This window comes from Ictidomys tridecemlineatus, chromosome 5, assembly GCF_052094955.1.
Source record: "Ictidomys tridecemlineatus isolate mIctTri1 chromosome 5, mIctTri1.hap1, whole genome shotgun sequence".
NCBI classification, from domain to species: Eukaryota; Metazoa; Chordata; class Mammalia; order Rodentia; family Sciuridae; genus Ictidomys; species Ictidomys tridecemlineatus.
In genome coordinates this window covers 175190428-175262516 of record NC_135481.1, presented here as the reverse complement: position 1 = coordinate 175262516, position 72089 = coordinate 175190428, and the positions used below count along the sequence as shown (strand labels likewise).

The following is a 72089-nucleotide window of genomic DNA, read 5'->3' as shown; positions in this document are numbered from 1 at the left end:
CCCATCACTTCCACCTGACTGGGTCTTGGTTCCTGTTATCCAACGACTCCAGCCCACTGCCCACCCCCACCCCCACCCCCGCACCCTCTCCACTGCTCTGAATTCAGGTTGATTTTCCAGCATCTACACGTGAGTGAGAACATGCAGCCTTTGGCCTTTTGTGACCCACTTCACTTAACAGAATGTCATCTGATTCCATCCACTAAAAGGGGCAGGATTTCACTGTTTTATGGCAAAATAGTAATTCATTATATAGATAGATCACGTTTTCTTTATCTGTTCATGAGTATCCAGGTTGTCTCCATAGCTTAGTTATTGTGAATAATATACCATAAAAACGGGCATAGCTCTCTGCTGTTCTTCATAATGGCTACACTAATGTGCATTTCACTAACATTGTTCAGTGCCCTTTTCTCCATATCCTTACCTTCATTTGTCATTTTGCTTTTGGTTTTGTATTTTATAATGGACACCCTAACGACAGGGTGGGGGTGGGGGTAGGGGACAAAATAGCTCATCAGTTTTGATTTGCATTTCCCTAACGACTAAAGTCATGGCACATTTTTTCATCTGTTTGTTGGCCATTTGTATTTTTGAGAACTTCAGATCATTTGCCCATTTTTAAAACTGGATTGCTTGCTTTTTGTTGTTGTTTCTTTAATACACATATTTAGTGTATTCTGGACACTAATCCTTCCTTAGATGAATAGTTGACCATTTTTCCCATTCTTTATATTGTCTCTTCACTTTGTCAATTGCTTCCTTTGCTGAATAGAAACTACTTAGTCTGATAATCTCATTTGTCAAATTTTGCTTTTGTTGTTTGTGATTTGGGGGTCTTATCTAAAAAAAAATCAGGGCTGGGGTTGTGGCTCAGTGGTAGAGCGCTTACGTAGCACATGTGGGGCACTGGGTTCAATCCTCAGCACCACATAAAATAAATAAAGGTATTATGTTCATGTATAAATAAAAATATATTTTTAAAAAATCATTGACTACACTGATGTCTTGAAATGTTTCCCATATGCTTTCTTCTAGTAATTTCAAAGTTTTCATTTTGAACAAATTTTTGTATATGATGAGAGAAGTCAAGACTCAATCTTCTACATACAGATATCCATTTCCCCAGCACCACTGGTTGAAGAGACTGAGATTCCTGTCCTGTTCCACTGGTCCGTGTGTCTAGGTTAGGCCAGTGCCATGCTGTTTTTATTCTAATGGCTTTGTTGTGTATCTTAAAATCAAGTATGTTGATTTCTCCAGCTTTCTTCTTTTTTTCCTCATTATTGTTTTGACTGTTTTGTGCTTACATATGAATTTTAGGATTGTTTTCTCTAGTTCTGTGAAGAAGGCCATTTATATTTTAATGAGGATTTCATTGAATCTGTAAATCACTTTGGGTACTACAGAGATTCTAACAATATTAATTCTTCCAATGCATGAAACATAAAAGGTGTGTGTGTGTGTGTGTGTGTGTGTGTGTGTCTTCAATTTCTTTCATCATTGCTTTGTAATTTTCATTGTAAAGGTCTTTCACTTCCTTGGTTAATTTTATTCCTAAGTCTTGTTTTTTTTTTTTTTTTGTGTGTGTGTGTGTGTCTATTGTGAATGGGATCACTTTCATGATTTGTTTCTCAGCAAATTTGCCATTGGTGTATAAACATGCTACAATTTTTATATGGATTTTGTATCCTGCAACTTGACTGAATTTATTTATTAATTCTAATGGTATTTTGATGGAGTCATTAGGTTTTCCTCCATGTCAAATCATATCACCTGCAAACAAGGATGATTTAACTTTCTTCCTACTTTTTCTTTCTCTCTCCTGGTTGTTCTGACTAAAAGTTCAAGTAATATATTGAATAGGAGTGATGAAAGTAGACACCCTTGTCTTGTTTCTGATATTAGACAAAAAATGTGTTCTCCTTTTCCCCATGTGGTCCAATAGGCTGTGAATTTGTTCTATGTAACCTTTGTTATGTTGAGGTATGATCCTTTTATACCTAACATATTCAGGAATCTTAACATTAAAGGAATGTTGAATTTTATCAAAACCTTTTTCTGCACCAATTGGATGATCATATAATTTTTATCCTTCATCCTGTTGCTGTAATGTATTACATTTATTGATCTGTCTAAGTTGGACCATCCTTGCACTCCTGGGATAAGTCTGTTGAGAGCCACAGTCAAAGGAGCCCCAGCAAACTTCCAGCTGCCAGCAATCAGACTGCCAGCTGATGATTGGTTCACAGCGGCCCCAGCAACATCTACCTGATTGGCTCCTCCACGGAGCTGCTCATTGGGGGACTTCTTTGGCTCCGCCCACACAACCCAGCCAATCAGCCTCAAGAGCAGGAGGATTGTGGGAGGTGATGAGGCTTGTTTTTGTGTGAGAGGCTTGTGGGAAGCCGGTGGTGGCAGTTGGGCTCTGAGGGTTTTTCCTGAGGAGCTGTTTTGTTTGGCGTTTGTAGTTCTAAAAATAAAGTTCGTTTCTTTTGACAGGTGGCTCCTGAATTATGCCCAGCCAGACTGCGGCATAAGTCCAAGGTGATTTTTTGATATGCTGTAGATTCAATATGCTAGTATTTTGTAGAGAATTTTTGTACCTATGTTCAGCAGGGATATTTGTCTATAGTTTTCTTTTTTGTTGTGTCTGGGTCTGGTTTTGTTTTAAGGGCAATGCTGGCCTCTTACCTGGAAGGGTTCCCTTCCTTTTACTTCTATGAAATAATTTGAGAAGAATTGCATTAGCTTTTCTTTCAAAGTTTGATAAACCTGAGCAGTTGAAGCCATTTAGCCCTGGTTTCTCTTTCCTGACAGACTTTTTATTATTGTTTCAATCTTATTATTTGTTAATTGTCTATAGGTTTTCTGTGTCCTTGTAGTTCAAGTTTGATGGTTATGTACATCCAGAAATTTATGCATTTCTTCCAATATGCTAGCATATAGTTGTTCATACGAATCTTAAATGATCCTTTGCATTTCTATGATATCGATTGCAATGTCTCCTTTTTTGTCTTTAATTTTATTATCTGGGGCCACCTACAACTTTCCTCCCAGGGAATACCCACATCCATATGCATGTTTATGAGTTCTCCCTGAAGCAAAGACAAATCACTTGCTTGGCATTTTAGTCAGCTTTTTTACTTCTCTGACTAAGAAAAAAACCTGACAAAAACAACTAGAGAGGAAAAGTTTATATTGTGGCTCATGGTTTCAGAGGTCTCAGTTCATAGATGGCCAGCTGCATTCCTTGGGCCTCAAGGTAGAATAAGATAGCAGAAGAAAGTCAGTCAGGACATGGCCACCAAGAAGCAGAGAGAGAGAGAGATCTGCTCTGCAAGAACAAAATATATACCCCAAAGGCATGCTGCCAGGGACCCGGCTCCTTCAGCCATACCCTACCTGCCGACAGGTACCATTCAGTTAATCCTTATCAGGGGATTAATTCACCGATTGGGTTAAGGGTCTCATAACCTAATCATTTCACCTCTGAATCTTCTTGCATTGTCTCACACATGAGCGCTTGGAGGACATCTCATATCAAAACCAGAACACCTGCCAGACTCACACACAACCCCTGCAGTCAGGGATTCTATGCTCTGCAAATTTACATTTTTGTTTATTTTTGTCTATCAAACTCTGTGTAGTGTGGATAGATTTTTGAATTATATTTCTGACTATAGTCTGTCAGTTGTGAGTTTATATATATTAAGAAAAATATTTTGGGCTGGGGCTATGGTTCAATGGTAGAGAGCTTGCCTAGCATGTGTGAGGCACTGGGTTCGATTCTCAGCACCACATACAAATAAATTAATAAATGAAATAAAGGTCCATTGACAATTTTAAAAATATATATATATAAAAAGAAAAATATTTTTAGGTTCACACATTTTCATAGTCAATATTTTTGGCTGTTATTTTTCCAAGCATGCAATACCCCAATTAGTTCCATATGTTATGACAGTTTTGCCTCCAACTCTTTATCTGCTATTGTCAAGGCTCTCTCTGTTATTTTAGTTCACATTTACCTATCTTATTTTTTTCATTTATTTTTAAGTGGTGCTAAGGATTGGACCCAGGGTCTCACACGTGCGAGGTGAGCGCTCTACCGCTGAGCCATAAACTCAGCCCCCTATCTTATTTTTCTACTCCTTGATATTCAACTTTATATATCATACACACAAAAAAATATTCTTTTAGGGATGTGTATATTAAATGCACATTCGAGTACCTAAAATATAGAAGATGGCCAGGACTTTAGACGCCTCCTCTCTGCCTGCCCTGATAGGCTCGTCCCTTACCCCCAACTAAAAGCATTTCTTCACTTAATGGTTTCTATGGTTTTCTTTTACTTTTGGCTAAACTGGTGTACTTATGTACCCCTGTGTAGAACAGTTATGAAGTTTTGCCCCCTTGTGAATTTTATACCTGTATTTAGTCTCCTGGCAAATTCACAGTCTTTACTTTTAGTCATTCGGTTTGAATTTCTTGTTTTTGTTGTACATATTTAAGGTGGACGACATGACTTTTTTTATATATATAATGAAATGACTGTTACATTCAAGCAAGTTTACTTATCCATCTCTTCATATAAAGTTACCTTGATATGTTCATGACAAGAGCACCTGAAATCTACTCTCTTGGCAAATTTGTCCACCTACAAGAGCTTGACTCTGGATTGCTTCAGATCATTCTTTTTTTTAATATCTGGTAATATTTTATTTTAATTTTTTTAAATTTTCGTAGTTGTGAATGGACAGCATATGTTTATTTATTTGTTTATTTTTATGTAGTGCTGAGGATGGAAGCCAGTGTCTCACGTGTGCTAGACAAATGCTCTACCACTGAGCCACCGCCCCAGCCCCTCAGATCATTCTTTACAACAACTATGACCAATTTTTTTTCTTGCCCCATCCCTTTTGTTTTATTATTGTTTCTTTTCTCGGTCGGAAGATTCTTCCCTAAATACCTTCAGATAAAGTGTTTGGCAGGAACTATATCACTTCTATAATGCCCAAACATATCTTTGTTTCTCTTCCATACTTGAGGGTAGGACTTATAAGATATTGTGGTTTCCAAGTTATTTGAAGTCTGGCGGTACTTTGACAACATCTTTCTGCACCAGTATTGTTTAAGTCTCATGTAGCTGGAGTATGCCTGTGGCCCCAGCTAGGCAGGAGGCTGAGGGGAAGGATCACTTGAGCCCAGGAGTTTAAAACCAGCCCGGACAACACAGTGAAATCCCATCTCAAACAAAAAACAAACATAAATAGATAAAAAGATAGACAGGTAGATAGATTTCTTATGTCAATTTAAATTTTTTTTTCTTTTGCAGGACATTTGCTTTCCAACTCCTGGAAGCTCTTAGAATTACTTCTCCCCCCACCCTTATGTCTTATATGAACTACTTAACTATGTATTTCATTTCTTTAATATATTTTTCATGTTTCAACATTTTTCAAAATAACTGATGTAAAAATAAATTATTAATGAAGTAAATATCGTAAGTTTGTCATCAGCTTCAGAGATAAGACATAAACATACAGTTTAGCCTTCATAAACTTCTCCCAACCACTCAGACTTATTTTTTTTTCCTTGTTTTATGTCCCACCAACATGTGGGTTTAAATCATGTAGAGGCAGGTAGTGAAGGTAGGGAGAGGTGAGTCCTGAAACCTCTGAAGGGACAGCACTCAAGTTCATTTTGTCCTTCCAAGAGAAGGATCTCACCTCTCCCTACCTTCACTACCTGCCTCTACATGATTAAGCTGTTCTCTATGAATGACCTCACACAACTCAAGCAAATGTTGGGCTCATTCACCACAGAAGAGAGTTTCAGTGGGTCCTCCAGGCTTATAGCCTCGCTCACCATGATATATACATGTTATTGGCTAATACTCTCCTCCCTGAGGAACGTACCAGAGACTGGGAACTTGCCAGAGCCCATGCAGATGAAACTCACCGAGTTAATCCCAATCACCCTCCGGGGCCACTTGCTGCCCCAGATCAGACTCCCGACTGGGATTATAACACACAAGCTGGCATACAGAGTAGGGACCGATTCTCCGCATGTATTATTGCTGGGCTCAAAAAAGCGGCACGTAAAGCCGTCAATTTCCAAAAATTACAAGAGATTAACCTAGATCCCGAAAACCCCAGATGGCCGTCATGTCCTTATGACATATTTCCTCTCACAGAGCTACCCCGACATCTGGGCCAAACTAAAAAAAGTTCGCCCACTGGGGCTGGGGATGTGGCTCAAGCGGTAGCGCGCTCGCCTGGCATGCGTGCGGCCCGGGTTCGATCCTCAGCACCACATACAAACAAAGATGTTGTGTCTGCCGAGAACTAAAAAATAAATATTAAAAATTCTCTCTCTCTCTCTCCTCTCTCACTCTCTCTTTAAAAAAAAAAAAAAAAAAAAAAAAAAAAAAAAAAAAAAAAAAAAAAAAAACCTCGCCCAGGCCCTGCAGGGTGCTTTCTCGGGTCGCCCATCACCGCAGGTCAAAACCTCCCCTGGGTGCCTGCTTCAAGTGTGGCAAGGAGGGACATTGGGCCAGGGCATGCCCTGCACCACGCACTCCGCGTACCCCATGCCCTAAATGTCAACAACAAGGTCACTGGGGCTCTGACTGTCCTAGATCCCATAGGAGGCCTATGGCCAGGGAACCCTCTGACCTTTGGGCATGGCAATCGATTGGCGGTGACTTGGGTCCTTGTCCCCAGCCATAACGATCAATAGATCAATAGACTGGAACCCAGGGCGCGGATTCAGGTGGATGGACTCAAGGTTGACTTTCTCCTGGACACCGGGGCTACCTTCTCAGTCCTGACAGAATTCTGGGGGCAAACAGTGCCGTCCACCTCTCCTATTGCCGGGGTAGGAGGAAAGACCATCTATCCAGGAAAGACTCCCCTATTCCTCTGTTCCATAGACAACTTCCCATTCCCTCAGACGTTCCTAGTTATGCCCCAATGTCCAGCTCCTTTGCTCGGCCGAGATATTCTCTCTAAATTCAATACAACAATCAACATCCGGGCTCCTGGCATCAGTCAGGCCCCAGAATCGGCCTGTTCATCTTTTCTGGCCCTTTTGGTAGAAGACTGGCCATTCTGCTCCACTTGTGAGGCTGACATGAAATACCACGCTAAAAAGGACCCCTTACCTACGAACCTGGTTGACCCGATTGTATGGGATACTCACACCCCCTCCACGGTTTCCTGCACACCAGTTAACATTCATCTCAAAGATCCCAACACATTCCCCAATCAGGTTCAATGCCCCCTGTCCACAAAAGCTCTTCTGGGCCTACAACCTATTATTCAGGACCTTCTTAGCAAGGGGTACCTCCACCCTGCTCATTCCCCTTACAATACTCCCATACTAGCGGTAAAAAAGCCCAACGGGTCCTATCGCTTAGTTCAGGACCTACGACTCATCAACACCTCTGTTAGACCCATACATCCTTTGGTTCTCAACCCATACACTCTGCTGTCTCAGATCCCCACACTGCCACCCACTTCTCGGTCATAGATTTAAAGGATGCTTTCTTCTCCATTCCCTCTGCCCCCAAATCACAAGATCTTTTTGCCTTTACCTGAACAGATCCCACCACCAGACATTCTCAACAACTAACCTGGACTGTCCTTCCTCAGGGATTTCGAGATAGTCCACACCTCTTTGGACAAATCTTGGCCTCCAACCTCCAATCTTTTCACCCCCAGTGCCCCGAATCTACCCTCTTGCAATATGTTGATTAAAGCACCCCACCACAGCCTTTAAGGCTACGGTGGCCCTCAGGGACTCCTTCCTTGGGCAGATTCGAAAGTCCTAGTCCTCTCACCTTTAAGACTCGGCCACTAGAGAAATGCTTACCCTCCCCTTCCTCTTACCCTGCCCCTCTCTCTCCCCTCTTTCCGGCCCTGGGAGTATCTGGCCTCTCCAGGAGGGGTCCCAAAAAGCCATGGCCAAGGTCTCCCATGGCTCCGGCTCCAGCTCCGTCCAGGACGAATCCTCTGTCAGGATTTGGTGACGACCAATCTCTGCAGCTCGAACCTGCCACTTAGGCACTCCTGATTTTTGGCTCTAGCGGGGACGCCCCTTTTGCCAACAAATCAGTTTCCCCCTTCTCTGCGTCCTCTTCCCTCCTCCTTACATGGGTAATGTGTCCTCTCTGCTGGTCAACTCTCCCCTACAATGCCTCTTGGATCAAATATAGCACCCAGGCCTGGCCCCTTATCCCTAGTCAACCAAAGCAGATGGCCCCTTTTTGGGTCCCTGGATCCCTCCATTCTAAGGGATCTCTTCCAGGCTTTCTTCTTGCTTGGATCCAATCCTGCTCTCTGCACCCCTTGCAAACCTCTACAAATTCTTCTAGCTGGTCCAAAGGGTGCTCAACAGATGACACAGTTCTCCTACTTAATTTCTTGGCCTTAAAGGGATATCGGGCCTCTCCACAAAAGGCCCAAATAGCATGTAAAGAGATCACATATCTAGGGGTCTCTATCTCTCAAGGGGAAAAGGCCATTACAGTAGACAGAAAACAGCTTATTGTGTCTATACCTACACCAAAGACCAAGGATGACTCTCCTTCTTGGGTCTGGCTGGGTACTTCAGGGCCTGGATTACTTTTGAATTTCTCCCTCCTCGCCAGGCTGCTCTATAATCTGGCCAAGGGCCCCCAAGATGAACCCCTACCCTCAGCGGTAGGGAAGCCCTTTACAAAAAGACCCTCCTCTGGGCACCCGCCCTGCATCTCCCCGACCTCTCCCGACCCTTCACCCTCTATGCACATGAAAAACAGGGACAAAGTCTGGGCGTTCTGGTCCGGAATATGGCCCCACATGTGCACCAGTGGCCTACCTATCCAAACAGCTCGACCCCACCGTCAGGGGCTGGCCCCCATGCCTCAGAGCCCTAGCAGCGGCCCGTGACCTCCAGAAAGAAGCAACAAGCTTACCTTGGGCTCCCCGCTGACCATCTCATCTCCTCACCATCTAGAGGACTTCCTCACTGACTAGGGCCGCAGTCACTTCCTCCTTCCAGGGTTCCATCCCTCCTTGTCTCTCCTTGAAAATCCCTCCATCTCTTTTCACCCTGCTCTCCATTAAACCCTGCCTCCCTCCTCCCATCTTCTCCCTCACAAGATCCCGTCCACAAATGCCTGGAGGTCTTAGAGACGATTTGACCCTGCCCTACCACCATTTCTGGGGACCCCTGCCCTCCTGGACCTCGTCTGGTTCTCAGATGGTAGCTCCTTTATACACGAGGGGGTTAGAGTGGCGGGTACGCGGTCGTCTCCCTCTCATCCATCATAGAGGCCAAACCTCTCCCACCCAGTACCACCAGCCAACAAGCTGAACTCAGAGCTGCCACAGGGCATGCGAGCTCCGGAGGAAACCCTCTCCCTATATACAGATTCCAAATCCGTCTTCCGTATCCTGATCTCCCACGCAGCCATTTGGAAAGAAAGGGGGCTACCACCAGAGGGACAGCAGTCACTAATTCCACACTTACTTCTGGCCTCCTACGAGCCTCCAGGCTGCCTTCCCAACTGGGGATAATCCATTGCAAGGCCCCAAACTGACTCCTCCCTTACTACCAGGGGGAATTCCAAGGCCGATCAAGCAGCTCCATCAGCCGCCCTACAGAGCTTTACCACCGGGGATCGGCCCAAAGATCCCCAACAACTACTTTCCTTCACTCCTTTTTCACCCTTTCCCCACGTGATAAGACTTTCCTACAACAGATCACTTCCGCTTGTCAGATCTGCCAGAGAACCAATACCAATACTCCATTAAAACCTAAACCTTTCCCTTCTCCTCAGGCCCATGTCATACCCCGGCTGCAGACTGGCAGATTGATTCCACCAACATGCCCCGAGTAAAAAACATAAAATATCTTCTTGTATTGGTAGATACTTTTTCCTGATGGGTTGAAATCTTTCCCACTTCTAACAAATGGGCCTCTACGGTAGTTGCTCTGTTGTTTACTCACATAATCCCCTGTTTCGGGATGCCCACTTCTATCCAATCAGACAATGGCCCAGAATTCACCTCGCAGATAACTCAGGGACTGGCTCACTATCACTCCCTTGGCATTTCCATTGCCCTTACTGCCCCCAGGCTTCTGGAAAGGTTGAAAGGACCAATCAGTCCCTTAAAGAGACCCTCACCAAGCTCACCATGGAATTAAGCCTGGACTGGGTAAAGGTGCTCCCATTGGCTTTATTGCGCATTAGGGCCTTGCCAAAGAAGCCTTCTAATCTCTCACCTTTCAAAGTCATGTATGGCCGTCCCCTCGTTCCTCCCGGATTGCCTATGCCCTGCCCCCTCCTCTTTCATCTACGCTCTGAACAATGGCGCTGTCAAGACTCGCTCCTTCCTGACCCCAGTCTCTCTTCCTGACCCTACCTCCTTACTATTGCCCACTGGGGGAAAATAACCAACTTACCGCGTGGATTCACATTTCCAGGCTTAAGCTCAGCGCTCCTACACCTTCATCAGAAGAGCCAACGATCGTCACCTGTCATTAAGTACTCTTGTCAATGCTCCCCCTGATTTCTGGCCCCTCTTGGGTCCTCTCTTCGGCCTATGTCTGGAGATTCAAGGCAAGTGACCCTAAGGGCCCTCTCCAGCCAGACCCCCCGTACTTGCTTGGATCTGACCGGTAGTGGGACTGTTGTGTGTTGTCCTTCTAACAAACCACTTAGGTGTCTGGAGCATGGTGACCTCTGAATAAGTGTGAACTCCCTTTATCATAAGAGAGCACTTTACCAGTTGCTGTTGGGTGCAGAGCAGGCTGAACTGTGTTGTCTGCAGGGCAGGCTGAACAGATGTTGGCTGCAAGATAGCCCACTCACTCAAACCCCCCTCTATCTGGTCCTTTATCACCTGTTTGCCTCAAGTCTGAACATTCAACCCTGCTCAAGGCTGAACACTTAACCCCCCCTTGGGCCAACAAGGCAGCTTGCAGACCCAGAGACGCTGTGAGCCAATCATCAGCAGATGTTGAGAGCCACAGCCAAAGGGGCCCCAGCAAACTTCCAGCTGCCGGCTGATGATCCAGCTGCCAGCAAACTTCCAGCTGCCGGCTGATGATTGGCTCACAGCGGCTCCAGCAACATCTAGCTGATTGGCTCCTCTGCGGTGATGTTCATTGGGCTGTTTCCCTGCCCTTCAGACTGCCAGCTGATGATTGGCTCACAGCGGCCCCAGCAACATCTAGCTGATTGGCTCCTCCACGGAGCTGCTCATTGGGTGACTTCTTTGGCTCTGCCCACACAACCCAGCCAATCGGCCTCAAGAGCAGGGGGATTGTGGGAGGTTGAGAGGCTGGTGTGGGGGTGAGAGGAGTGTGGAAGCCGGTGGTGGCAGTTGGGCTCTGAGGGTTTTTCCCTGAGGAGCTGTTTTGTTTGGCGTTTGTAGTTCTAAAAATAAAGTTAGTTTCTTTTGACAAGTGGCTCCTGAATTGTGCTCAGCCAGACTGCAGCAAGAGACCCCATTAGATTTGGGCTATAAAAACTCCCTGTGCCTGTTCCTTCCCTTTATCATAAAGTTCATTTAGACTCAGGTGGATAAAATTTCTAATCAAGCTTTTAACCAGCTTCTCCTCAGGAATTATGAACCAGCCAGCTCTTCTAGAGAACACCTCATAAGTCCCTGGACCACCTACGCCTGGCTTATACCTCCAGTGGAGACCTATGCTAAATGGACTGACATCATCATGGATCTGTGGTGGCAAGGAACCTTCGTTGATCTGGTTATACAGGTCCTCTCTGCCCTCCTGTGGGGGCTCCTTACTTCCCTCCTCTCTGATTCTCGAAACAGCCAGAATGAGTCGACGCCCACTCTCATTTAATAACAAAGAGGGGGGAATGTTGGGAGTCACCCCAGCTCCAAAGACTAACATCCCCAACCCCCCAGAAGAGCTGTCCAATGATGAGCCCTGCTGGCTCACATGATCCTTACCCACCAATCAGACTAGCCCTGCTGGCTCACATGATCCTTACCCACCAATCAGAAAGCACCCCGTGCCAAAACTGTTAAGTGCCAAAACTGTTAAACTGTCATAACTGTCAAGCCACCCCCTGGCTCTATAAATATGCAGAGCTGTTCCTCAATAAACGGGCATTTTCTCCAATGACGAGCCTTGTTCGTTCTTTCAACTTACATTTCTTCTCCTGCAATTCATGGAACACACGAACTCCATTTCACCACTTCCCGTATTATATTCGATTGTGTTTATTTACTTCCATAATTATAATATTGAGACAACATTTTATGCATATTAAATATAGATAGTTCTACTTTCTGGGTGAACCCAATAAGTTCTCACTATAAAAAAACATTTTTCTCTATAATACTTTTTGCCTTCAATGCTACTTTGTGAACTAGCTTCCTTTGTTGGTATTCATATGCTGTCTTTTCCAAGCTAGCCACTTTTAATGTCTCTCTGTATTTTGTTTTAACATGAATGTTATAAATACCATCCAATTCTTCATCAGATCTATCAACTATAGAGTTAATCCACAATTGTACCCTATTGCTGAATAGCTAGTGAAACTTAGAACACTTTAATTCTGTTCTACCTTCCCAATCAATTTCCTATATTTACAGAATTTTGATGCTTTATGTATGTTTTAAATCTCATAAAACAGTCATCATTTAATCCTCCCAAATTTATCCACTTTCATCACATCTATAATTGCTTCTTCATCCCATGTGTGGCCATATCTTCAATTAAGTACAGCCTTTAGAATATCTTTTCATTAGATCTGCTGAGGTTTATCTCCTTTTTAAAAAATGTCTGGAAAAAAACATGTTTATGTTCCATTCTTGCAATATTTTTGAAGCTATGAATTTTTAGGTTGGCATTTATTTTTTAAAAATATATTGAAGGACTGGGATTGTGGCTCAGCGGTAGAGCGCTCACCTAGCACGGGCGGGACGCGGGTTCGATTTTCAGCACCACGTAAAATAAAGGCATTGTGTTGTATCCATCTACACCTAAAAAATAAATATTTTAAAAAAATATACTGAAGAAGTTATTCCACTGGATATGGTTTCTGTTGTTGCTGGAAAAAAAAAATTACCTGTCAGTGTAACAGTTAATCTATTAAAAGTAAGCCTTTCCCCCCACTCTGTATTTAGCTTCTCTCTCTCTCTCTCTCTCTCTCTCTCTCTCTCTCTCTCTCTCTCTCTCTCTCTCCCTCTCTCTCCTAGATTACTACTCTTATTTATTACATGGAAAAATATTCTTAGTGAAGGACTACAGAGCCTCAAACCCAACGTTAGGAATTCTAACCCCTGTGCCCTACAGGATGTTCCCATGTACAACCTCCCCAGCTGCACGAAGCACTCCCCAGCTGCACGTAGCACTCCCCAACTGCACGAAACACTCTCCCAACTGCACGTAACACTCCAAGCTCTATACAATGCCACCGCCAGATGTTCCATATAGATAATCCTGGGAAGGCCAAGCTTGAGCAAATAGGGTAAAAACAGGAACTATAAGGACAGGATGCAATTTATGGGTTTCTTTTCTGAGAACGTAAAGTGGAAAAAACAAGTTTACCCCCCAGGTGACCCCAGGGCTGAATTCCGAGGAACCTATAGAGTGGCTGTTGCTGTGCTAAGCTGAAAACTAACCCTCTTCTTCCTATAAAAGACCTGTACCCCAAAGCCCGGTGTGCCAGTGTGACCGAAGCTCCGGCTGAGGTATTGCTGTGCACCCACAGGCGCCTGTGAGAATAAACGCCTCCTGCTTTTTTGCAGCCAGTGTCTCGTGTGGTTCTTTCTGGGTTTGGGATCTGCAGATCTTTTCACTTAGGTTATTTCTGAGGGAAAAAGTAAGAAACATTATCTTCAAATTTTTGTGATTTTTTATAATTACTTTCCCTGAATTTTGTCTCTGCACCTTTGAAAATCTTACTGATTAGATTAATCACTCTGGATTGAAACTCTATGCCTTCTCTCCCTGCTGTCTGATTTCAGGTGAGCTCCTTCCCTCTGCCACATTCTTCTGCCATGATGTTCAGCCTCACCTCAAGCCCCAAGGAATGGAGCCAGCTGCCTGTGGACTGAGGCCTTTGGAACTGTGACCCCCAGATAAACTTTTCCTGCTCTAAAATTGTTCTTATCAGGTCTTTTAGTCATGGCAGTAAAAAAGCTGACTAAAACAGAAATTGGTACCAGAAGTGGGGTCGTTGCTGTGATTAACCTCACTATGTGGTTCATAATCATTTGGAGCTTTTTGAAATTGGTCAGGGAATTTTTAAATGTGCAACAGTGCAAGTGGGAAATGCTTTAGGTTGTTGTAAGTGGGGCTTAATGGCTGATTCTCCTGGGAGCTCAGAAGACTAGAATGTCACAGTGAAGTCAGGGCCTAAGAGAGTTTAGAGAAAAAGGGGGATACTATTAATTGGACTAAAGACCATTCATGTTGTGTTCTGGCTGAGAAATTGTCCGCATTTTGCCCATGTCCTGAGACTTTCTGTGAGGCTGATTTTAAAAGTAATATATTTCTTAATCTGGCAGAAGAAATTTCTAGACAACATAGCATTCAGGTAGTAGCATGGATATTGCTGGCAGCTGTTATCCAAGTTTATTGTGATATTCAGGAGCAGAAAGCAGAGCAAAAAGATTTTTAAAAGTTGGACTTGAAATGTGGGAGTAAAACTGGGGCTAAGAAAGTTGCAGACAAACTGCCACTAAAGAAATGCTAACTATTTGCTCGGAGATAATAAGAAAGATGGCTTGAGGGCATCTTAGGAATTAGCAAAACCACACCCATCTCAGGCTCAAGGGAGGAAAAGTAAAAAATTTTCTTAAGGACCAGTAGGGCACCTTTCTTGCACAACGGGGCCTAGGAAGTTTCTTCAACATGCTCAGCCACCTAGACACTCAGAGGCTGCTGCTCAGAGGGTCCTTGGAGGCTTGGCTACTGCTTGAGATGGCAGCAGACCTTGGCATCAGCCACGTGGTGCTAGTTCTGCAGGAATGAATGATGCTGGAGTTAGGGGTTCATGGAGGCTCCACCAAGATTTCAAAGGAAGGCCTGGGGGGCCAGGCCAAGTGCCCTAGATCAGAGTCCCTGTGGGCAGGCCTGGAGAGGGCAGTGTGGAGATGTGAGGAGGAAGCCAAAGCTGCCCTAGAGACCCCTGAGATTCAGAAATTCCAGTAACATGGGACACCATCCTAGGAAAACTGCAGGAATTGAGCAGAGATGACAAAACTTGGGCTACAACCAACAAGGCCACAGGGACAGAGCAGCACAAGCCCTTTGGACCATGCCATGTGCCCCAGATGCCAGATGTGGAGCTACAGGATTTGCTTGCCCAGCTGGAGTTCGGTTTGCTTTGGTCCCATCCATTCTTTCTATGCCCCTGTTTTTGTGAATGGAAATGTTCACTCTGTACCTTTGTTTATTGGATACTCGTAAATCGCTTTTGATTTTTACAGGAGCTCATGATGCATGTTTGCCCTGAGTCTCAGAGGAGACTTTGGACTTCAATTTTGGGGCAATCTTGGAATTGTTGAGATTATGGGGACTCTTAGAAATGGACAAAATGTATTTTGCATTGTGAGATGGTCAGGAGCTTTTGGGAGCCAGGAGCAGAATGTTATGGTTTGGGGTAGTGCACACCTGTAATCCCAGGAGCTCAAGAGGCTGAGGCAGGAGGATGGTGAGTTCAAAGCCAGCCTCAGCAAAAGCAAGGCACTAATCAATTCAGTGAGACCTTGTCTCTAAATAAAACATAAAATAGGGCTGGGGATGTGGCCCAGTGGTCACATGCCCCTGAGTTCAATCCCAGTACCACCCCCCCAAAAAAAGAATATTATTATTTTTATGTGAGATGTCTCCCAAAAGCTAATTCATGAAATAATGCAAAAAGGCCTAGATTAGAAATGTTTGAGTTATGAGAGTCTTAACCCAGTCAGTGAATTAATCCCCTGATGGGATTAACTGAGTGGAAACGGCAGCAAGCATGTGGCTAGAGGAGTGGTCATTGGGGGACATGCCTTTGGAGTATATCTTCTGTATCTGGCACATGGAGTCTCTCTCTGCTGCCTGGTCATCATGTGAGCCACTTCCCTCCTCCATATTCTTCTGTCATATGTTCAGCCTCACCTCAAAGCCCAAGGAATGGAGCCAGCTGCCTGTGGATTGAGACCTCTGAAACCGTGAGCCCCCAAATAAAATTTTCCTGCTCTAAAATTGTTCTTGTTGGGTCTTTTAGCTACAGCAGTGAAAAAGCTGACTCAAACAATTTTATATTAGAAATTAACACCCAAATGTTAATGTATCCAATACTTATTATAATTTACATGTGGATAACTTAGACTGTGCACAGATATTTATGTGAACAGTTAGAAGTGAACTACTTGAAAAATGTATACCTTTTTAAACCATGTGATTATTAGCTTATCCACAAGGTAAACAAAATTAACAAATCCCATTTCCAGATATCTTGTAAGCATGGACTAAATTATGATAGGTATTTGAGAAGGTTCATTATTTGTACTATTGTGCGTGGTTTGAGAAATACTTTGAACATTGGTGCATTATACATTTTTTAATAACTATAACAATGTCTTTTAATTTTAATGCTTTTACATGATCTTCCATATTTTATCAGGATGCAACTTGCCATTGGCAAATCATTTAATTTAATGAACATACTACATATAATTAATTTGAAGAACTTAAATTTGGCAAATATTTTCTCACCATGGATACTCTTTGAGTAAGTTAATTATCTAAACTGCATAAATTAATGTAAAATTATGCACATGAATATTTTTCATGTGCATAATTTTACATTAATTTATTAATTTGAAAAAAGAAACTCTGGGGCTGGGGCTGGGGCTGGGCTCAGTGGCAGAACACCTGCCTCACACATGTGAGGCACTGGGTTTGATCCTCAGAACCACATAAAAATAAATAAACAAAATAAAATTATTTTTAAAAGAATCTGATTTAAAAAAGAAACTCTATGTCTTAAATGTTTTCTTCTACTTTCCATTTGATTTTACACTTCAAAGATGATCTCCCTTTATCTTTACGTATGTTATTATTTAAACAATCATTTTTTATTTCAAAAACCCTGCTTGTTCTTCTCATTTGTTTTCCATAGCATCATACTGTTACTTTGTTAGTAGAATACACACTCCTTAAACTCTCCAAAGAGATTAGTTATAGTTCATTTGTGTGTCCTCCCACTTAATTGTCTCCCCAAAATCACTTTCTCTCTTTTCTCCTGCTATTAGCCAACTTCTTAGATTCCTCTTTCAAGCTTCCCAAGATCAATAATTTTATACCCTCACCTCCTATCTCCTTAACACCTCATCCTACACCCCACTCCAGGTTCTCTCTTTGTCCACCATCAGAAACTATAGATCGGGGCCTGAGGATGTGGCTCAAGCAGTAGCGCGCTCGCCTGGCATGTGTGCGGCCCCAGTTCAATCCTCAGCACCACATACCAACAAAGATGTTGTGTCCACCGAGAACTAAAAAATAAATATTAAAAATTCTCTCTCTCTCTCTCTCTCTCTCTCTCTCTCTCTCTCTCTCTTAAAAAAAAAGAAACTATAGACCCTTTTGCAAACCTACTGTTTATATTGTAGATAATAATTGAACTCACCATTTCTGTGTATTGTGACAAAACCATAAATGTCTTAATAGGAGCTATTTGACTTAAGGCTGTATATTGTTTGTATTGGGATCTGTTAATATTGATCTCTCCCTTAAAGGAGAGGTATTGAAAATCTACAGGGATGCTATAAGCCTATAGGGTAAAAAGTGTAATGCCTTGGACCTGCAGTGCTACAAGGAAAGACACACAAACAACTTGAAAAAACAAGGGAAGGAAGTGCCCCAAATAAACCAAGATACTATATCATTAGAATCCATGGCCAGCACAGCAGAAGAAATGACAGAGAAGGAGTTCAGGGTGTACATAATTAAAATGTTGTGTGAATTAAAGGATGATATAAGAGAGCAAATACAGACAGCAAAAGACAATTTTGATAAGAGCTACATAAGCAAATAGAGGAAGCAAAAGATTACTTCAATAAGGAGATAGAAGTCCTGAAAACAAAACATAAATACTTGAAATGAAGGAAACAATAAGCCAAATTAAAACCTCAATAGAAAGCATCACCAACAGATTAGATCACTTGAAAGACAGAACCTCAGCTAATGAAGACAAAATATATAATCTTGAAAATAAAGTTGACCACACAGTGAAGATGATAAGAAACTATGAGCAGAACATTCAAGAATTATGGGATAACATAAAAAGACCAAATTTCAGAATTATTGGGATAGAGGAAGGCATAGAGTTCCAAACCAAAGGAATAAACAATCTATTCAATGAAATAATACCAGAAAATTTTTCAAACATGAAGAATGAAATGGAAAATCAAATATAAATGGCTTACAGGACACCAAATGTACAAAATCACAACAGATCTACACCAAGGAACATTATAATAAAAATGCCTAGCATGAAGAATAAAGAGAGAATTTTAAAAGCCACAAGAGAAAGGAATCAGATTACATATAAGGGAATTGGGGAAACCAATTAGGATCTCTGCAGATTTCTCAACCCAGACCCTGAAAGCTAGAAGATCCTGGAACAACATATACCACAACACAATAATACTTGGTGACTTTAACACACCTCTTTCACCACTGGATAGACCTTCCAAACAAAAGCTAAACAGAGAAACTATAGAACTCAATAACCTAGACTTAAAAGACACATATAGAATATTCCATCCATCAATAAGTGAATACACTTTCCTAGCAGCACATGAATCCTTCTAAAATAGTCCCTATATTATGCCACAAATCAACTCTTAGCAAATACAAAAAAGTAGAGATATTACCATGTATTCTATCAGATCTTAATGGAATGAAACTAGAAATCAATGAAAAAAAATAGAAGCTACTCCAACACTTGGAAATTAAATAATTTGCTATCGAATGAACAATAGATTGCAGAAGACATCAAAGAGGAGATTAATAAATTCTTACAGATAAATGAGAACACTGATAAGACATATCAAAATCTCTGGGACATCATGAAGAGGAAAGTTCACTGCATGGAGTTCATTGTTTAAAGGAAGAAAAAGTCAACAAATAAATAACCTCACTTTATATCTCAAAGCCCTAGAAAAAGAAGAACAAATTATCAGCAAAAGAGTAAAAGACAGGAAAAAGCTGAAATCAATGAAATTGAAACAAAAGAAATAATTGAAACAATTGACAAAACAAAAAGTGGGTTCCTTGACAAAATAAATAAAATTGATAAACCCTTAGCCATGTTAATGAAGAAAAGGAGGAAAAAAACTCAAATTACTAGGAAAAAAACCCTCAAATTTCCAGCTGTGATGGAAAAGGAAATATCATGATGGACACTACAGAGATACAGAAGATAATTAGAAATTATTTTGAAAGTTTGTACTCCAATAAAATAAAAATATTGAAGTCATCAACAAATTTCTATGGGTAAATCATATGATTTACCTAAACTGAATCAGGACAATTTTTTTTACACAAGTTAAACAGATTGATTTCAAGCAATAGAATAGAAGACACTATCAGACGCCTACCAACTAAGAAAAGCCCAGGATCATACAGATACACAGCTGAGTTCTAAAAGACCTTCAAAGAAGAACTAATACCAATACTCCTCAAATTATTCTATGAAATAGAAAAAGAGGGAACACTTCCAAACTCATTCTATGAGGCCAATATCACCCTGATTCCAAAACCAGACTACGATACATCAAAGAAAAAAAAAACTTCAGAACAATATCTCTAATGAACATAGATGCAAAAATTTTCAATAAAATTCTGGAAAATCGAATACAAAAAACCTCAGAAAGATAGTGCACCACAAGCATGTGGGGTTTGTCCCAGGGATGCAAGATTGGTTCAACATATGGAAATCAATAAATGTGATTCATCACATCAATAGACTTAAAGATAAAAATCATATGATCATCTCAATAGATGCAGGAAAAGCATTCAACAAAATAAAGCAGGGCTTTATGTTCAAAACACTAGAAAATAAAAATGGGAGTTCATAACCCACTTGAATCTAATGTATGAAATATGATATGTCAAGAGCTTTGTAATGTTTTGAACAACCAATAAAAAAAACAAATATAGGTTAAACATATGCAATGAATGAAACATATACTGTTACTTTACAGGACAAAATTGATTATGCAGTCATAATGTTGTAACAAAATATATTTATATAATAAAAAATTGTGATCAGTATAAAAAAAAACACTAGAAAAACTAGGGATAACAGGAACATATCTCAACATTGTAAAAGCTTTCTATGCTAAGTCCAAGGACAACATCATTCTAAATGGGGAAAAATTAAAAATTTTCTAAAATTTCTAAATTTCTAAAATTCTCTCTAAAAACTGGAACAAGATAGGGATGCCCTCTTTTACCACTTCTATTTAACATAGTTCTTGAAACTCTAGCCAGAGCAATTAGACAGATGAAAGAAATTAAAGGGATATGGACAGGAAAAGAAGAACTCAAACTATCACTATTTGCTGACGACATGATTCTATACCTAGAGGATCCAAAAAAATTCCACCAGAAAACTTCTAGAACTAATGAATGAATTCAACAAAGGAGCAGGGTATAAAATCAATACCCATAAATCAAAGGTATTTCTGCACATCAATAACAAATCCTCTGAAAGAGAAACTAGGAAAACTACCCCATTTACAATAGCCTCAAAAAAAAAAAAAAAAACCCTTGGGAATCAAAAAGAGTGAAAGACCTCTACAATAAAAACTACAACATGTTCTAAAGAAAGAAATTAAAGAAGACCTTAGAAGATGAAAAGATCCACCTTGCTCTTGGATAGGCAGAATTAATATGATCAAAATAACCATACCACCAAAAGCCCTATACAGATTCAAGGCAATTCCAATCAAAATGCCAATGACATTCCTCATAGAAATAGAAAAGGCAATCATGAAATTCATCTGGAAAATTGAGAGACCCAGAATAGCCAAAGCCGTCCTTAGCAAGAAGACTGAAGCAGATAGCATCACTATACCATACCTTAAACTACACTACAGAGCAAGAGTAACAAAAATGGCATGGTATTGGCACCAAAATAGACTTGTAGACCAATGGCACAGAAGAGAGAAACACAGAGACAAACCCACATAAATACAGTTATCTCATACTAGACAAAGTTGCCAAAGACATATTGGAGAAAAGATAACCTCTTCAACAAATGGTACTGAGAAAACTGGAAATCCATATGCAACAAAATGAAATTAAGCCCCAATGCTCACCATGCACAAAACTCAACTCAAATTGGATGAGGACCTAGTAATTAGACCAGAGACCCTGGGCCTAACAGAAGAAAAAGTAGGCCCAAATTTTCATCATGTCAGATTAGGCCCCAACTTCCTTAACAAGACTCGTATAGTGCAAGAAATAAAATCAAGAATCAATAAATGGGATGGATTCAAACTGAAAAGCTTCTTCTCAGCAAAAAAATAATCAGTGAGGTGAAAAGAGAACCTACAGAATGGAAGCAAATTTTTACCTCACGCACATCAAATAGAGCACTAATCTGTTGGATATATAAAGAGCTCAAAAATCAAATAACCCAATCAGTAAATGGGCTAAGAAACTGAACAGACACTTCTCAGAAGAGGATATACAATTGATCAACAATGATATGATAAAAATGTTCAATATCTCTAGCACTTAGAGAAATGCAAATCAAAACTACTCTAAGATTTCATTTCACTCCAGTCAGAATGGCAGCTATTAAGAACACAAACAACAATAAGTGTTGGCGAGGATGTGGGAAAAAGGCACACTCACATTGTTGGTGGGACTGCAAAAATGGTGCAACCAATCTGGAAAGCAGTATGGAGATTCCTTGGAAAACTGGGAATGGAACCACCATTTGACCCAGCTATCCCACTCCTCAGTCTATACCCAAAGGACTTAAAAACTGCATACTACAATGACACAACCACGTCAATGTTTATAGAAGTACAATTCACAATAGCTAAACTGTGGAACCAACCTAGATGCCCCTCAGTAGATGAATGGATAAGGAAACTGTGGTATATATACACAATGGAATATTACTCAGCATTAAAAGAGAATAAAATCATGGCATTTGCAGGTAAATGGATGGAGTTGGAGGATATCATGCTAAGTGAAGTAAGCCAATCCCAAAAGAACAAAGGCCAAATGTTTTCTGATATATGGATGCTGATCCATAATGGAGTTGGTGGGGAGCATTGGAGGAATGGAAGAACTGAAGAACTTTAGATAGGGCAAAAGGGAGGGAGAGAAAGGGAGAGGGCATGGGGGTAGGAAAGATAGTGGAATGAGATGAACATCATTACCCTCATTTCATGTATGAAGACACGAAAGGTGTGACTCTACTTTGTGTACAATGAGAGAAATGAAAAATTCTGCTCTGTACGTGTACTATGAATTGAAATGCATTCTGCTATCCTGTATAACAAATTAGAATAAATAAATAATTTTTTTAAAAAGATGATAGATAGCATCAAAGTGGACAAGTCATAGTGACCAAGTCCAACTACATAATAACAGTCATTTTATCTTTTTTTTTTCTGGGGCAGTATTTCATGAGGACATTATTTGACTAGGTTTGTATGTTATTTTATTCAATTATCTTACAGCGACCTTGAATGGACACTAAGCTGATTACTTAATAATTATAAATGTTAAGATGGAATCAATCTACCTGCAAATCAGTCTACTTTGCAAATTATCTGATCAAACACAACAAAATAACAAAAGCAGTCTGGTTTCTATAAAGACCAGAGGAACAAACTAGGCAGTAGGCAGCTCACATGAAAACGTTTCATTTATTTGTTTGGTTTGTTTGTTTGTCGCAGCTCTGGGAATTGAGCCAAAGGCCCCTCCCTACCAGGCGAGTGTTCTACCACCGAGCTACACCCCAGCCCACCACGAACATATTTTAACCCTGAATTCTTTCTCATCCACCCAACAGTGCACCCTGGCCGCGCACTGGGCTCCAGGAGGGCGAGCTTTGGAGCAGTCCCTGTGGCCTCCCGAGGAAGCAGGCTGAGATCACCTGTCAACAGTCGTCCGCTGACTTCACTGCAGGAATGGCAACGATCATCTCTCAACCAGCACGGCTATCTTTCACATCTGTGCCTGCTCCTTCATGGACGGAGGTATGGACACGCAGTTCCTCTCCTGAGCCTCTGTGAGGGTGCACGGCCCCTGGAATAAGCCCGCAGGCCTGCAGCGCAGCAGATCTGGATGTCCCCAGGAAGGGATCACTGGTTCACCTGGCAGGACGTGCCAGCTGTCTTGGAGAACTCGGTGTCTTATTTGAGCTCTGCTGAGGCATAAACGAGCTCTTGGGATGTCCATTTGCTCCTTGTTTCGTTGGATTGTGTCGCAGGGATGGTGTGGGAGCAGCAAAGTCCCAGAGAAAGGACTTCCTCCAGACGAGACGTTCCGACTTCGGGCTGTGACACGTGACCCAGACGTTGGCAATGAGGTTGCAGCAGTAGAATTGCTGAAGGGTCCCTGGAGGGAATCTTGAAAGGAGGGTGGAGAATCCCAAATCCGAGTGGTCAGCCTGACTTTGCCCCCTCACTTTACCCCTTGGTCCCCTGCATGGAACCCAGAATTCAAGAGGCAGCGCTCCATCCGTAACAATGAGCAAAACACATGGCCCCACAGGGAATCCACCATCCCGTCCATGCACAGAATGGGATCCCAACTAGAATACGATCTACTCCATGCTGGTATGCAATGGTATCGTGAAGTCTACTGTCTCCTACAACCAAAAAATAAATAAAATAAGCACACGGCTCCTGCACGCGGAGCTGTTCTAGAACCCCTGCTTTTATGGCACATAAGAAAAGGAGAATGTGGATTTGTAAAGGACGAATATTTTCATGTTTCACATTAAGCCAGATATACTTTCTAACTGCTGCATCCTGAGTTATAGTTAGAACATGATCTAAGGCTTAGCCCACACACATACTTTTTTTTCCCCCCACTATGTGGAATGGAACCCAGGGGTGCTCTACCGCTGAACTACACCCCCAGCCCTGTTTAGTTTTTATTTTGAGACAGGGTCTTGCTAAGTTGCTGAGGTCATCACTAAGTTGCTGAGGCTGGCCTTGAGCTTGTGATCCTCCTGCCTCAACTTCTCGAGTGACTGAGATCACAGGCTGCACCTCTGTAGGACCAGCTCTCGAGTTTAGCAAACAAAGTTTTCTTCTCTCGTTTTCATTCTCTTAATGCCTCCAGTTCATTTCTGAAGACATGAAGAGAAATAAGACTCTTTTTTGCTATTAAAACATATTTTTTTAAAATTTTTTATTTGTCCTTTTTAATTATACATGACAGTAGATTGTATTTTGACATATCATACATACATGGAGTATAACTTCCCATTCTTGTGGTTGTACATGATGTGGAGTTACACTGGTCATGGATTCATATACAAACATAGGAAAGTTACATCCAGAATATATATATAGTCCTACTGTCTTTTCTATTCCCCTCCCCTCTCCCTTCTCTCATTCCCCTTTGTCTAATGAACTTCCTGTTCTTCCCTCCCCACCCCCTTATTGGGTGTTAGCATCCACATATCAGAGAGAACATTTGGTCTTTGGTTACAACAAGACATTTTTAACTGGAATAAGTCTAGGAAGAGTGTCATTCCAATTTTGAAAATAGTCAAACAAAAATATAAATAATAGCTGGACACAGTGGCACACACTTGTAATCCCAGCGGCTTGGGAGGCTGAGACAGGAGGATCAAGAGTTCAAAGCCAGCCTCAGCAACTTAGTCCCTAAGCAACTCAGTGAGATCCTGTCTCTAAATAAAATACAAATGTGGGCTGGGGATGTGGCGAAGTGATTAAGTAAGTGCCCCTGAGTTCATTCCCTGGTACCAAAATATATATTTACCCTTAATATGAGTCTTGAAGTCACAGATTTGGAATCTTTTGGACTTTGTTTAAACTTCATGAGACTATGAACTATTTCTGTTTTTTTTTTCACTACTGTATCTACAGCTCCATGATCAAGACACATAGAGAAAAGGTGCACAATAAATAGTTGTTGAAAAAACAAATGTATCCTTTATCACCTACACACACCTGTGTGCACAAACACATCTACCAAGTTTTACATTATGATATAAATCCTGCTTTGGTGGAGAAAGTTATTATCTTTCAATTTGCTTTAATTTTCATTTCTGAATAAAAAAATTTACTTTTGCTGTCAGAATATAATCAATTAAAGAAACCTCATGGGAATGGGCACGTAGTTCAGCGGCAGAGTGCTCACCTAGCACAAGTAAGGCTCTGGATTCAATCTCCTGTGCCATAAAAAAAGAAAATGAGGGCTGGGGATGTGGCTCAAGCGGTAGGGCGCTCGCCTGGCATGCATACTGCCCGGGTTCGATCCTCAGCACCACATACCAACAAAGATGTTGTGTCCGCCGAAAACTAAAAAAATAAATATTAAAAAATTCTCCCTCTCTCTCTCTCTCTCTCTCTCTCTCTCTCTCTCTCTCTCTCTCTCTCTCTCTCTCTCTCAAAAAAAAATGAAAAGAAAATGAACCCTCATCTACAAGTTACACCTGGAAAAACACACAGGTGGACAAATCCTTAACCCATATCTGCTTGCCCCTCTCAAACCCGAGATTAAAGCAGTAATCTAATATCACTGTGAACACTTTATTCCTCAAAAAAATCATCCCACACCTTGAATCAACTTTATTCTAGATGGATTAAAGTTAAACATAAAATAAAATCCTGATTCAAGATGACAAAACAGAGGCACCTGGCACTCCTCCTCCACAAAGATGAACCAAAATGACACTTAAGGCACTTAAATGGTCCCCACTGACCCTCCCACCTGCATCCTGCTCAGGCACCTGTTACCAACAGGGCAGGGAAGGAACATGTGATTCCCGCTGCTGTCCCACCCACAGGGTCCTGCTGAGGGGTCCTGGAACAACTGTGTGCCTCTGGTGTCACCCTGAGACCAGGCAAGTTCTACAACTAGAAAAGTCAGGCAGAAAAATGTGCTGGCTCCAGCTGGTACTCGGGGCCAAAGGGGGTCAAGAGGACCTTTGCCTGGCACCAGCCAATGTTCTGCTCCCAGGGGTGCATGCTGCCAGCACAGAGGAGCAGCCCCACAGCTCATTCTGTGGCCCCACCTACGTGATTCCTGCCATCGTCCCGCCCCCACACCTTGTCATACCATGCACTACACCAGTACTGGGTGTGAGCACCCCAGAAAGGGTCCTCGGGTTCTGCCACCGTCTCTCCCTGTGTAGCATCTGGGTTTGTGCTATTGACGGCTCAGAGGACAAATGCTTCCGGTCTCTCACCAATGCTGATGCCACCAAGGCCAGAGGCCCCCAATAGGAGCAGAGCTGGCATCAAAAGTGTGGAGGAAGCCCGCATCACCCAACAGGGGCCACCACTCCTGTTTAATTTGTAGCCACACAGTAGGCTCCCTGCGCCCACTGCTGTCTACACGGCACCTGCCTCAACTGCTACAGCGTCTCTCTCCACTTGTGTGTGGCTCACAAGACAGTAGGTATCCCCGACTCTGCCATGTATGCACAATGACCAAGGTCAATAGCCACCACCAAAGACATTACAGGAAGACTGCACTATGATGCTCAGATGGAAATAAAGGCAGCCTTTTTTTTTTCTTAACAAATGAACACCCCAAGACACATCTTTGGGAGAAAGCTACTTACTCAAGGCCACCCCATTAAAGTGGTAGAGATGCCTGATTCACCAGATGCCAAAATGTCAATGTAGGAGGACAAGAAATATGAAAAAAACAAGGTAAAATAATGCCTCCAAAAGAACATAATAACCCTCAGCAGATCTCAAAGAAATCATATGGATGAAATAACTGAAAAAGAATTTTTAAGAATGATAAAAGTTCAATGAGATTTCCAAGGGAATACAGTTGAACAATTAAGTGAAATTAGGAAAACAACTCGGGCCGTGAATGTAAACGTCAGCAGACATAGAATCCTGCGGCTGAACATGCAGGAGTGGGACACTCCAGCAGTGGAAAATGTTCAAACAGAAATCATGGCAATGAAGAGCTCCATAAGTCAAACACAAAATTTAGTCAAAAGCCTAACCACGGGCTAGATCAAATGGAAAGAAGAATATCTGAACTTGAAGAAATAACCCAGCAGACAAAAGAAAAAAATGAAGAATGAAGGAAGAGACCATTCAAAACTTGGGGACATCATTAAATAAACAGATATCCAAATATCCAGACAAAAGGAAATGCAGAGAAAACTATTCAATGAAAAAATAACAGGAAACTTCCCTGATTTGGGGACACCAAGGGACAACCATGGGCAGAAGGCTTAAAGGACCCCAAAATGGAGGCAACCAGAAAATATCTTCAACATCAGTATATTATAATCAAACTATCAAGAATACAAGACATAAGTTCTAAAATCTGCAAGAGAACGGGGCCAAATCCATTTAAGGGTATCACCTTTAGACTAACAGCACATTTTTTGGCAGGAACCCTACAAGTTAGGAAAGAATGGAATAACGTATTCCAAGTCCTGAAAAAAAAAACTACATGCAAATATTATTATATATTATTATGCTGATCAAGACTATCATTCAGAAATGAAGGAGAAATAAAGACCTTCCAAGACAGGAAAAAAAACTGAGGGAGTCCATGACCATTAGATCAGCCCTAACAAAAGATGTGTGAGTCTTTCATCCAGAAGTGAAAGAAAGGTAACCATCATCATGAAAGTAGGGGACAGGGTAACTCCCACTAGAAGAGTAGATACACAAAAAAGAGAAATAGAAAAGAAACCAGACATTATCAGTACAGTAAACCATCAAACCACAGAGATGAACAAGAGAGGAAGAAAAGAACAAAGAATATGCAAAACAACTAGAAGAAAATCAACAAGATGTGAAGAGAATTCCTTACCTACCAACTCTCACCTTTAATGTAAACAGACTAAATTCTCTAATAAAAAGAAACAGACTGGCTGGGTACATTTTCAGAGAATGAGAGGAATAAAAACCATGACCCATTAATATGCTGCCAATTCATCAGTAGAGATCTTCATGTCATCAGTGAAGATACACATAGACTCCACAGGATGCAAAATGACATTCCAAACTGAAGAGGAGCAGCTGTATTTCTATCTGACAAAACAGATTCTAAGATGAAATTTTTAAAAGACAGGTCATTATATGATAATCAAGGGGTCAATTCATCAAGAAGATAAAATGATTTATAAATCTACATGTACCTAATATCAGCGCACCCAATTTTATTTAAAAAAAAAAACACTACTAGACATACAGGGAGAGATGGACCTCAACATAATAATAGTGGGTAATCTCAATATCCCACTCTTATAATAGATCCTCTCCCAAAAAATCAACAAAGAAACATCAAAGCTAAATTACACTATAGATCAAATTGACTCAACAGGAACCTACAGACAACTCTATCTAACAAATGTGGAATACATGGTTCTTTCCTCAGCACACAGAACTTTTTCCAGAATGGGACATAATTAGGCTGCAAAGTCATTTTAAATTTTTTAACAAACCACGTACTGTATGTTTTCTGATCACAATAAAAGGAAACTAGAAATCAACAGCTAGAGAAACTAGAAATCACATAAACACCTGGAGACTGAAAAACACACTTTTGAATGAACAGTGGGTCATTGAAGGAGTAGAGGGGAACTTCTTTAATTCCTTGAGTCAAGTAAAAATAAAAACACACCATGTGGTATACAACTAAAGCAGTAGGGAGAGAAGAGTTAAAGCAATAAGTGCCTTCATCAAAAAAAAAAATCCTGAATGACATAATAACCCATCTCAAGTTCTTAGAATAGCAAGAATAAAGCAGGCCCAAAATTAATACAGGGAATGAAATAATAAAAATCAGGGCAGAAATCAATGATATAGAGACCAAAAGAAGAACACAAAGGATTAATGGGGGGGGGCGGAGCTGAAAAGATACAGTTGACAAGCATTTAGCTAGACTAACCAAAAAAGAGAAGACCCAAATACATAAAATTAGATATGAAAAAGGAGACATTAAAATTGGTAGCAGAGAAACACAAAGTATCAAGAGGGATTATTTTTAAAAATTTCATGCCAGTAAATCAGAAAAAAAATGGACAAATTTCTAGATATATATACAACCATCAAAACTTAACCAAAAAGATGCAAAAACCTAAATAACAATAACCGATAACAGCAATAAAATTGAAATAATAATTAAAACATCTTCCTACAAATAAAAGCCCAAGACTGGATGGCTTCACTGGTGAATTTGACCAAACTTCTAAAGATGAACGAATGACAAGTTTCTCAAACTATTCCATGGAACTGAAAGGAAGAGGACCCTTATAAATTCTTTCTTTGAGGTCAGCATTACTCTGCTACCAAAACCTGATAGGAAGGAAGAAAGGTTGAGGGGAGGGAAGGAGGGAGGGAAGGAAGGAAGGAAGGAAGGAAGGAAGGAAGGAAGGAAGGAAGGAAGGAAGGAAGGAAGGAAGGAAGGAAGGAAGGAAGGAAGGAAGGAAGGAAAGAAAGAAGGAAAGAAAGAAAGAAAGAAAAGGAAGGAAAGAAGGAAGGAAGGAGAATGAGAAAAAAAGAGAGAACTATAGATCCATATCCCTGATGAACATAGAACAAAAGTTCTGAACAAAATTCTTGCAAATTAAAGTCACCAACAAATGAAAAACATTATACACCACAATCAAGTTGGTTATTTCAGAGATAAAAGGATGAGCCAACATAAGCAAATCAATAAACATAATGCATCATATAAACAGTGAGCATAATCATCTCAATGGATGCAGAAAAGCATCTGATAAAACTCACTATTCCCTCATAATCAAATCTCTGAACAAATTAGAATCATACTTTAATATTTTAAAGGTTATATATTATAAACCCATAGCCAACATCATACTGAATGGTGAAAACTGAAAGCATTTCCTCTAAGATCAAGAACAAGACAAGGTGTCCATTCTTACCACTCTTATTCAATAGAGTGCTTGAAATTTTAACAAGAACAATAAGGTAAGAGAAAGAAATAAAACTCAGACAATAGGGAAGGAGAAAGTCCAATTATCCCTTTTTGCTGATGATATGATTCTATACACTAAACAAAACAAAACAAAACAAAACAAAAAACTCCTAAGGTCTCTACCAAAAGACTCTTGGAACTAATCAATTCAGCATAGTAGCAGGATACAAAATCAACAGACAAAAATCAGTAGCTTTTCTGCACACCAGTAATGAACTCACTGAAACAGAATTCAGAAAAGTGATCCATTCACAAGAGTCTTAAAATGAATTCCTAGTAATAAACTTAACCAAAAAGGTGAAAGATCTCTGCAATGAAAATCACAAAACACTGGAGAAATAAACTGAAGATGACACTGGAAGCTGAAAAGACCTCCTGTGTTCGTGGGTCAGGTGAATAAACATTGCTAAAACGGCCATACTCCTGAAAACAATCCAGATTCCATGCGATCGCCGTCAAATTATCAATGACTTTCTTCACAGAACTGGGAAAAAAAACTGTAAAATTCATATGGAGGCAAAAAAGACACCAAATAGCAAAAGCAACCCTGAGCAAAGAGAGCAATGCTGCAGGCATCACACACCCGACTCTAAAATGTACGCACAGCCATGGTACCGAGAGCAGGAGGGCATAGCGTTAAAACAGACACACAGACCAGCAGAACAAAACAGAGAATCCAGAATGCACCCACACACCACAGCTACTTTGGAGGAAGGACAGACTTCCTTCTACTTTGGAGGAAAGACAGACTTCTGGTGCTGAGAAAACTGGACAGCCACATGTGGAAGACTGGAACTGGACCCCGCTCTCTCACCCTGGACAGAAATCAACTCAAAATGAATCAAAGATTTTAATGTGAGTCTTGCAAGTACCAAGGGAAACACTCCAAGATCCTGGCACAGGCAATGAGCTCCTGAATAGGACTCAGAAAACAAACCAGGGCTTGACCATGAGATCTCATCAGGTTGGAAAGCTCTGTGCAGCAAAGCACAAGCAGCGAGGAAGGAAAACCTACTGAATAGCAGAAACTCTCTGCCCTCTATTCATGTGACACAGGAGTATTACCCAGGGTATGTAAGGATCTAACACTTAGCAACAGACAGACGACTGCAGTTCTAAAATGGGCCGATGACATGAACAGACGCTTCTCAAAAGAAGTCCAAATGGCCAAATAAATAGATGAAAAAATGTCCAACTTCTTTAGCCACCAGGAAATGCAAACCAAAACTTCACTGAGGGTCTGTCTCACCCCAATAACCATGTAAGGTGACCATCAAAAGATGATAGGTAAGGACAATATGGTACAAATGCATGTTATGGTTTGACTAAGAAGTGGCCCTCAAAAGCTCCTGTGTTCATGAGGCAAAGCTCAGAGGTGAAGTGATGAACGTTATGCCCAGGCTGGGTGGTGACGGTAGCAGGTGTGGCCTGGCTAAAGGAGGTTGGTCACCGGGCCAGGCTGCGGAAGTGTTCCTCTCCCTGCCCCTTCCCCCTTTCTCTCTCTGCTTCCTAGCCACCATAAATGCAGGAGCGCCCCTCCTCCTTTCCTTCCACCATGATCTTCTGCCTCACCTCAGGTTCAGAGCAATGAACCTCTGAAGTCTCTGAAACCATGAGCCAGAACAAACCGTTCCTCTCTGAGTTGTTCTTGTCAGGTATTTTGGGTGCAGCAATGAGAAGCTGACTGATAAAACTCACAATGGAGTAGTATTCAGCCATAAAGATGAATGAAACCATGATGTCATTTGCAGGAAAATGGATGAGACGGGAGGACGTCATATTAAATGAAATAAGTCAGATGCAGAAAAACAAGTATTGCTGGTATCCTCTTATATGTGGAAATTTGGGGGGCGGGAGTTGACCAGAAAAGGGATAGATGAACGACTAGGAACTAAAAAGCAGATGGCAGAGAGGAGAGGGGAAATGAAGAGAAGAGGATAGGACGGACATGATGACGTGACCTAGGCATGTATATAAATATCACAAAGAATCCCCTTAACTTATATAACAAATGTGCTATATGTGTGTTACTATGTGATATATATAAATATTTAGAAAGACAAAAATCTGCTGTGCTCTTTTTAACAGAAGCACAGAGTTAAATCATAAAGTGCACTTCATTTTATGATGTCTATAGATGAACTTAAATGTGGATTTTTTTGTCTTTTTCCCACATTTTATTGGCACGTTCTCATCATAATTATGCACAATGGTGGGTTCTTCATTACGTATTTGTACTTGCACATGATATAACAAGATAATCTGGCCAAGCTCACTGCCCGGTGCTTCCCTTTCCCACCCCTCCACCCTCCTCCTGTCTCTGTCCTCCACTCTACTGATCCCCCTTTGATTTTCATGAGCTCCATCCCCACCCCTTTCTTTTCCTCTTTCCTCTTTAGCTTCCACACGTGATAGAAAACATACAACCCCTGAACTTCTGAGTTTGGCTTATTTCACTTAACATAATGTTCTCAAGTTCCATCTATTTTCCTGCAAATGCATAATTTCATTCTTCTTCATGGCTGAATTAAACTCCATTGCATTTATATACCACATGTTCTTTATCATTTCATTCATTGATGAATAGCTAACCAGTTCCCTAGTTTGGCTATTGTGAATTATGCCGCTAGTAGGTGTGTATTGTTTTAGTATGCTGACTTTAAATCTTTAGGATAAATATTGAGGAGTGGTCTGGCTGGGTCATGTGGTGGTTCCATGACTGGTCTTCCATAGAGGTTGTACTAATTTAAAATCCCACCAACAGTGTAAAAGTGTTCCTTCTTATCCCCACATCCTCTCCAGCATTTATTATTGTTGATATTCTCGATGTCTGTCATTCTAACTCGAATGAAATGAAACCTCTGTGTAGTTTTGATTTGCATTTCCCTAATTGCTGAAGATGTTGAACATTAAGTGTGGATTTAAAGACATCTTTGTGCACATGTCTTTGAGCATGGATTTGTTTATTTAAAACATTTTTCAGAATCCCCAGTTTATCAGCAAAGTATTGACTTATTTAATGAACAATGATATAGATCCTTGTCTAAAAAGAATAACGCGCAGAAAGAATCATATGTAGTTCTAGATGAGAGATACACACAGACATATGTAGAATTTACATACAGAAAAGAATAATGTGTAGTCAGTAGTTCAGGAAGAGAGAGAGACAGGTGAGCAGGGTGTTCTAATGCAGGGAGATGAACACTCTGACAGAGCTAACACAGGAGGCAAGACAACGGGGTACCCAACCTGGGGGGATCAGCTTGAATTCTTCCTGTAACTCTTCTTTCTCTCCAAACTGCCATGCACTTCAGTGGGACTCGCACCTTCTGTCTAAGGCTTCTCCTTCCCTCCAGGCATGTGAAGCCCAGGGCTCCTGGACAGTGGTGTCTCATTTAGAGCTGCTGGCCAATAGACTGAAGTTAGCGTTGGCACAGTACCCTATATCCTCCTGTTCTACCAGCTGAGCCAACCCCAGCTAAGGAGGGCCATAAAGATCTGTGTTCAGAGTCACACTGAAGAGAGAGCCGGGGACTCCATACAACCCACTGCCTGCTGTCTTGCAGGAGCCATGAAGTCCCTACTGTTCACCCTTGCAGTCTCTGTGCTCCTGACCCAGTTGGCCTCAGGTAAACAGAATCTTGGGGAAGAAGAATCATCAGCCAGACTAGATCAGGGTCCTGCACCTGAGGCCCTCCCCCAGGTGATCTGTGGAAACAGGGTCAGAGTTCTCACGGGAGGGGGTTGAGGTTTGCCCTACTTCTGTCCCAGGAGGCCAGTATCTCTGACAGCAGCTGGGCAGGGGAGCACAAAGCCTCAGAGTCCCCCCCAAAGGCAGAGGTGGCCCTGACATTCCAAGCTGCCGCCATCTTATCACTGAAGGCCAGCCAGCCCGGCTACGGCTCGCTTCACCTCCTTTACCACCAGGGTTGCCTCTTGGGGTCACGATTCTCTATGACGCTTTGTTGGTCTTACAAAGAACATCTGTGACCTCCCCCCCACCCCGTGGTTAACAGGACAGGGGTGGCTGTTCTAAATACTCTAGGACTGGAAAAGGGAAGAAAAATAATCTGGGTGGATGTGGGAACTATTAGAAGCCTGTATCAGATCACAGCTTGATTTGGGTAAGCATTCCTTATTTTTTTTTTTTAGTTTTATGTTGCTTTATTATTTTATTTTTGACTAATCACAGTTGTATTTATTTATGGGATACAGCAGGCTGGGGTTTTTGTTGGTTTGTTTGTGTGTAATGCTGGGGACTGAACCCAGGGCCTTGTGCGAGCAGGGCAAGCACTTACCAACTGAGCTATCCCCCAGCCTCCACATGCCTCAACATGATACATGGATTCATTGTGTAATGGTCAAATAAGGGGTGATCAGCATATCTATCACCTTAAAATTTATCATTATTTTATGCATCTTATACCTATTTTAAAATATACAATACATTTTTGTTAACTATACTGTGCAATAGAAAACCAGAACATAATTTTCCTACTTAACTATTATTCTATACTTTATATTTCCAAAACCTAGACAAGAGCAATGGAAGTGTTTTAGAAATAAAGGAATTGGCTACAACTTCACCCCTGTTTACAGTGTTCAAACTGTGACCAACTGGTGTATGAGTTCATAACCTGCTTTTTATATTTTATCTTTGATTAACGTGTATTAATTGTTCATGTTACTGGGTGCAGCGGCACAGCAATCTAGCAAGACCTTGTCTCAAAACAAAAGGACTGGAGTTGAAGTTCAATGGTAAAGTACCCCTGGGTTTGATCCCCAGGACCACACACACACACAAAAAAAAAAATTGTCCATGTTAATTGGGTTCCTGGTAACATTTCCATAAATGCATATAGCATGCACTGATCAAATCCAACTTCCCTTTTTCTACCAATTGCTCACCCTTCCAAGCTTGATGAATCGCTATCCTAGATTTAGGTGAACTTTTTTAGCTTTTTGTTCTTAACTTAAGATTATATTAGTAAAATTTTTACAGATCTTTAAATATTCCTTGAAAGTAATGATTTGCAGTACTTACTGTTCTGTCATATTTCTCCAATAATAACTTGGAGAGTTCAATACTAGCTTGTAGAGTCCCTTATTGTGTCCTTTAGGTATTTTTTCCTAATGTGTGACAGCTATAAACAACAATGCACAACCTTGTAGATTTATCATTGTGAGAGTCTCTGATTCTGAAGGTCAATTTTAGATTCCGTTGCTTATTTCCATGATAGCATTTATTTTAACTGGCTTATATCACCAGTTGTTTCTATTAGCATATTTGTATTTTTAACTTTTCTATTTCATATTTCTTGTAAATATTTTCTAATATATTGGTCGCATCCAGATTTTCTTATTTAAGGAACTGAAGTTTCATTTTCTTGAGGTTGAGTCTATGAGTATTTCCTTTTCAATCTTCCATTTATTTAGAAAGTTCTTCTCCACATTGAGACCAGCTAAGCCCCATTTTTATGAGTCTGTTTTCCACATTGGATTCAATACCATCTTTTTATAAGGCACAAAGTAAGAAACTAACTCTTCTGAGTAGGATTTCCCAATAGGTAGAGAGCTGTATAACATTACTCCCTCTAGAAATTTATGTAGAGAATTCGCAAAACTGTCCAACTTGATGATGGATGAGAGTAAATAAGTAATTCTGTGAGGATTTTCCTAGAAGTTATTTCAGGCCAACTGCACCTTCAAAATTCTATGAGTTTTGACCACATGAATTTCACCTCTGTCTCTGGAATATTGGTGACGTACCTCATGTACCTGCAGGGTGTCTCTTTCCAAACTTAAACACCCTAAAACCGCACACACCCCTGCCCCTTTCTAGACAAACAGCAATTCAGGATCATGCTGTGCAATTAGCCAAGTCTACCTCAAGAATTGAAGGCATAGGCACAATAGGATACCAGGACCCAAGGACAGAAAGGTAGAAAACTGGGTGTGAGGCTTCCATCCACATGTCCCAGCTGTAGAAAGCTAGAGAAAAACATATGAATACTACCTCCATAGAGATGCTTGGGACAGCAAAAAAGAAGGGGATCACAGAAGGAGGGGCTGGAGAGGAAGTTTAAAGCCAATGACCACACTGGAGAAAGTAAGGCCAAGTAAGAAAAGCCAACCGATCGCTATGCTCTGCAGGAATGGCAAGTTCTTCTGCAACTGACCTTTGCATATGCTGCTCCTTCTTTGAAAACCCTTCCTCGAGATCTTCACTTAGCGGCGTCTTTTCATCCTTTATATCTAGGCTTGAATGTCACTTCCTCAAGGCTAATGATCCCATGCAGAATTCTGATTTCAGGAGCAAGTGGTAGATACCATGTGTATGCCCATGCATGAGGAGTAAACTGCTGACCTCAGACATTCATAGTGGAAATAATCAGCACTCAAAAAGGATGCCTCTTGGGGCTGGGGTTGTGGCTCAGGGGTAGAGCCCTCGCCCAGCACACGTGAGGCACTGGGTTCGATCCTCAGCACCACATAAGGATAAAATAAAGGAATTTGTGTCCACCTACAACTCAAAAATATATTTTTTAAAAAAGGATGCCTCTTCACCCACTGTCCAATATGTCACACTATTTCTTTTCATGTGTTGCATTTATTTCAACCTATAGTTATTTTGTTTATTCACTTGTTTATTTTCTTTCTTCAGCTGCCCCCCCCCCCCGCCAATTTAAGGTCCTCAGACCTTGTCTCCTAGTTCACTGCTTTAGTCCCAGCATCTTGCAGAGTTCTTGACATAGGGGCCATTCATTTCTTAACTGAATAGAGACATGGATTAAGAATACAGAGCAAGGGCTGGGATGGAGCTCAGTGTAGAACACTTGGCCCAGCCTGAAGGAGGCCCTAAGCTTCAATCCTCGGTGAGAGAGAGAGAGAGAGAGAGAGAGAGAGAGAGAGAGATACAGAGAGAGAGAGAGAGAGATACTTAAAACAGCAAGGCAAGAAAGAGTTCCAACATCTCTTTAGGGCATCTATGTGTTAGAATATGTAGTAAGATATCCTACATATAAATTATGAGCACCTACACAGGCACCCCTTGCACCTATAAGGCACCTTCCTGATAAACATATTCCTAGTGGTATGGCTTTTGTTCTTTCAATTCCATAATTTTGTAGAATACTCTTATATCACAATATCATATAGGTATACATAGAAAGAGGTAGATAGAAATATATTTGAAAATTTTCTATTTATTTTTTCCATGACTTGCAACATTTTCAACAAGATAATATATAAGTCAAGGCTAGAGTTGTATTCTAAATATAATTTGCAGGACCTCAGAAACATGTAAAAACATTTCGAAAATGTTGCAAGCTATCAACAAAATAAAAAGTCTTCATGTTAAGCCGGACTCAGAAAGTCAAAGGTCAAATGTTTTCTCCCCTATGTGGAAGCTAAAGGCACTGCGGCACACACCTGTAATCCCAGCAGCTCAGGAGGCTGAGGCAGGAGGATCATGCGTTCAAAGCCAGCCTCAGCAATTTAGTGAGGCCCTAAGCAATGAGCGAGACCCTGTCTCTAAATAAAATACAAAAAGGGCTGAGGATGTGGCTCAGTGGTTAAGCACCTCTGGGTTCAATCCCTGGTACCAGGGGGGAAAGAGAGAGAGAGAGAGAGAGAGAGAGAGAGAGAAAGGATCCTGTAAAAGTAAAAGGTAGATAAATAAAAATGGTGGACCAAAGGGAAGGGAGGAATGGAGGGAAACGGAAGACCTGGGAAATGAAGTTGACCAATTATGCTTTGTAGGTGTGTTTAAATAAATCACCACGCATTCCATTTTATACATACCTATAATGAAGCAATTTAAAAAATAAATAAACAGAAGGAAAACCAATAGAATAGAGGAAGGGATTTGTGAAGGGGATCGAGGAAGCACTGGTGTCTGAAGAAGAGCAAATTGTTATATGCATTTGTGAATATGTCAGAATGAACTGCATTGTTGTGTGTAAGTAATGCACCAATAAAAATTTTTGAAATCCATGTGTGTTTTGACAATGGTAAGAAGAATTATAGCAATGATCTGAGAAGTTTCTCTTTTTAAAATGACGATTTTTACTCCTACTCAAATGTTTATGTGTGCTTTGGTTATATCTGGTGACAGATTTATTGCTCATATGTATAAAAAAAAAGAAAGAAAAATTCTAAAATTTCCCACTTAAAATCGTGGGAAGTAGGCACCTGGTGTTTGCATTCAGGAATCTGAAATGAGGTTCCCATCCCTATGTCAACAATTCTGTGTGTATCTATATTTGTAAAATCTCCCTGAATGCTCCGAGCAGTGTTTTATGACTAAGAGAAATAGAACAAACAACCGGTAAGAGACTTGGAAAATCAGCGCTCCGCAAATGAACTTTTATATTTTTTGTGACCAACACCTCGGGTTTAACGTTGTCATTCCTCGATGCAGGAGGCTGGTATGTGAGGAAGTGCGCCAACAGGACAGGAAACTGCAGGAGGACATGCAGATCTGGAGAGGTGGTCACAGTGCCTGCTACGGGAATGTGTTCCAAAGGCAAGGTGTGCTGCCTGCTGGTCAGCCAAGAGTCCTCTGACACCTGTGGCGGGAACTCAAAACCTTCAGGAGGAGGAGGAGGAGGAGGAGGAGGAGGAGGAGGAGGAGGAGGTGGAGGTGGAAGTCAAGGATCAGGAGGAAGTGGATGCTCAGGAGGTGGAGGCTCAGGATGTGGAGGCTCAGGAGGTGGAGGCTCAGGAGGAACAGCACCGCCCAATGCTGGAAGTACACCTGCTTCTTCCCCAGCCACGACAGCCTCCAGCACTTCTGTGGCCAGCACCACGGCTGCCTCAGGGTGAACATTTTCGCCTTTGTCTCCTGACCCCAGCGTCTGTGGTTCATTAAAACGAGAGGCCTTTTCCAGTGTTGGTTTTCTCTCTGACCCCACTTCCCACGCAATCGTGCCTGTAAAGATGCCACACCTGTCTTGTGCCAGCAGTTCCCTAGTAGGGACACAAATAAGGGAGAGTCAGGCACAGCTGGGGGTGTGCCCAAATGACCCACTCGGGACTGATGGATGGAAGAACTGTCGTCCTGGTCAACCGTCACAGACCCACACTCGGCCTGTAACAATTACTAACCAAATTCAGCGGGTCTCAGAACCACCTACCGGGACTGCTGACACAGATGGCCGGGCCCGAGCTCCAGTTTGTAGTTTTGTGGTGGATCCTGAGGCTCTGCCTGGCTCACAGTCCCAGGTGATGCTAGTGTTTCCTAGTCCAGGGGCCCCACGGTAAGAACCACTGGCCTAACCAGAGCACATGCCTGTCATGCCAGGGACTTGGGAGGCCGAGACAAAAGGACTGCCAGTTCAAGGCCAGCCTCCACAACTTAATGAGATCCTGCCTCAAAATAAAAAAATAAAAAGGACTGGGGATGTAGCTCAGTGGTAAAGTATTCCTGGGTTCAATCTCCAGTAGCAAAAACCAAACAAACAAAGAAAAGAATGATCAAAGGCCTCGGGTGGGTGTGATTTCCTATGGATACAGTGCTACACCTCCTATATGTTTTGAAGTGGTTAGTACCACAAATGCATCCCACAAAATATTTTGATAATCATTTTTATTAGACTTCTTACGACAGCCTCTGACTATAGAGATTATGATCTTATTTCAGAGAAGAGGAAACTTGACTTCTAAGCATTAGAAACCTGGGACAGTCTAAATCAACCACACCAAGAGGGTGTGCAGTTAGTTTTCTCCTCTCCCTAGAAATTCTCAATTTCAGCTTCCAACTTAGGAAGGAAGGGATATCGAGGACTCTGGAGTGTGGCCTGAGTCCTGGGACAGGTGCTCACTCAGAAATAGAATTTCCTCCCTGAAGAGCTCTGCCTGCACCCAGAAGGAATATGGCGGGGTACATCGCGGTTGTCCATCCACACCTCAGGCCCACTTTCCCAAGAACGGGTCCCGGAGAAGGGGAAATGAGGTTGCCTGCGCTTTCCCGGTCCCTGTCTGCCTTTGACTGTCACCATCACCCAGTTGGAAAGAAGAAGTTTGGACTGAATAGCTTTCTCCCCACCCTTCCCCTCTAAAATGATGAGATTCACTTAGACTTTGTGGGGTCCACTTCACCCCGGAGCTTATAAAAAGCCAAAGATTTAGCACAGGGCCTCAAAGTGGGAGGAAATTTTCCCGGAAGGGTCATCTCCACTATAGCCCCAAGTCTATGAGGGCCAAGGTAGAGTCCTTTCTCTTCTTGTCTTGATCCCCATCCGGTGACTATTAGATCCCTGTGCATTCTACCACCTCTGAGGTGTGCCCTGAGTCCGTCTCCATGGCACCGTGCGGGATCAGCCCTGGAGAGTCACTGTGGGATGACGGCCGCAGTCTCCCCGTGGGTGACTCTGCTTTCCTTTCACACCAACTCCTTCTTCCTGCACAATGATAGCCAGAGTTACTTTTCTGAAATGCAGCTCTAACCATTAATCTCTCCATTTGGGTCCGGACTTCCTGTTCCCTGAGTACAGAACCTAGATTACCTTCTCAGTTTTGCCTCCTATCTGTGTCCCGAGGGCACCTGGCACTTCCGCCACACCACACTTATTTGTGATCGATTTGGACTCACCAGGTTGCCTCTGGGCTTTGAGGTTTTGGATACACTCCTCTCTCTCTCCTTTCCCCTGCCTGGAAGGAAAAAAAAATCCTTATTTTCTTCTTGAGGACACTGACAACTATACTCATCCATCCAAAATACTCCTGCCCCTTCTTGGGCTCCATTATATGGTTTATGTAGGATTTTATGACATCATTTTAACACGTGGTCTTCTAGATATTTGCTTATGTCTTCTCCCCTATTGGACATTTGCTCAAGGAGAGGAACAATTTTCTGTGTCTCCTATCATTCCCTAACTAGATTCTATACTGATTCTTGTTAAGTAAAGGGGATTCTTGAGGACCCAGAAGATTTGGGGGTATTACTGAAATCTCACCTGCACTTATCGTAAATCTTCCCCACAAACAGGTCTCTGTCTCCTCCCAAGGCACATCCATGATCTATGCCATTACAAAGTGGAGGAGATTTGAAGGGTGCATTGTCCCAGAGGAGGAGAGTCAGGGGAAAAAAGACTTCTGAGTCAGATGTGTCTGAAGTCCTTCATGATTCCACCATATATTCACTTTTGGGACTATAGACAAGTGGTTTCCCATCTTTGAGCCTGTATTTCTGAACTTGAAAAATATAGAAAATATTTATTTCCATTGAAGTTACACTGATGTTTGCAAGAACAGTATATGGAAGCTAATCACCTCACAGGGACTTGGCTAGCAGGTGGCTGGTTCTCAGGTGAGGGTCAGTAAGATGCTTTTCCCGAGGCCCTGCCTGCTGGACCATGGCTGCTGCGCACGGGTATTACAAGCCATGCTTCACCTGGGGGAAAACTCATTACCAAGCAGGAGAGAGTGACAGAGGTCAGGGCCGTGGCATCTCTTTGAACAGCAGATGGGGTTTTAAAGGCTCCTGGTGGAACTTGCTGTGCTTTCTCTTCAATGATTACCTTGATCATTACCTTGAAAGTATCTTGGCATAATGATCACTTTGGATGAGAAATATAATCTCAGCCTGGCATTGCCGTCCTGCCCTCTTGCTGGACACCTCACTGTCCTTTGTGCCCTGCTGGAATTCAGGTGGCAAATAACCTTTTGAGGTTGACTAATGGAGTCTAATGGTTAAAATTGGGGGGCCTGGAGCAAAACACATCTCTGGCTACATGTAGGTTTGCTCCTCCCCCACACACACACAGTCAACACGCGGTCTCCATCTCAATCTCTTCATTGGTTAGAAAGGTAGAATACCAGAATCATGCTCAAGTTAGCCGATAAGACACAGAAAGCACCACAGTCCCTGGTACCCACAAAATGCTTACAATGTGGACTTAAACCATGAAAACTTAAGAACACAATCTGAAATTCTGAGCTTCAAAGAAGAAAAGAACCTCGCACAAAAACAACCCTATTTTTGATGGGCACACTGTTCACGGTTGTAGTCCCAGTGACTCGAGAGGCTGAGGCAGGAGGAAGTTCAAGGAAACTTAGCAATGCTCTAAGTGACTTAGAAAGACCCTGACTCAAAATGAAAAGAAAAAAAAACTGGGGGATATAGCCCAGGGGTGATGCATCCCTGGGTTCTGTCCCTGGTACCAAAAAGGAGGAGAAAAAAAAAAATATATATATATATACATATACATACATAAAGCAAATTTTGCAAGCACCCATGTGCCTTCAGGCTCTAGTGTCTTTGAATAAATTTTTGCCTTAAATAAATGACAAGAGGCTTAAATTTCAATGGTCATTGGTACTTGATCCTAACTGGATATTCATTCAAAAGCTGGACTTCTCTCCTGGACACTTTTTGGTAGCATCTCCCCTAATCTGGCCAAGCACCATGGACCTTCAGCCCCTTGAGATGTCCATGGAAGTCAAATGGAGAATTTGAATGTCACCTCCCGTACAAGGGTAGCAGATAAGCCAAGATGGCACTCATCTCCCCTGTTGGCAGTGGTGACCCAGAAGAAAGGCTGGACCTCTGAGCCCTCCCAGCTGTATCCAGAGCCTTTCCTGATGGTGCAGTAGAGTCAGCCAGAGTCCAGTGACTTATCCTCCAATCAGAGTTTAAAAAAAAAAAAAAAAAAAAAGACCTGGGCAGAACTCCCTTCCCTGCTGGTGCCATGTCCGTGAAAACCAAATGGAGACACTGGACTTGTTCCCCACAGTGCCACCTAGTAGCACAAAGGACAGCACACCTCTTCTCAGCCAGCTCACTGTCCCTGAGACCAGGGAAGTTTCCACTTTGATCCTCAGGGAGCAGTGACAGGAACCAACCTTCCCCCCAACTAGAGAGTGAGGGGCGATTGAGGACAGGAGGGTGCTGGAGGATGGGTGTCTTTAAACTTGAACAATGTTAAATGTTCTTACCATGATTTTTAAAACTGAATGAGAAGACCTGGGAAGACTCCCGAATAACCCACATATGAAATCTGAACCCAGATTTTTTTTTAAATACAAAATTTTAAATACATTTATTTTTACTTCACGTATAACAACATGATATTTTGATATATGTAGACATAATAAAATGATTATAGTCACCCAAATGAACTTTCCCATCTCTTCACATAGTAATATATTGGGGGGGGGGGGGGTAAGAGCACCTGAAATATACCCTTAGCAATCCTCGTGTATACAGAGGTGTATTTGTACTCTACTTTTCACGCAGTACATTAGCTTTCTGGATTTCTTTATTCTAGATAGCTATAGCTTTGTACCCTCTAACACGTCCCCGACTCCCCCACCTCAGTGCTGACCACTGATCTTACTCTCTGCCTCTAGGCATTGGACTTTCTTAAATTCCACACATTAATGAGATCATGCAGTACTTTTTGTCTGCATCTACGAGTAGACACTCAGATTGACTTGGCTCCTGGCTGTCGTGAATAATGCTGAAATTAACATGCGAGCCCAGGCGTCTCTACAAGGTGATCGTTTCATTTCCTGTGTTGAATTACAAGAACAGGAATGGAAGAGGCAGGGGGTACTCCTGTTTTAATCTTTGGAGGAAGCTGCCAACTGCTCTGCATCATGGCTGAGTCACTTTCCAGTCCTACCAACCTACAGTGATCACATCCTCACCACCACTTGTCACCTCCTGCCTTTTTGATAGCAGCCATTCTAACAGGAGTGGGGTCTATTCCAATTGTGGTTTTGATTTGCGTGTCACTGATGATTCATGATGTTGAGCATCCTTTATATTCCAGTTGGTCATTTTTTATCTTTTTTAGAAATTTTTCTATTCAGGCCCTGTTGAGAGCCACAGCCCAAGCGCCCCAGCAAACTTCCAGCTGATTGGCTCCTCTGTGGTGAAGCTCATTGGGCTGTTTCCCCGCCCTTTCAGACCACAGAGCTGCTCATTGGGGGACTCATTTGGCTCCGCCCACACAACCCAGCCAATCGTCTCAAGGGCAGGAAGAGTTCTGGGTGAGAGGCTTGCTGGAGAAGCCAGTGGTGGCAGTTGGGCTGTGAGGGAATTCCTGAAGAGCTGTGTGGTGCTGCGCGTGTTCTAAAAATAAAGTTCATTTCTTCTTGACAAGTCTTCCAGGCTGCGGCAAGGCCCTTTTCCCATTTTTTAATTGCGTTTTGTTATTGAGTCATGTGAGTTCCTCATACATTTCGTATATTGACCCCTTATCAGATATTTAGTTTATGGACTTTTTTTTCCTGTTCTCCAGGTTATCTTTTCACTCTGTTGGTTGTTTCCTTTGCTGCAAAGGTTTTTCATTTTGATCTTTAACAAGGTACCAAGAATTCATAATGGGGAAAGGATATTCTCTCTAATAAATGGTGTTGGGAAAACTGGATATCCACATGAAAAAGGAATGAAATTGGACGCTTACCTTACACTATGCAAATAGCAACTCAAAATGGATGAAAGATTTAAAAGTAAGGTTTGAAAGAATAAAACTCGTAGAAGAAAACACAGGCATTGGTCTAGGCAGAGATTCCAAAATCACAGTGACAAAAGCAAAAGTAGGCAAGTGGGGACTCTGGGGACTTGAAACTTAAAAATTAGAAAACTATCAGTAAAGAAATAGAAAATATGAAAACAAATCTAACAAAAACTATAAAATTATAAAATACAATAGCCAAAGTGAAACAAAAGAAAAATTCACAGAATGGGCTCAACAATACATTGAAGATGGTCAAGGGAGGTAGGGAATACATCTAGAGAATTACCCAATCTGATTAACAGTGAGAAATAGACTGAAAAAGAAAAAAAAAGAAAAAGAAAAGAACAGAGTCTTAGAGCCCTGGGAGAGAATACAAAGATCCAATATTCAGGTCACCAGAGCAGAATCCCAAGAGAAGAAGAATGGGGAGCTAGAAAAATATTTTTAAATATTCAAATAATGACAAATCTCCCAAACTTACTTGGTAAAATGCATGTCTATAATTCAAGAAAGTGAATCAATCCAAAGAAATCCATTGTGAGACATAACATAATAAAACTTCTGAAACCTAGAAACAAAACAAAAAATCTGCCATGTCTCTATTTGCAATCAAAAGGACCACACACACAATGTCAGGAAACACTGGCTACATGGATGAGACTTTGCCTCCAAAAATGATTTCTTCCATGATGCCTGTAACCCCAGCTACCTGGGAGGCTGAGGCAGGAGGATAACTTAGTGAGGCCCTGTCTCAAAATTTAAAAAAATAATAATAATAAAAAGGGCTGGGGATGTGGCTCAGAGGCTAAGCGCCCTTGAGTTCAATCTCTGGTACCAAAAAAAAAAAAAAAATTCTTCCATGTCAATTTTTTCCAATGTAAAAGATATGATAGTCCCATGTAAAACACCATGTGACCATCATTCAATGCAGGCAGTGCTCATCCATGCCACTGGCTTATTGTTATATTATCATTATTTCTTAATGGTCAACATGATTGAAATTTTTTGAAAAATGCAATCAATGATTTAAGGATAATCTTGGCGAACATCTCCCCCTAGTGTAAACACTTTACTAGTCAAAGTCAGATACCTTAGCTTCTCAAGATTACCAAGATTCTCTCTCTCTCTCTCTCTCTCTCTCTCTCACACACACACACACACACACACACACACACACACACACACACACTTTTTTTGGCTTCCTGTTTTCCTGACTAGGAGACTCTGTTGGTTTGGAGCTCTTAACTCTTTTCTTCCATAACAATAACAAAATAAGGAGGAAGTATGGATAATGATTGAACTCCTGAGTGCTCCATCAGGTCACGTGATCACAGCTGGCTCTATGACCACTTTCTCCCGTGACCCATTCCATGTTCCCTTCACCCTTAGCAAACACGTTAGTTGGCTGCATGTTAGTTGACTTAAACCTTCATTCCAAAACGGTCTAGGCCCCTGCAGTCCCACCTGAATTGTGTTACTGGAGTTTTCCCGCTGACTTTAGTCACAGAACATGGGGACACTATGTGGCCCCCTAAGGAAACTTTTGCATTCCAGACATTTTCCTTCTTACCCCCCACCGTGTAGTGGTGACCCGGTTTCCCCTGATAACTTCAGTCGTGATAATAGGTCGTTTTTCCTGTTGATTCAGAGGCATAAGGAGTCCAGAGTGGCTAGTGGCACTCTTGGCTGTGTCTCTTCGTGGAAGCAGGCCACTTTTGAAGCGGAGCACTCCAGACCAACAGAGTCTTCCGGTCAGGAAAGCAGGAAGCAAAATATATATATATTTGCTAGTGAACAAGTAGGGGCAATAGTGAGTGGTGCCTCTCTCCTCCTGCCCTGGGACTCCTGGACCCCGGACACTGGCAATTGGAAGAGAGTACTGTGCATCCAGTACCAACTTAGAGCACACGCAGCACGCCAAGGGACATTGTCCCAGCATGCCAGGTGTTGCCACCTACTTAGCACTGTCACCGATCATTCAAAAGGCTGTTCCACTGATCTGTCCACCCGGAGTGATGATGAGCTGGCTAAGACCAGGATTTCCATGGACACTGCTGTGTCTCTATTTGCTCCGAAGTGAGTCTCTGAACCAGAAACTCCGCAATTTCTATCTTATCCACCATTTCATTACCAGACGATTAAAGGTTCTTAGTCCATAACAGGATCTCAATGAATGTTTCTTGAGTGAGTGAGAATTTCTTAGCTAAAATGAACAAGAATTATAATCAGTTCCTTTGTAAGAACAACTTTAAAGTTTTCTTCAGAAATATTCTATACCCTTTCATAATAAGTTAAATGCATTTATATTTTGTTAACTATGCTCCAACTGGACTTGGGAGAGCTCTACTGGTCTTTCCACTTTGTGTGTGCAGAGAATTAGTTCTGCTTGGTTTAAAAAAAAAAAAAGGCCTGGCGTGGTGATGCACCCTGTAATTCCAGTGGCTGGGGAGGCTGAGGCAGGAGGATCTCGAGTTCAAAACCAGTCTCAGCAACCTAGCAAGGCCCTACGCAACTCAGCAAGACTCTGTCTCTAAATAAAATACCAAAAAAAAGGGCTGGGGATGTGGCTCAGTGGCTTATTAAGCACCCTTGGATTCAATCCCCAGTACCAAAAAAAGCTCCTTTGCCTTTACTCTCCATGCTTATGCAGAGGATCATCCTTAGGTTATAGTTTTCTGTTGAACAGAGATGCCACCCTTAGTCCTTATTCTTCTTGAACATTTTACTCTTCCAGTTAATACATATGATTCTATGTCAGCATGAGTTTTGATGTTGAATACGTATCCAATGGTACCCAGATGTGGTTATGGTTTAGATATGGGGTGTCTCTCAAAAGCTCATGTGTGCGACAACACAAAAAAGTTTAGAGATGAGCTCATTGGGTTGAGAGTCTCAACCTAACCAGTGCATTAACCCACTGTAATAGATTGGCTGGGTGGTAACTGTAGGCAGGCAGGGGTGGCTGGAGGAGATAGTCATGGGGGGCATCTCTTTGGAGTTACATTTCTTCCCTGGTGAGCCAAACACTGTCTCTGCTTCCTGAGTGGCATGTCCTGAGCTGCTTTCACGCCCTTCCACCATGATGTTCTGCTTTCCCTCAGGGCCAGAATACAGTAGAGTTGGCCACCTAGAGACTGAGGCTCTGAACTCCTGAGCACCAGGTAAACTTTTCCTCCTCTAAAATTGTTCTTGTCAGGTGTTTTGGTCTCAGCCATAAAAAAGCTGACTAAAACAGATGTCAAGATTTGGGAAGCGGGCTGGGGATGTGGCTCAAGCTGTAGCACGCTCGCCTGGCATGCGTGCGGCCCGGGTTCGATCCTCAGCACCACATACCAACAAAGATGTTGTGTCTGCCGAGAACTAAAAAAATAAATAAATATTAAAAAAAAAAGATTTGGGAAGATATAAGGAAAATCTCCCACCCATGTGGCATATTTTAGAACTTGTGAGACCCCTGACTCACAGAGATTTCGTGGCTATGATCAAGTAGCTGATATCTAGAATAACTAAAATAAGATTTTCCAAAGACAATCATGCACAGAAAGGGAACAATTCTTGCTTGTATTCTCTTCCTCTCTCCTGTAAACATAAACATCATTGAATGGGATCTAAAGAACATTTATTTTATACTCCAGCCTGCTTCTTGTTGAAAAAATTTAAAAATTCTAAAATGCAGAGCAGGTCACCCCAAATCAGTCACACATACATCATATCATCTTTCCAAACACGAAAGAAACTTAGCATGGTCACACTTCTAGATATTTTCTTGTTGGATTTTTGGGTTTAAGTCTTAATTTGTATTGTCTTATTTGTTCTTAGAGGCAAGTCCATGATTGCCTTCCAGCTGGGAAGCAGCCAAAGGAGGGAATGAGCACATTCCTCCCACCTGAGCCTACAGATGGGCATCAGGGGTGATGGCCAGAACAGGCTGTGTCTCTAAATTCTGTGGGGAAGGGAGAAGTAAGTGACCTCAAATTTCCTGTATCTGCCCACATGATGCACTGCCCACAGTTTAGAAGTTTGGGGGCGTATCATACCATTTTGTTCTGATTCGGTGCATAAGAATCCAAGGCTGAGGAAGGTGACATAGCATGCAATTTGCTGGACCAAGACTCTTGGATGCCACCACCTCTGGGAAGCCTGGCCATGAGGCTCTTCCTGATTGTTGCAATTCTGCTCTTCCAGAAACCCACAGGTAACCCAGAGCTTTCCAGGGCCTCACTCCAACCAGCGGTGGGATGGCACATTTCCAGAGCCCAAGCGAGTTTTGTACTCCGCAGTATGGGAAAATAGAGTTCCAGGGAGGACAGAAGTCCCATCGCCAATGTTAGACACTTCGTCTTCCTTGGACCATCTACCACAATACTGTCCTTTGACATCAGTATTCCTAGAGCTTAAAGGATTTTGTAATTTCCTCTAGCAATGCCTCATAATGAAAAGGAAAGAGCCCAAGGTCTCTGGTTACCTTTGCTTCTCTGAGTCCAGGATCTGCTGACACTCTGCTGTGTTTTCTTCCATTTGAATTTGCATTCTAGGCTGTGATTACAGAGTGTGCTCAGTGGAAGAAGCACAAGCTCTGGAGTCAGGTTTAAGAAACAGCTTCAGTGTCTACTAATTTGTCAACTTTGAGCAGTGATAACTCTGTGGGCCTCAGTTTCCTCATCTGTGGAGATGATAACAGAAGAGGTTTCACTAAATGATACAGCGTCTGGGACGCACCCAGCGTAGTGCTTGGCACATACAAAGAATTTGAAAATTAGTTTCCTATTTCAAAAACCAAAACTCTTATGTTCATCTCTTAATTATATAGGAATAGAGGTGGTCATCCATGCCCCCTAAATGTCCTAGGTTGAAGAATTTAGGACTGGAGGGATCATCTCCAATTTACAGAAGTCAAAATCGGAGTATCCCAATTCTTAGATCCCTGAAAGTATTAGGGTTACTAAAAGGGAATAGACATCAAGGTCAGCAGAGTTCTGGGACTGAAGGTTGGAGGAATTCTTGCCTCTGGGGGAGAACTGGAGGTCATCGAGGAATAGAAGCCGTCCTAGAACTAGAAGAACCTCCAGATTAGGAGATGGCATTGGCAGCAGTGCATAATACTAAGGTAAACAGAAGGGGGAGATTATGGAGGGAGAAGAGTTCCTTAACTAGATAACAGGAAAGTGATTCTTGGCCATGACAGTGCAATGAAACCAAGAGCCTAGTTGGACTCAGCTGTTAATACACAGTAACAAGTTGCTGTTCTCCGGGCATGGAAGGTGGGCACAGCACCCTGGAAGCATGCAGGAAGAGGCAGGTTTGCCAAGGTTCCTGGATAGGGCATAGTTGCAAGGATCTCCTCAATTTCTTAAACAAGATTTGATGTTCTGGGCAGCATTTATCAGATATTGGAGGGCAGCCCCAAACCAGGCAAGATCTAAATGAGTGAGTCAGTTGAAAATAAACACGGAGGCTCACCTCGTCAGAAAGTCCTCTTTGGGATATTATGAGACTACACCTTTTAGATAGTCCATCCCCATAGTCCCTACCAACCTCCACTGCCTTCCCCAGAACCAAAGCTGCTTCCAGCCTCAAACACTGATCTTGGGCTACTCTTCTCATCTATGCACAGAAACTGAACAACTTAAGAAATGCTGGGGTCACTACATCCAAGGAAACTGCAGGAAGGTCTGTAGAGTCACTGAAATACGGGAGGTGCTTTGTGAGAACAGGAGATACTGTTGCCTTAACATCAAACAACTGGAAGAACGCAAAAAAGTTACAGTGCGGCCTCGTCCCAAGCCACCAACATTTGCAGCCACTTTTCCTCCGTACAAAGATGTAGAAATCACACCTTCCTCAGGCTCCCAAGACAGACAATATGTAAATTAAGTCCAGTTTTTCTGTTCGTTATTTCTCAACCTATTCCAATAAACTAAGTGGGTGAGAATCACATCTTCTCCCTTCTGGTTTTTTAAGCTCCAGAATAACCTTCAGACAGATTCTCATAAAGACTCACTATTGGTTCTCTGATTCATATATTCTTTCCCCGGGTGCTGGGCACTTCCTGTAGACCCCAGGTAATGAATTGATAAGGACAACACAGAACCTCAGTTTGAAGAGTGATTACAACTAGTGCACTTGAAAAAAAAAACCCACAACATGATATACTGGAATTAGAAACTCAGGAAATTGACAATGTAATTTAGAAGCAGGGAAAGTGAAGCAAGTATTCGGTGTTAACCTCGTGGGTGAGTTCATGTTTAAGGTGATGCCTGGTGAGATATTTAGGATTTTTTTTTTTTTTTTTTTTTTTTTTTTTTTTGGTACTGGAGATTGAACCCAGAGGTGCTTAATCACTGAACCACATCCCCAGCCCTTTTTCGTTTTTTTATTTAGACCAGGATCTTGCTAAGCTGCTTAGGGCCTTGCTAAGTTGCTGAGGCTGGATTTGAACTTGCCATTGTCCTGCCTCAGCCTCCCAAGCCGCTGGGATTACAGACATACACCACCACACCAGGCTGATAATTAGGATTTCAACAAACAAGTGTTGGTAGAAAAGGCCCAGGAAAAGAGAGGCAGGAGGTTAAATATCAGAAAGAGATTTGAAGATATTATGCTGTTATCTTTGAAAATGAAGGAACGAACCATTAATCAAGGAATTTGGACAACTTCTAGAAGCTGGAGAAGGGTATAAAACAGATTTTCTCCTAGAGTCTCCTGAAAGAATGCAGGCTTGTAACACCTTGGATTTAACTCACTACAACCCACCCTAGACTTCTCACCTCTATAACTTTTTTTTTTTTTTTTGCAGGGGGACTGGGGATTGAATTCAGGGGCACACAATCACTGAGCCACCTCCCCAGTCCTATTTTGTATTTTATTTAGAAGCAGGGTCTCACTGAGTTGCTTAGTGCCTTGCTTTTGCTGAGGCTGGCTTTGAACTTGTGATCCTCCTACCTCAGCCTCTTGAGCCATTGGGATTACAGGAATTGCCACTGCACCCAGCTCACCTCTATAACTTTAATACAATAAATTTGAGTTGTTTTGAGACATTAATATTAAAAAATAAATAAAATAAAATAAAAAGACAATGGTGGCTGGGGTTGTGGCTCAGTGGTAGAGCACTTGCCTAGCATATGGGAGGCACTGGATTCAATTCTCAGCACCACTATGAATAAGTAAATAAAATAAAGATCTATCAACAACTAATAAAAGTATTTTTTTAAAAGGCAAGGGAACATCAACAAATGGAGGGAAATCAGAAAATCCTGGGTGTTTCAGGAATTATGTATGTGTTTTGAATGAAAAACAGAATACTCTAAGGAGACCTTGGGGCAAGTCTGATTTCCTAAGCTCCCATGTGTGCACGGGCAGGGAGCAGGGAAAACCAAAATGAAGAGGTAAATAAATGACTACAACAGAAACTGAAGTGCAGTGCTCTGAGATTTTATTGTTGAGTCGATATGCAAGTCGAGGCAAGAATAATGCATGTGTCTACCCTGCCTCATTCTTAAAGATGTGCCTTTTGAACATGATCAACATGAAATGTTTCTCCTCTAACCACATTTCAATTCATTTTCCAGTTTTATTTCTTTTTTTATTATTTTTTAGTTGTAGATGTACACAAATACCTTTATTTTATTTATTTACTTTTATGTGGTGCAGAGGATCGAACCCAGGGCCTCGCACATGCTAGACAAGTGCTGTTCCACTGAGCCACAACCCCAGCCCGAGTTTTATTTCTTGTATCAAGTCACCATAATAATTTCAGACATTTTTGAGATTTCACATGTTCATTGGCATCTCCCTCACTAATTAGTGACATATGTTCTTTTAATTCTCTTTTTATCTCTTATTCTAGGGCAGAGGCAAGGATTGTGCAAGATGAGCCTAGAGAATCTTGTAGTGTAGAAAGTAAGGCAGAAATTCAGAAGGGGGGATGTGAAAGGGACAGGGGAGTCGATGTGAGGGAACTTTCACTAACCAAAGTTGAGACAATCTGAGCAATAAAATTAATAGCATCGCCAGGTGCAGTGGCGCATGCCTGTAATCTCAGCAGCTCTGGAGGCTGAGGCAGGAGGATCATGAGTTCTAAGCCAGCCTTAGCCACTCAGCGAGGCACTAGGCAACTCAGTGAGACCCTGTCTCTAAAATACAAAATAGGGGCTGGGGATGAGGCTCAGTGGTTGAGTGCCCCTGAGTTCAATCCCTGGTACCCACCCCCCGACCCCCAAAAAATGAATAGCCTGGCACCAGATCATAATACAATATATAAAATAATATCTGAGTCCATGCTGCTATGACTAAACAATTGAATAAATTCATGACTTGGCAAGAAAAGACAGATCTCCCATATAGAATTACTCCGAATAATTTATCTAGCTAGTCCTTTTCTCAAGGAGATAAAACTTAACCTCCCTCTCCCTTGAAGATGAGCTGTGCTTCCAAGGAAAAGAGTATGAAAGGAGGGAAGGGTAACCTTCCGTGGGGACACCTGGCAGGAGAAGCCGTGTCGACAGCGTGAACCTGTGGTATAACAGGCTGCAAGTGCTCATTCCTTGTGTCACCCCGCTCCTGCATCCATGACCACAGACGAGCAATGAGAAACACCTGGGGCAAAAGACCTCAAATTGGAGTTAATCAGAAATGTCTGGTCAGACTGCACAAAGCTGTCAGATTCACCGAATCAAGGACATCCTGAGTGCCCGTCACAGGCCAGAGGAGCTGAGGAGACACAATGACCAGGTGGCATCCCGAATGGACTTCCGGGTTAGAACGGGGACACTGGGGGGACACTCCTGCAGGCCCAAGTGTGGAGTGTCGTTGGGAGTGATGCAGCTCCCTGGGACAGTGCACCTCGGGGTATAGATGTGAGTAGCGAAGGTGGGTGGGGGCAGGCAGAGCTCGCTGGACTGACTTTGCAACGTTTCTATCAATCTAACACTGTAGGGAGGGGAGCATGGGAGGGACAGACAACTCCAGACAGGGCAGAGGGGTGGGAGGGGCAGGGAGGGGCAGGGGGTTAGCCATGATGGTGGAATGTGGCGGACATCATTATCCAAAGTACATGTATGAAGACACAAATTGGTGTGAATATACTGTGTATACAACCAGAGATATGAACAATTGTGCTCCATATGTGTCATAAGAATTGTCATGCATTCTGCTGTCATATATAAATAAAATCTAAAACTGTTCTTAAACCAAAAGTTTATCATCTTGGAAAACTAAACACAAAATCAATTGAGGGAGGATCTTCTATCCACGGAAGAACTTCTCTCATCACTTCTTTATTAAATGCTGGATAGAATCCAGTGGCAAGAGTGACCGGAAATGAATGTCCCTCTACAGGAAGTCTTAACTGTCTTAGGTCACGTCTCTTTACAAGTTAAAGGGCAATTCGATCTTCTATTTCTTGTAATCAATTAATCTTAAAATTAATCTTTTTAAGATTCTCCTGCTTGTGAGCCTAAAATATTTCATAATATCATCTTTTACCATTTTTTATGTAAGTTACATAGTGACATTTCTTTTTTCATTTCTGATATTGATTATTTGTGTATTTTTTTTTTTTCCTTTCCTTGGTAACTCTCACCATTCCCTTATTAATCTAATTAGTCTGTAGGGAAAGCACTGGGAAGGCCTGGGTCCACAGGCGGGTTCACGGGTGACAACCTCTGACTACAACTGCAGGAGCTGGCCTGGCACCGTAGCAGGCCTGAGGTCTGGGGCCACAGGGCTGGGGGCAGCCCCTATCCGAGGGGCCACAGGGGCCAGCCTGGCACAGGGCCTGTCTAGAGCCGGAAGTCACTGGGGCCAGCCTGGAGCTGGGCCAGGCCTAGAGAGTAAGCCGACCTTGAGCCCAGGCAGCAGGGCCTCATCGAGCACCAGGGGGGCATTCAGCTCAGTCCCCAAGAACAAGCCTGGTGCCTGGGGCTGCAGGACGAGGCCGGGCACCGGTGGGCCTACAGCCAGGGTCCTCAGGGACCAGCCCAGAGGCTGGGTCAGCCGGTGCCAGCTTGATGACTAGGCCCTGGGCAGGCCTAGAGCTGAGGCAGGCCTGAAGCCAGGCTAACAGGAGGGTCAGGCAGTGCTGGGCCCAGGACTGGACACCAAGGCCCTGGGAAGGCCTGGAGCCCGAGGCCAGGCCGTGGGGCCTACCCTGGACTTCACTGGGCAGGCCTGCTTTAGGGACTGCAGAGGTGCCCTCTCCCCCGGTGCTGCCTGAGGACAGCTGGGGGAGGAGTGCGTGAGCAGTTGGGATGGTGAGACCGCCCCTTCTCCCCTTGTCTGATTTCTGGGCTACACCCCGGTGCCGGGTCTCTCACCAGGTTTCCTTAGCTCTTGGGGAGTATTTCTGTGCATGAATAGTTGTTCAGACTGATGTTTCTGCAAGATGATGAGGCTTGGAAAGTCCTATTTGCAATTTCGTTGGCCTTGATTATGTCTTTGGTTTTGATTTTGATGAATTCTGGTGATTCACTGTATTCTGTAAACTTCTAAACATAAAAAAAAAATTAGAAATGATTTTTTAGGTGCTATACAGACTCCAAGGTATGTGTGTGCTGGTGGTCATGCACATGTTACTAGTTGCTTAAAATACGCTCCTTTCTAAATCAGTTTCTTGTGGATGTAGAGGATGGTGAGATTCCCGTGGTATATTCATTTATATGCATAAGAACGTGTGTCAGATTCACTCCACTGTCTTTCCTCACCCCATTCCTCCTCCCTTCCCTTCATTCCCATTCTGTCTACTTCACTGAACTCCTTTTCTTTTTTTTTATCCACCCCCCACACACTTCATTGTGGATTAGCTTCCACATATGAGAGAAAACATTCAACCTTTGGCTTTTGGGGACTGGCTTATTTCACTTAGCATGAGCGTCTCCAGATCCATCCATTTACCCACAAATGTCAACAATTCATTCTTTTTTTTTCCCTTTTCTATTTTTTATTTATACATGACAGAGGAATGCATTACAATTCTCATGACACATATAGAGCACAAGTTTTCATATCTCTGGTTGTACACAAAGTATATTCACCCCAATTCGTGTCTTCATACATGTACGTTGGATAATAATGATCATCACATTCCACCATCATTTCTAACCCCCTGCCCTCTCCCTTCACCTCCCACCCCTCTGCCCTATCTAGAGTTCCTCTATTCCTCCCATGCTCCCCGTCCCTACCCCACTATGAGTCATCCTCCTTATATCAAAGAAAACATATGACATTTGGTTTTTTTGGGATTGGCTGACTTCACTTAGCATTATCTTCTCTAATTCCATCCATTTACCTGCAAATTCTATGATTTTATTCTCTTTCATAGCCGAGTAATACTCCGTTGTTATACGTGCCACATTCTTTTTTATCCATTCATCCACTGAAGGGCATCTAGGTTGGTTCCACAGTTTAGTAATAAATGGGATGGACTCGAACTAAAAAGTTTCTTCTTGGCAAAAGAAACAATCTGTGAGGTGAATAGAGAGCCCACAAGTTGAGAGCAAATCTTTACCCCTCACACATCAGACAGAGCACTAATCTCTAGGGTATATAAAGAACTCAAAAAGCTAAGTACTAAAAAACCAAATAATCCAATCAATAAATGAGCCAAGGACCTGAACAGACACTTCTCATAAGATGATATACTATCAATCAACAAATATATGAAAAAATGTTCATCATCACTAGCAATTAGAGAAATGCAAAGTAAAACCACTCTAAGATTTCATCTCACTCCAGTCAGAACGGCGGCTTTATAAAGACAAACAACAATAAGTGCTGGCGAGGATGTGGGGAAAAAGGTACACTCATACACCGCTGGTGGGACTGCAAATTGGTGCAGCCAATATGGAAAGCAGTATGGAGATTTTTTGGAAAATTGGCAATGGAACCACCATTTGACCCAGCTATCCCTCTCCTCATACTATATCCAAAGGACTTAAAACCAGCATACTATAGGGTACAGCCACATAAATGTTTATACCAGCACCATTCACAACAGAAATTCATTCTTCTTTATGGCTGAATAATACTCCATTGTGTATATATACCACATTTACAAGATATATTCCATGCTTTTGTAATTGTGTCAAAATGGATTCTACTGGGCTGGGGATGTGGCTCAAGCGGTAGCGTGCTCGCCTGGCATGCGTGCGGCCCGGGTTCGATCCTCAGCACCACATACCAACAAAAATGTTGTGTCTGCTGAGAACTAAGAAATAAATATTAAAAAAATTCTCTCTCTCTCTCTCTCTTCTCACTCTCTCTTTAAAAAAAAAATGGATTCTACTGTTGTGTATAACTATAAAGAACCAAGAAAAAAGAAAAAATAAATATGCTCCTTTCTCAACATGGTCAGGAGTTTCTAAATTCCTTTCCCATCACGATAATATTTACCACTTATTCTTTTCAATAAAGGAAGCTTTATTGAAAGCAAAGAATAACAAATTTCAGCTATTTGTTTAGACGAATAACAAAAGTCTATGTCATAAGCTTATGAGGATGTTAATGCAAATAACATATCTAAAGACATAATTTTATAATGCTACTATTATTTAATTCCTTTTTGAGAATTTGCCTCCGATTCAGTTCATTGTAATAGTAATAATATCCACGATTAATTAGGCATTTCCCCTTGCCAGCTTCAGTGCTGAATGATTCTAGGCATTATCTCACAATCTTCCCTTTCACATGGTTTTTAATTTGACATATGATCTTTGTACATATTTACGGGCACAGTAGACTCTAAAGGCTAGGAAGGAGGTGGGGGGAGGAGATGGAAGGAGGTTGGGTAAGGAACACCAAATACAGTTAAATACAGGAAATACTTCTAGTGTTCTATAGCACAAGAGGGTAACGACAGTCTACAGGGTTTATATATTTCAAAACAGCTAGAGGAGTTCAACGATTCCCAACACATATAAGTCATTTTGAGATGAAAATGCTAATTACCCCAACTTGATGGCTACACATTGTATACATGTCCCGACGTCTCATGCCACTGATATTAACGAAACAGTGCATCGCAGAGCCTCCCACGATGGCAGATTAGGGCACCCAGCAGTCATTGCATCTGAATAAAATAGAATTAAAACAAGTAGAACATAGCTGCCCGTTGAGGTGGGAGACCCTGGATAGTGCAGCAGAGGGAGAAACCGCTGCCCCAGCACCGATCCCACAGGAGTGTGGCAGAAGGAGGGTCAGCGCCTCCGTGGTGACAGAGGAGAAAGAGGGAGAGTCCCAGGGAACACCAGGATTCGCACCTTACTGTAGACTGTGCATCCCTGCTGTGCTGGGAAACTAAACTCACACAACCAAATCTATCCCGGGGCTCGTCATCAAGAGAAGTCCTCAGGTAACAGTGTAAGGGACCCGCCCCAAGAGTGCCCAGAGCTCAACACAGAAATATGCAGGAATGTGGGAAAACAAGGCCACGTGACGGCTTCTGAAGTTCATGGCTCTGTGGTGACCGATGGGAAGGCATCCACATGGGCAAAGTGCCAGAAAGAGTTCAGAGGATGATTTATTTTTAAAGACCCAATGAAATCCAAGAGAATACAACAGCCAAGTGAATAAGGAAGCCAATGCAGGATGTAAATGAGCAATTCCATAAAGAAAAAGCAATTTGAAAAAGAAACAGATCAATATCTTGGAAAGGAACAACTCAATAACTCAGACTACAAATTTTTTAAAAGCTGAAAATCTCAACAACAGACTCGACATCAGAGCTTGAAAGTAGCCCTGCTGAGACAGAACACTCAGGTGGCAACAAGGCAAAAAGAAGAAAGAATGAAAAGTTGGGCTGGGCTGGGGCTCAGTGGTAGAGCGCTCGCCTAGCACGTGTAAGGCCCTGAGTTCGATTCTCAGCACCACATAAAGATAAATTAATTAAGGTATTGTGTTCTTCTATAATAATATATATATTTAAAAAAATTAAAAAAGAATGAAAAGGTCAGGCACAGTAGCACACACCTGTAATCCCAGTGACTCAGGAGGCTGAGGCAGGAGGATCACAAGTTCAAAACCAGCCTCAGCAATTTATCAAGGTTCCTGACTCGGTCTTTTGAGGTTTTGAGGTTTTTTTATTAGTATATTCTGGTTCTGTTTTTTATTGTTTTTCACTTGCCTGGGTCTGTTGATTCTCTTTCTCTCTCTTCTTTTGTTGACAGCCAACATTCTCTCTCATACATCCTTTAATTGTTTACTTCTGTTTTCTCTCCTCCACCCTCAAAATCATCACATTCTACATCTCTTCTGCATTCTCTGTTCACCTTCTGAAATGCAAACCTTTTTGCAAACTTAATGTTTTGACTTTGCCAGTGCTCATACCGTTTCTGTTTATTGTGCCAATGAACATTGTGGATGTCATAATAGCAACTAAGTATTGAGTTTAATGTTGCATTCTATTTGCATTGGTGTTGTTATTATTTGTCTCCCCCTAAACTGTGTGGTCACACAGGGATGCCGCAGTCTGGCTGGGCACAAAATCACGAGCCACTCACACCTTGTAGATTCAAACAATTCTTTATTCTCAAACTGTCACCGGCACTCTACACACAGGTTCTGGGCAAAATTCACGCTTCCACTGGGCTCTGCATCCCAAATACTCTCTGAATCCCACGAGAACTCAACGGGAACTCAGAAGCTGGTGCCTGGAGGCAGCAGGATAGCCCTATTCCCAGCAGGATACATCTTAAACCTGGAACCTCCCTAAACCCAAGGAGGGCCCTAAACCCTGATCCGCCCTAAACCTGGATCTGCCCTGGTCCTTGAGCAAGGTCACCTTACATGCAATGTCACTGCAAATGACCTGGGTCATGCCATGCATCATTCCTACTTGGCAATGGCTTTCAGCACAGGGACATTAAAAGTTCAAAAGGTAGAAGCTCTGCTGCCCCAGATTCATACTAATAGATGGATAGACACACAAACAATATGAAAAACCAGGGAACAAACCATCCCAATCTAACCAAAACCCCCCAATAACAGAATCCAGTGACTCCACAGGGAAGGAAACGTCAGAGAAGGGATTTAGGAAGTTCGTAGTTAAACTGACACACAAGGTCAAAGACAATGTCAGGAGTGAGATCAGAGAGAAAACCCAAGAAGTGAAAGATCACTTCAATAAGGAAATAGAGTTTCTGAAAAAGAATCAATGAAGGAATCAATAAGCCAAATTAAAAATTCAGGGGAAAGTATCGCTAACAATATGATAAGTAATGGTATAATGGTGTGTTAAGAATTGTAATGCAAAAATAAATTAATTGATTTTTTAAAAAAAGACTTGACCACTTGGAAGCTACAGTTTCAGACAATGAAGACAAAATAAATAATCTTGAAAATAAACTTGACCATGGAGAAGAGACCGTTTTCTAAAATTTACCACATCCTAGGTCACAAGCCAACTCTGAGCAAATACAAAAAAAAGAAAAAGAAAGAAAGAATATCTTATGTTCTATCATATCATAATGGAATGAAATTAGAAATTAACTATAAGATAAAAAATGAAATCCCATTGGCTCAGGAGGCTGAGGCAGGAGGATTATGAGTTCAAAGACAGCCTTAGCAACTTAGTAAGGCATGTAACAACTTAGCAAGTCTCTAAATAAAATATACAAAAGGTTTGGGGATGTGGCTCAGTGGTTAATAGCCCTGCATTCAATCCTCAGTGACAAAAAAAAAAAGAAGAAGAAGAAGAAGTTACTAAAAATACTTAGAGGTAAATGAAAACAGTGATACAACCTAACAAAATCTCTGGGACACTTATAAGAGGAAAATTCACAGCAGTGAGCTATTTATTAAAAGAATAGACACCAAATAAATAACTAGCATTACATCTCAAGGCCCTAGAAAAAGAACAAATCAATACCAAAATCAGTTTGAAGACAGAAAATAATTAAAATCAGAGCTGAAATCAATGAGATTGAAATTTAAAATGAAAAACAATTCCAAAAATCAACAAAACAAAAAGTTGTTTCTTTGGAAAAAAAAATTTAAAGAAAATGACAAATCCTTAGTCAAGTTAACCAAAGAAAGAGGGAAAAACTTAAATTATAAAATTCATGATGAAAAAGAAAATATCACGGACAGATACTACTGAAATACAGAGGACAATCAGAAACTGTTTTGAAAATATATACTTCGATAAATTAGAAAATCTTTAAGACACTGACAAATTTCTACAGAATATGACCTACCCAAATTGCACCAAGAGAACATAGAAAATTTAAACAGATCATTTTCAACTTAATGAAATTGAAGATGCCACCAAAAGCCTACCAACAAAGAAAATCCCAACACGGATGGATTCTCAGCCAAGTTCTACCAGACCTTCAAAGAAAAACTAACGCCAATACTCCTCAAATTATCCCATGAAATAGAAAAGGAGGGAACCCTTCCAAATTCACTCCAATGAAGCTAGTATCACCCTGATACCAAAACCAGAAAAAGCACATCAAGGAAAGAAGACTTCAGGCCAATATCCCTGATGAACACAGATGCAAAATTTATTTTTTAAAAAAATACTGGCAAATCACATACAAAAACAAGTAAAAAGATAGTGCACCATGATCAAGTGGGTTTTATTCCAAGTATAAAAGGTCGGTTCAACATACAGAAATGAATAAGTGTTATTTTTCCACAGAAATAGACTTAAAGAATCATACGATTATCTCAATAGATGCAGGAAAAAGCATTTGACAAAATACAGCATCCACTCATGCTCAAGACACTAGAAAAACTAGGGAGAGAAGGAATACACTTCAACATTTAAAAAGCTATATATGGCAAACCCAAGGCCAGTGTAATTCTAAATGGAGAAAAATTGAAGGCATTTCCTCTAAAAACTGGAACAAGACAGGGATGCCCTCTTTCGCCACTTCTATTCAAAATAGTCTTTTAAATTCTTGCCAGAGCAATTAGGAAAGAAAAGAAAGGAAGGAAGGAAGGAATTCAAGGATTACAAATAGGAAAAGAAGAGCTCAAACTATCTGTGTTGACAACATGATTCTATATTTATGAGACCAAAAAAAAAAAAAACCAAAAAACTTCTAGAACTCATAAATGAATTCAGCAAAGTAGCAAAATTAACATCAATAAATCAATTGCATTTCTACATATAAATGATGAATCAGCTGAAAGAGAAATTAGGAATACTATTCCTTAATGTTAGACCAGAGACCCTGAACCTACTAGAAGGAAAAATAGGTCCAACTCTCCATCATGTCAGTTTCTCAACAAGACTCCTAAAGTACAAGAAGTCAAGTCAAGAACCAGTAAATGGGACAGTATCAATCTAAAAAGCTTATTCACAGCAAAGGTAACAATCAAGAGCATGAAGAGAGAGTCTACAGAATGGGAGAAAATCTTTGCCACCTGCACCTCAGATAGAGCATTAATCTCAAGGATATTTAGAGAACTCAAAAAACTTAACACCAAAAATACAAATAACCCAATCAATAAATGGGCAAAGGAACTGAAGAGGCTCTTCCCAGAAGAAGATATACAATCAGTTAACAAATATAAGAAAAAAAATGTTCAACATCATTAGCAATTAGAGAAATGCAAATTAAAACTACACTGAGATTTCGTCTCCATTCAGAATGGCAACTATCAAGAATGCAAGTAACAATAAAAGTTGGCAAGGATGTGGAGAAAAAGGTACACTCAAAAAACATTGCTGGTGGGACTGCAAATTGTTGTAGCCACTATGGAAAGCAGTATGGAGATTCCTCAGAAAACTTGGAATGGAACCACCATTTGACCCAGTTATCCCACTCCTTAGTATATAACCAAATCAAAATTAGCATACTATAGTGACACAGCCACATCAATGTTTATAGCAGTTCAATTTACAAGAGTAAAGCTATTGAACCTACCTACATACCCTTTGACAGATGAATGGATAAAGAAAATGTGGTACATATACAACAGTGGAATATTATTCAGCCATAAAGTATGAGATTAAGGCATTTGCTGCTAAATGGATGGAACTGGAGACTCTCATGCTAACTGGAATAAGCCAACCCCAAATAACCGAAGGTCAAATGTTCTTTCTGATATGTGGATGCCAACCTACCACAAGGAGAGAGGGGAAGACTAGAAGTTAATTGGATTAAACAAAAAGGAATGCAGGGAAGTGAGGGGGATGGAAATGGAGGAGTCAGTGGAAAGAGCCTGACATAACTTTCCTTGTGCACATATGACTACAGCACAGCAGCTCTCACCATCAGGTACAGCCATCCACAAGACGGGGTCCTGATTCAAATAAGATAAATTCTGAGCTTCTATAAATACATCAAAATATTTCCTACGGCCATGTATAACTAAAAAAGAACAAACAGAAATTTCAAAAATAAATTAAAGAATGAAATCCTGTCATTTGCAGCAAAATGGATGAAACTGGAAAAATTCTATGTTAAAAGAAATAAGCCAGGGGCTGGGGATGTGGCTCAAGCGGTAGCGCGCTCGCCTGGCATGCGTGCGGCCCAGGTTCGATCCTCAGCACCACATACCAACAAAGATGTTGTGTCCGCCGAGAACTAAAAAATAAATATTAAAATTCTCTCCCTCTCTCTCTCTCTCTCTCTCTCTCTCTCTCTCTCTCTCTCTCTCTCTCTCTCTCTCTCTCTCTCTCTAAAAAAAAAAAAAAAAAACCTAAGGCTTGAGACTTTAAAAAAAAAGAAAGAAATAAGCCAGACACACAAAGACAAGTACTGCATATTACCTCTTATAGGTGGAAGCTAAAAAGAATGTTGATTTGAACATATAATAGTGATTACTAGATGTTGAGAAGTGGGGGAGAAGTTGGAGGGAGATTGGGTCATGCAAACCAAAAGACAGTTGGACAGAAGGAATAAATTCTAGTGTATATTCACAGCGGGGTGAATATAGTTCCCAATCACCTGTCATATATTTTGCAAAGAACAAAGAGAAGAGCTCAGAGTTTACAGATATAAAGGAATGATAAGGAGATGAAATGCTAATTACCCTAATTTGACCAGTTTATAATACATATGTGTTGACACACCCTATAATATGTACAATTATTACACATGGATCAAAAATAAAGAATAAGGGCTGGGATTGTGGCTCAGTGGTAGAGCGCTTGCCCACTTGTGAGGCACTGGGTTTGATCCTCAGCATCACATAAAAATAAATAAACAAAATAAAGGTATTGTATCCATCTACAACTAAAAAGAAAAATATTTGTTAAAACACTCAAGGTTTAATCGATCTGTTGGATGAGAGGCACTTCCCTGGTTGGTCTGACACTAACTCAGCCAATGGATTCTTGTGTCTAATGTATTGGTGGCTCGTGCAGATTAAAGACAATAGACCAGCCCCCTCAGTGTCATGAAGATGAAATGGAACCCCCCCCCCAAAAAAAAAGCAATGCTCCTGTGACACTGTGGTGGAACACTGAAAAAGAAAACATTACCCTACAGGACATTATGTGAACCTTCCTTTTAAAACCTTCTCCAAGTTAGGTTGAACATAATCACACAGTAGCTTCCATGGTGCTGAAATTGCCCAAGAAAATTTCCAAAATTCTGCCATCAAGTTCAGTCCTTGTTTCTTATGTACTTCTCCAGAATTCTCAAAACCCATGGCTACCGGAAGGAGTCTGTCTATTCTTGAAACTTTGACATCCATCTATATATTTGTCTTTCTGTCTTCCCATTGAAACCAGATGGTGAGCTACTCATGGAAGAACAGGGTCTGTGGATTTCTTTATCCCATATGAGGAATTGGTAGCGCATAAGTTATTTATGACCGATGTTTTCAACAAAGAAACCGCCATAGATGGCACTACAGAAGTTTCTGATTTACTGCAATCTTTTTTTTTTTTTTTTTTTTTTTTTTGGTACCAGGGATTGAGCTCAGGGGCACTCACCACTGAGCCACATCCTCAGCCCTATATTGTAGTTTCTTTAGAGACAGGGTCTCACTGAGTTGCTTAGCATCTCGCTATTGCTGAGGCTGGCTTTGAACTCGTGATCCTCCTGCCTCAGCTTCTTGAGCCGCTGGGATGATGGGCATGTGCCACCAACCTGGCTATTGCAATCTTACCTAGTTAGTGAGGTGCTTCTTATATATGACCCCTCATTTACACAACTTTCAATTTCACCCTATGGGAACAAGCAGAATATGCAACACTTGCAAAGTCTTAACAGTATTTGTCTAAAAATTAGGTCAACTAGATGTTCCCCAAATTGCTCCTGAAAAAGGAGACAGAGGATGTATATTAAATGAGTTTCATATGATATATGGAAATTATCACTAGCTGTTTTCACTGCTTATCAGATCTCCCCCAATAAATGTTATGGAAATGTTCAAATATTGTTCTTCCCTCTAATGAATTTTTGGTTGTTAGCCAAATACTTTGTATTCATTCATACACTACTCCCTCCCACACAGACACACACAGACACACACACACACACACACACACACACATTTGGGGAATTTAGAACTTAAATCTATGTATGAAATTGAATTTTTGAGAAAACAGGAGAAATACCTGAAATTCTATGAACTGTTGTCTTGCATAGAAAGTGTCATGTTCACTTCCCCATCACTCAGCTAATCTTCGTATCCCCCACTTCACGAGTGTACCACCTTGAACACAGCAGCTATTCATGCCCAAGGTGTTCAAAATCTGAGCATGTGCCTCAATAAATACATGGAAGCCAAAGCACGGGACTTTATTACATGGAGAATCAAGAAACAGAGCAGTCTCTGGCAGTCGCCTGCTGGGTTGGATGGCACTTCTGATTCGGGATGAGTGGAGACCAAGGAAGCGAGGGTCAGTCTACAAGATGATGGTGATGAGTGTGACCGTGGGCAGGATGACCACCTCCTCCACCTTGTCCTTCTCATTCTGCGTAAAATGTTCATCTGGAACTTCCGGGGCTTTCTTGTACTTCTTGTTTTCCTCTAGGTTAACACAACAGAATTTCCCACGGAGACATCCCTTGTCAGAAGTTTCCCCTAATTTGCATCTCTTCCTGCAGAAGCCTGTCACATTACTAAAGCATTTTTTGGGCCGCACGGCGTCTGCACCTAGGAAGCAACGTCACGCCAAGGTTAGTTTCTGAGGGAAGGCAGGAGGCTCCTGGGGTTGCTCCCCAGTCATGGCCCCCTGTGATCCCAAAGCGAACCTTAGGTTGATAAGAGAGAACTCAAGAGCTTGGAATAAAGCATCCCAAGTTGAGGACATTCAAAACCCAGCCTCCTGGCCACTGCCCAGGTGGCTCTGAGAACACCAGCACGTGTGTGCCCACCGCAGCCACCGCTACATCCCACCGCTAGGGCCTGGCGGGGCTCCGTCTCTGCTCCATGCTCCAAGTGCACATTCCCTCAAGCTCACCTCAGTCCCCTGTCCCCAGAGAGCATGCACTTGCCATCAAAGGCACAATTCAGAGCCAAATCAACTTTTAAAAGAACACCACTGGGCTGGGGCCGGGGCTCAGTGGTAGAGTGCTTGCCTAGCAGGTGAGGCGCTGGGTTCGATTCTCGGCACTGCATGTAAATAAATCAATAAAATAAAGGTCCATCAACAACTTAAAAAAAATTGATTAGGGGAAAAAAAAGAACATCCCAGGCAACAGTTTCTAAGGTGCCTGTGTGGCTGCGTGTCACACTCACTCATGTGGACAGCAGAAATCTCCCTTGGTCAAGAGCTCACAGGTCTCATACTAGTGAGAATTCACCCACCATCCAGAACGTAGGACTTCTCTAGAGCCCGACTCCTGCTCCCTCTTCCTCTCCACACTCCTCTTGATCTCAGGTAAATTTGCTGTCCAGGGATTAAACTCAACTCCATAAACATCTGTCTCCCTTAGAGATCCAAATGTTCACCTGTTCAGAATAATGTGTTGATGGTCCTAAATCTCTTGCTTCTAATCCTTTTTTTTAAGAATTTTAATATTTATTTTTTAGTTTTTGTCGGACACAACATCCTTGTTTGTATGTGGTGCTGAGGATGGAACCCGGGCCGCACGCATGCCAGGCGAGCATGCTACCGCTTGAGCCACATCCCCAGCCCTTGCTTCTAACCCTTATTTGCCTCCCTACACAAAATGTGGACGAGGCCATAGAATAAATGTAGAGAATGGACATGCAATCTCCCTACCCTAAGCTTCATAATCAGGGAACATCTTGAGGATTAGAGAGGTAGGTTTTGAGGGCCACAAAGAGACAGCCTGCCTTCTTTCTGGCACTAGAGAAGGGACCTGTCACTATCAGGGCTCCTGATGTGAACTCCATGTTTCACATTTGTAAACTCATGTCATCCCCACACGAAATGGAATCACTAGCCAGGCGCAGTGGTGCACGCCTGTAATCCCAGCAACTTGGGAGGCCGAGGCAGGAGGATTGAAAGTTCACAGCCAGCCTCCGCAACTTGGCAATACCCTATCTCAAAATAAAAAATAAAAAGCATTGACAGTGGTTAAGCGCCCCTGGGTTCAATTCCTGGTACAAAAAAAGAAAAAGGAAAAAAAGAAAAGAAAAAGAAAAAAGAAAGAAAATAGATATAGAGTCACTACAATCACACTCACTCACTTGGCAGATGAGAAAATTGAGATTCAAAGGGAATGATTTACTCAATATGTAGGCTTGTCAAGGCAAAAGACATATTTTAGCCTCATGTTGACTTAATTTGAACTGTGTGCTGTTCCTATTAAGGTCATGGCATAAACGGAAAAAGAATTTGAGAGGCAAAGTGCATGGCCAGGTTCCTGGGTGAAAACTATGCTCGACATTGTAAAGATAATTCTAGGTGATGGGTTCCCTGACCTCCTCTCACCTCCCTGGTTGCTCTGTCCTAAGGCACAAACTCGGTCAGGCACCCAGGAGAATGGGAACTTTTGATGACATCGATCAGATATCAACCGTCTGATAGGTCCTGTCCCCACGCTTTCACGGTCATGTCTCCTACCACTTTCTGGCATGTCTGGACAAGTTACCTTTGAGTAATTCACAGAGCAGAACAATGAGAACCAGAAACCGCTTCATGTTTACAGATAGCCCCAGAAGAAAGACGCAGCGCCCTGCCTGGTCCAGTGGTCCGTGTCGCACTTCTCTTGGAGGAGCCAGAGCTCTGAGTGCTATCAGCAGGCTGAGCTCTGATTTTAATCCACATGGACAGATAGGAAATCCAGGTCCACCCCACCTACGTCTCCAAATATGGAGCTCACAGGCACAGAATGTTCTGTCCCCTCAAGCCCACTCTTCCTCCCTCAAGATTGAATTCCACGCAGCAGGAACTGCAACTGCTCCACCCTGGTCACCAGAGGACTTCAGAATCTCCAGTTGATACCTTAGCCACTGCGCTAAGCCACCACTCCAGCTGCCTGCCTCGGGGCAGTCTTTGGGAGACTGAAGACAAAATGCTCAAATACAAGATGCTGTCTTCATTGCAAAATGCACTGGCCATGTGCTCCGCCAGGCCCCCCGGCTCCTTTATGCTGTCCTCGTCTCCCGGGAAGCAGCCCGTGCCGGGATCATGGATATTTCTAATTTTCTAAAGATGACATGATTACATCTTGGAAGTAAAATCGATTGCCTGCTTTAACGTATTCCTCTGTGTCAATACGAATGTCAGAGAGGCTCTGTGCCATCTTGAGGAGGCACATCAAGCCCACAGGCTCCTTTTCAAAACTCTTCGTGGCTAAGCAATAGAGTTGTTCTGGAGTCAGCTGGGAAAGATGGAGAAATGCTGCTTTTTTACCCATAGTTATTATTTATTACCATTTATTCCTTTTCTACCTCCCACGGGGATTTATAATAGTACTAATTGCTTTTAATACTTTACTTATAAAAAGAATTTAAGAGTGTCCCACTTCTGAGAAATAGTCTCTGGCTTCTACTTAAGATGCTATCTTTCCAAAGTGCTAGACAGGATGGTCCAGGTAAGAAATGAGATTATTCATTCCTTTGTCCAAAGGCCAGGTGAGTTCTGGCATGATTCTTTCGGTGTTCTTTTTTGGAAGGGGAGCTACCGTTTCATGCTAGAAAAATCAGACACACAATTATCAAAAAAGGAGAAAATAGAAACCACCCACAATCTTTTCTCTTCTGTGTTAACATTTTAGTCTTCTAAATATGCTGCCCCAGAGCAGTTCATCTTGATAATGGGATAGCAGATAAAATAAAAACAAAGTGATTCTGCTTGCTTTTCACCCATTCGGTTTAAAATGAAGTGTGCCTATTGACACTCTCTGAATACATACACATTCATGCGCACACAAACCCAATACTCATCCCTCTAACTAAAAACAAACAAAAAAACCTGTTGATAAAAGCAAACTTATACCAATGCAGAAGAAGCCACATCTGCTGTCCCTGTTAATCCACCCTCATGCCCAACTAACTACATGTCAACCAAAATTTCCAGGAAAATAGACATTAAAGAGAAGAACTTCAATAAGAATAAAGAATCTTGGGGCTGGAGTTGTGGCTCAGTGGTAGAGCACTTGCCTAGCATGTGTGAGGCACTAGGTTCAGTTCTCAGCACCACATATAAATAAAGATTCATCCAACACACACACACACACACACACACACACACACACACATATATATATATATATATATATATATATATATATATATATATATATATATAACCTCAAAGGAAATAACATTAATAGTAAGGAGGAAGAGAATTATTTAAAATTATAAAAGTGACAGATTTGACTAAATAAAATTCATAACATCTTCATAATAAAATACAGGAAAGAAAAGGTATAAGCTAGTATAAGACTAAAAGATAATCAGAGAGGCCAGGTGCAGTGGTGCACACCTGTCATCTCAGCTACTTGGGAGGCTGAGGCAGGAAGATCACAAGTTCAAGGCCATCCTGAACAACTTCACAAGATCCTGTTTCAAAATAATTATTTTTTTAAAAGGAATGTAACCCAATGGTGAAGTGCTTGCCTAGTACCCACCAGGCCCTGGATTCAATTTTTAGTAACAAAAAAAAAAATAGACAATATCAGAGTAAAATAAAATTTGTATATGCATTATCTATATGCATTATCTACCATAAAAGGATTAATAACCAAAATATATAAAGAATATCTAAAAATAAATAAGGGACAAATCACCTAGCACAAAATAGGCAAACAATATTACAGTAATGGAATATTTCCGTGGGGAAAAGCTCTTTTGTTGGTGCACAAATGCCAGTCATCAGGAAAGAAAACACAAGCCAGGCAGTGCGGTGGGGCACACCTGTAATCCCAAGAGCTCCCGAGGCTGAGGCAGGAGGATCACGAGTTCAAAGCCAGCCTCAGCAAAAGTGAAGCACTAAGCAACTCAGTGAGACCCTGACTCTAAATAAAAAACAAAATAGGGCTGGGGGTGTGGCTCAGTGGTCGAGTGGTATAGCATCCCTGAGTTCAATCCCCAGTACCAAAAAGAGGGGGGGAAAGAGGAAAGAAAACATAAAGATTTCTGTGAGTATATCTAAGCAGCCAACAAGAAGAGGCATCTGTATCAGAGTGATTCAAAAATCTAGATGAACAAGAAATTGTGCAGCTAGTTAACTAGGACTCCAACTGATCTGGGTTACAAATTAAGCTGTCATGTATTTGGTATTGCACCAGAGTGGAAGGTTTCCTCTGTATTTGCTACAGCAGAGCCAACGTTTATTGTTTATTGCTCCAAAACAAATAGAAGCCTTACTTGTGTTCCTATTTATGCTGTTACCTGGTTTATAGATTAACTTCTCTTGTTTCTGACGAGGATGCACAGTTTTCTCTTCTGGGTGTTGCAGGAGCATACTGTTTGTCCCACCTCGCCACCACCTAGGCACATTATCAGCATCAGGCATAAGGTGGGCTGCCCTCTCCTGGCTCTGAGGACAAGGGGAGTCTCTCCAAGGCTTTGTTCTCTGGACCATGGCAGAAGTGTCTGGAGTGAGTGGTTGCAGATCATGCTGTGCCTGGGGAGAGACCCCATGCGTAGGACAAGGAGAGAAAGTCACAGGTACAAGGAGTTCGAGGCCTCTCTGCCCAGCAGGTGGCTGGTTAGTCGCTCCCTAAAGAGCCCCTCCCCCATGGGCCGCCTTGGTCACTGAGCGTGCCTCCAGTCACGTGACCCAGGCAAAGGGCCGTCTCCGACCTTGTCCCTTCATCTCCCTTTGCAAGGACAACTCCTTTGTTGCTTGGCTTGTTTCAGGGGACAGTGGCCCTGCGAAGACTCTGACAACAGGGACAGGAGAAAGGGAGGGCAAGAAGGAGGAAGACAAGGTGGCTAGAGTCCAGCGAGGGGAGGGGACATCCTGTGGACAAGCAGCCTGGGTGCCGCTCACCTCCACTCAAGTTACCACACTGAAGACATACACTTTGGACACGATGTCACCCACTGGGCGGGGCAGTGCGGTCAGGCACACCTGTAATCCCAGCAGTCTGGGAGGCTGAGGCAGGAGGATGGCAAGTTCAAAGCCAGCTTCAGCAACTTGGTGAGGGTCTGTTTTAAAATAAAAAATAAAAAAGGACTGGGAATGTGGCTCAGTGGGTAAACATCCCTAGTACCAAAAAAAAAAAAAAAAAAAAAAAGGAAGGTAACCAGAACCAAATCCTGCACAACCCAAATCTCTTTATCTAATTTTCTCTCAAATATATAAGTTGTAGGTGGACACAATATATTTATTTTGTTTATGTGGTGCTGGAGATCAAACCCAGTGCCTCTTGCATGCTAGGCGAGCGCTCTACCACTGAGCCACAACCCCAGCCCGAATTTTCTCTCTTTTCTCTGCCTTAAATGAATCCTCCCTTGCTTTTTCTTATGGAAACGCCCTCTCTGGATTCATCAAGACCTAAACTCCCTCCACCCAAATACATTCCATGTGTCAATCAGACTTCCTTCCTCACTCTTCTTCATCAGCCTCAACTCCATGGTCCATCTCAAGTGCTCCCTCGCCAACATCCTCACTCCCACGCAGCGTTATTCTTCTGCACTCACCTGTGCAAAAATGTCCAACCCCAGATCCTTTTAAGTACCTTCTCCCCAAACCCAGGCTAATGAGCATAACTGTGGAAATTGCACAACCACAAATTAATGACATCTGAGATCGTGATTTCTGATCTTCACAGAGCCCTCAGCCGCAGCCATGAGGATCCTTGTGTGCTTCATTCAAGAAAAGGACAAGAATGAAGCTGGGTACAGCAGCACGTACCTGTAATCCCAGCAGCTTGGGAGGCTGAGGCAGGAGGATCTCAAGTTCAAAGCCAGCCGCAGCAAAAAGTCGAGGTGCTAAGCAACTCAGTGAGACCCTATCTCCAAATAAAATTCAAAATAGGGCTGGGGATATGGCTCAGTGGTTGAGCGCCCCTGAGTTCAATCCCTAGTACCCCCCCAAAAAAAAGGGCAAGAATGAAATCTCATTTTATCATTATTTAAATGTAAGCCCCATGATGACAGGGACTTGTACATTCTGTGGCATAGATT

At 42.0% G+C, this 72089-nt stretch overlaps 1 protein-coding gene and 1 long non-coding RNA gene across 3 annotated transcripts; both read right to left on the bottom strand.

The window, feature by feature from the left end:
* Positions 1–39745: 39745 nt before the first annotated feature.
* LOC144378093 (uncharacterized) lies at positions 39746–58032 on the bottom strand. Of its 2 annotated transcripts, XR_013439623.1 has the most exons (9): positions 57893–58032; positions 57582–57702; positions 55924–56097; positions 54953–55123; positions 49105–49302; positions 46210–46842; positions 45121–45207; positions 40766–40824; positions 39746–40574 (listed from the first exon to the last, which is right to left on the bottom strand). It is a non-coding gene; the product is annotated as an uncharacterized LOC144378093 (long non-coding RNA). The 2 variants fall into 2 exon arrangements; XR_013439624.1 differs by lacking the exons at positions 39746–40574; positions 40766–40824; positions 45121–45207; positions 46210–46842; positions 49105–49302 and adding an exon at positions 52055–53234.
* A 7300-nt stretch (positions 58033–65332) lies between these two features.
* On the bottom strand, positions 65333–70663 carry Defb128 (defensin beta 128). The gene is made up of 2 exons (XM_078049012.1): positions 70347–70663; positions 65333–65693 (listed from the first exon to the last, which is right to left on the bottom strand). Exons 1-2 carry the CDS (start codon positions 70537–70539, stop codon positions 65443–65445), a joined length of 444 nt encoding a protein of 147 aa, XP_077905138.1. The 5' UTR covers positions 70540–70663; the 3' UTR covers positions 65333–65442.
* Positions 70664–72089: the final 1426 nt, after the last annotated feature.

Excerpts from the sequence above, each read along its gene's own strand:
- Defb128 (XM_078049012.1), bottom strand. The coding sequence starts at position 70,539 with ATGGTCCAGAGAACAAAGCCTTGGAGAGACTCCCCTTGTCCTCAGAGC. Across the intron at positions 65,694-70,346 it reads GAAGTTAATCTATAAACCAG|GTGCAGACGCCGTGCGGCCC; the intron begins GTAACAGCATAA and ends GTTGCTTCCTAG.